The sequence below is a fragment of the Perca fluviatilis genome, chromosome 9 (assembly GCF_010015445.1).
Source record: "Perca fluviatilis chromosome 9, GENO_Pfluv_1.0, whole genome shotgun sequence".
Taxonomy (NCBI): Eukaryota; Metazoa; Chordata; class Actinopteri; order Perciformes; family Percidae; genus Perca; species Perca fluviatilis.
In genome coordinates this window covers 18,782,371-18,847,732 of record NC_053120.1, presented here as the reverse complement: position 1 = coordinate 18,847,732, position 65,362 = coordinate 18,782,371, and the positions used below count along the sequence as shown (strand labels likewise).

Here is a 65,362-nt window from a genome sequence, read left to right as displayed (position 1 = left end):
GATTGTTCAGCAGTCATTTGGGTCACTCATTATGCACTGAAAGAGAGAGAAAACACCATTGAAAGGTCGCTAGGTCATCATAGGGTAAAACATTGAGGAGCAAGCAATCACACATTCTCATTATGCTAATGAGCATTTTTTGATCTCCAACAAACGTGGCTGAATATTTCTGGATGATGAGAAATGTCTTGCTGTAACTGAGGTTACATTTTGGGCAGGAAAAAAACTAAACCAGTATGTTGTATTCCTAATAGCAGTGTTTCTCAACCTGGGGGTCGGGATCCCCAAGGGGGTTGCAAGATCATTTCTGGGGGTCGCCAGATGGTTGGGGAGAAAAACATGAAATACCATTCTAGACTGGGGAATTACATTACTGTGTGAGTTTGGTACATTTCATGTGTTATATTCAGAGCTTAATTTGTAAATCAGGAGGTCCTGGAACACAGAAAGGGGTCTGAAGGCGGGTCAGGGGGAGAGAAAAAGTCACAAATGCATCACAAGTCCACAGAGCCTGATACACATTGGACAAGGCTAGGTGCGAGCTGATAAAACTAAACTGTCATTAAAGCAAAGCATTATTTGTTTACATGTATTTATCAGAACATTCACAAAAATCACTGAAAATCAGCAGGGGGAGGCGTGTAGAAATAGCTGTTTACACCAGTTTGCAGCTCTTGAGGGGGACGGGGGTCACAAACACCAACCTCATTATTATTGGGGGTCACGACTCAAAAAAGGTTGAGAACCACTGCCTTAAAGGACAGTCCTAATGTGTGAGGCTCTCTGAGGCTGCCATCCTTAGTGCTGTGTTGGAGAGACAAGCTGTATTACCATATATGTGTGTGTCGTTTACATTTTAAGCATAGTTTACACTCTGTCTTCCAGGGATTAAGCAGCAGGGATGTCGTGTGGTTTAAACACAGTTATTTTCCAGAGTTTTCCACCATTTTAGTCTAGGATGCATCTCTTTATAATTTAAAGTCCTTGTGTGTACTGCACCAAGTGTCACTAAATTGGTAAATAATTGGGAGATAGGGCCTTTAGATAGGGAAAATTGTTTTTCTGAAATATATTTGGTTAGTTGTTAACAGCAAAATTCAAATCTTTATTGCCATTTTAAAGTAGTTAATATACATTTGCTTTGGTGAGCTCACAGAAAAAGAACACAACAGAAACCAGGAAATTGCATATACATTAACTACACTGAGACATGAAACAAGTGGTAAAAACACAAAACAATAAACCTTCATGCATTAAATAATAATACAAATAAATAAATTAACAAAACAAGTGTTCCCATGAGGACTCTATCAGCATCACAAACAACTTTTGACTGTATGGTCTGGAGTTAATGGTGGAAACAGCTTCAAGTGCAGTAGCAAAACCTGGCAGTCCTAGTTCTAATACATGATCATCACAACCATCAGTGGTGCAAGTGTGGTGGAAGTAATGGAAAGTAAGTAATCACATTTACTCAAGTACTGTACTTAACTACAAATTTGAGGTACTTTACTTGAGTATTTCTATTTTCTGCTACGTTATACTCCACTACATCTCAGAGGCAAATATTGTAATTTGTACTCCACTACATTTATATGACAGCTTTAGTTACTATTCTTACTTTGCATATTCAGATTAACAATGCAAATATAATCAATAAATAAATAATGATAGTATTATATCAATAAGGCTTTGTTGGTCCCCAGTGGAAAATTGTCAAGCAGTACCCAGCAGTGATTAATTAAATTAATTCAAATAGGCTACACCTTTACCATGTGCAACATTAAAGTGATTCATTTATGAATGCATCAATAATTATAATCCAATAATATAGATTTTGTCTGTTGTGGGATAAAACCTGTGACTTCTCTTTTACAGGACATCACGAACATACCGGGCTACCATGTACTGTATGTTTGTTTTTGCTCCATGGAAACCATTAATAAGGTAACCACATGACTTATTATGATCTTTCTATCCTTTCTCCTCTCATCAGTGCGCACTAGCTGTCAAATTAACAGAACACAAAGATAGAATGTAAACTGCATTTTTCGACTGAAAAGAAAAATTGAAATGTTTAATAGTTTATAACATATATCTGAAATGCTGCATTACTTCTCTTATATTGGGAATTTATGTCCGTGAGGATCATCCAAGGAAGTTCACTATGTTTCATGTTTATATAGTAGCACAAGTTCACACCTTGGAGCTACTTCTATTGAGCAGGTGTACAATAGCATATAGACACCTATGCATTTAAGACACACAGTTAAGGAGTGAATGGAGAGCATTTATCAGTGACTTTTCCCGCTCAAATAAACCTGACTCTCAATGGAATGACTCAAATGAATTAATCAAATCAATCATTTACATTCAGGCTAGTGTAAAAATAAACGTTAGTGAGAAACTAGACAGCTATGCAAGTGAGATGGCTAAACGTCACTAAGCTCAGTTCATATTGCACAGATACTGCAAGTGTTATGTGACCGCTTTATCTAGAAAGTTCTACTTCTCTCCCTCCTTGAGAATAATGAGTGGAGAAAAAGTTATTAATTGACCAGGCAGAAGGAAGTGAGCAGGACGTCAATCAGCCAGCCACACCCATATCCTATTCTCCCATTGGATGCCGCCAGTTTCCATGGCCACCTCTGTTTTGCACTTCTGCTCTGTCAAAATAGTCCCACTCACAGCCAAACCACTCAGGCTGTGTATGAGTCATGAAGATACAGAAAGGAGCTGTGTGTCTGCTTTAGAAAAGACTTAGTTTTCACAAGGCCATTAGCAACGTGTGTTGTCATTATAACAGCTGGATAACACAGAGATCAACACAGCAAGTATAGCAAGTTTTCCTGCAGGCTAGCTCATATTTTTTCTTTATTTTTTTACAGATACATGGTATCCATATGTTTTCCATGCATGGTATGAGTTTGGGAATATGATTTCTATGTACCTTGAAGTGATAAAACAAACCCCATAGTTTTCAGTGTTAAAAGAATAGGTCAGTAGTGCACTGCACACTCGGACTCTGACACCAGTCCTGGCACTGTGGTGGCAGCAGGCAGATGCATTTCCCATGTGTCGGCAACTGATTTACAACTGAAACATTGTTATTTTTTTCTGTGTTCCTTGCCTCTACATACATATATTTCTAATGAAGTAGAAAACATTAAGACTGCATGGAAGTAAAAGTAGAGTAAAGGCTTTTGAAAGACACCAATGCTTTTGCACTGAAGCTGCTGACAGCCAGCATTGTGTGCCTTTATGGCCTGCGACCACATAAAACAAGGCAATGCATACTTCCAAGTCCCCAGTCACTAGCTGCATATACAGACTGGTAAACAGTTCAACAAGCAAATAGTTTCCCCTTATTTCTGCATGTTTAAAATCATTAAGCTAAATTGTAAAAATCATAATTTACATATTTGAAGCATTTTATTTTATTACAGATATCTGTATTATTGTTAACAGATCCCATGAAAAGACCAATGCGTTATTCCATCTCTCAACACTCTCTGACTTCTCTACCCTGTTAGTTTCTCTCAGCCTAAAGCACATTTGCTCCTACTGAAGACATGCATTTTTAAAAGCAGATCACAAATATATACTTTCACTTAAAAAAAAAAAAAAAAAGTAAAATGATTTCCTAAAACAGTGGGACAATGTAATTTGTAGCAAATGTTACTCAAACAGGCGGGAATAGTGCATTTGTTGGGGACTATTTTCAGTTAGCGGATTAATACACATTTGTTGCTCTATTTAAAGTGGCTGCGAGGAACTTTCAGTTTGTTTTGATTCTAGTGGCCCCTTTAGACAAAAGCAGTAGTGTTTTTACCAGCCTGCCATCATAAAGATCTTTTAGTTAGCGTTACTGGGTGATCCCGTCCTTCAATAGCATTCACACACTACTATTGGCCAGGCGTCCATGCTTACATGTACAGGTCCTATCCCCTGACCAATCCCCTAACCTTAACAGGGCTCCAGTGGCCCCCAACTGAAAATTTTAGGGGCACAACCAGACAATTTAGGGCCACACACCGTAAATCAACATGCTAACCAAATATTCACATTTCTACTAATTTCAACTGTATTACTAATAAATATTTGATAATAGATGTAGAAATTAGAATGTGCTGTTTCAAATTCACTGTCACTTTTGAAGATGCAACATATAAGGTAAACTGACAGCCGCATCGCTGTCATGACGGTAACAAAAAAAAAAAATATATATATATATATATATATATATATATATATATATATATATATATATATATATATATATATATATTCTGTTTATTATTGTATTTGTATGTTATTTTTTAGCCTGTTTTATTTTCATCATGACCGTTTTTAATTGCTCTTTAATGTTTCATGTAAAGCAATTTGAATTGCCTTGTTGCTGAAAGGTGCTGTAGAAATAAAGTTGCCTTGCCTTAGAACCTCAGCCTGTCAGTCAGTCACCAGGGCACAGAAACCACTGTTGTGCCTGGCTGCTCGTCTCCGAGGAAGTGTAACGTCAACAGCACCGCGACCGCTTTCGGCTCGCCATTAATATCATATCGTAGCAAACGCTGTCTGCGTGAAGTTATGAAAAACTGTACCCCACTTGAAACCACTTTATCGGCATTTCCATGACTCACTGTGACTTCAACAAAACTGCAGAGCCGACGTAGTTTGCGTCGTCTGCAGCTCTGCTTGTGTGCGAGTGTGTGTGTTTGTGTCGGAGCACCGCTCTCTGTCAATTTTCAGAGAGGACAGATAAGCTTGCGCTTACGCGCTCTCAGGTACCGAAATTTCAACGTTTAACGTGTAAAAAAAGGGGGCAAATTTATTGGTCGCACATGTGCGACTGAATGTAGGCTAAAATTCAGTCTCACACTCTCAAATTTTGGTCGCAAAATGCAAACATTTGGTCGCAGTCTGGAGCCCTGCTTAACCTTAACCATTCAAGGTCAAATTCATAACCCCAACCAATCGAGCTGCTTCTTAGGGCGGGTCTTGGCGTGGCCATAGTGGAATTCGTAATTTTGCTACCGGGAGGTCATAGTTGTGATGAATGTTTTGCTCAGACAGAAAATCATTCATTTATAATAAGAAAATACCTAAGTGTTGCATACGGTAACTTAGCCTGCTTTGGATGTAATGTGTCACTGTCACTAGCCAAAGCATTAGCATGAGTTTGTTGTAGCAACGTAGTAATAATAATAATAACTTAGATTTATATAACGCCTTTTTGATGAAACCCAAGGACATTTTACATAAGTATAGGGGGACAAAAAGAAAATAGTAGGCTAACACAAACACGGACTGAAAAGAAATAGAAACCGGGCGCTAAATGGAAGGGGTACGTAATTTCATGTAGACTACTGACGTACAACCACATCTTGCATTATAAAGTTATTTTATGAATGAAATAGACATATTACATAGGACTACCTGAGGGCCAATTCAGGGTTGTGTTTGAATTATTTACAATCATGTAATTGTCTCCATCTGCTGAAAGCAGACTGAGGTTGACTCGGGTTTTCGCCCGTCATCTCTAACTCTCCCTTTTAGCTTTTAGTTGTTCTTTGTTTAATTTCCTTTTTTTTCTTTGATGGCCCTGCCCCAGTATCAGCCATAACTACAGCAGATAACTTCTAAAATAAAATTAAAATACAATAACGCCTATGTAATGAAATCTGCTACCTTTTACCTGGCTGGATACTCAAACACTGGCTTTTCCGGTGTTACACCGAAATCTGTGACCCATCATAATATGTGCTCTGTAGAGCTGGTCTACCTGCTGTGAACAACCTGAAAACTATCAGAAAAATATCAGGTATATCAGGGTTTGGCTACACTATAATACTTCTCTATAGGGATGAATAAACGTGACTAAGCGTGACTAAACGTGACTGAACGTGACTAAACGTAATGTGAATAAAACTTTACATGAACTCATCCGTGAACATTATTCACGTCAGATAGTTTTTCATCGGGAGTGGTGGTTGTTTAACAATGAAGACAACAACTCTCATGATCCCACGCTTCTTCAAGACATCAACAGAAACTAATTTCGTGCCCTATTCTTACGTAAGATTAAAATGACTTAAAATGCCCGTCCCTACTTCTCAGTAGGATCTTAGATCAGTTCATCTGGGGTTTTGGTCTTTGTTTGAGATTTTATGACACTGAAAAATCACTAGATTTATCCTCTAAAATCTTTTTAAATGTTCTACTTTTAGTTAAAAAAAAAAAAAAGATATCTGTAGTATCCCATGATTTCTCACCAACAATGTTAGTTTAAGAGAGAATGTGATGATGTACCTGAAATGAGTACTAGAGTAGAATAATTTTTTTTTTTTTAGTTGATCAATATCACAAGCAACTAACAGGAAAGAGGTCTAAGGTCAGAGCCACAGCTGGCTGACAGGGTTTGAAGTAGTCCGCTTGCAGTCCTTAATTTAACTACGACCCTGCAGGAGGCTCTGCTTTTTCTAGTATCGTCTGAACACAATTCAGGACGTTTTTTCACCTCAATTGGACAAAATTATTTATTCATGACCCAAGATCAATCTTTGTCTTGTGTAGCAGAAGAAGAAGTAGACCTATTTTTAACTCACACAGATTAACACTCTCAAAGGTCAATACGCTTTGGTGTATTTTTAATAAGACGCATCGCTAAATAAATAATTGTTCGCTCCATGACACATGATTGCTGGATCTTGGGATTCAAGCTCAAATCTCACCATTATGACATATATTTTTAATTTTCATAAATCTTTAACTCATTTGAGAACTCACTTTAACTAAACAATGTGATAGATGCTGCGGTAAATTGGTGTTAAAGGTAATATAAAGGAATTCCACATATTTTTCTTCATAGGTTTGGCAGAGCATCATCCGTGTGAGTGTGTTTTTTCTAAAATAAATCTCAACACAACTACTTTAAACTTGAAAGCTTGATTACTTTTAGTACTTGTACTAAAAGTAATCAAGCTTTCCATTGTCATTCCCTCCTGGAGCAGCTCAGCAGTGCTGGGCATTAAATATTGAACAGCAGCAGCAGGTATTGAAGATGGAGCGCTGGCGCTGCTCTGTTCCTAGAAAATGTCTCCTCTCTGCTCACCAGGTCCCAGGTCTGTCACACACAAAGGAAATCAATCAAAGGATGCACACGTCCTCTACCTTTGAGAGATACAGTGGAAAGCATAAGCTTTTGTACAGATGAGTTGTCAGATTCATTTTCATATGATGAGTGACCCTTCAAGAATGTGTATGGAGGACATTTACGCAACAAGGTGAGGGCAAAGCTGGACAAATACCATTATGATTTGATAACATATCTCTTGTTCATAGCAACTTGGGATAAACCACGTGACGATCAGCTTGCCTTGCTTCAGTAACCTTTGCCCCCGGTGATCCATCTGCACCGCCAGCAGAGTCAGTCTGCATGTGTTACACACAGCGGGACATACAATGAGGCAGTCTTTATTAAAGGCCTGCATCCCCCATCTATGGAATGGCTCATTGATTACGACTGGAACGTCTCTCTCTCTCTCTCTCTCTCTCTCTCTCTCTCTCTCTCTCTCTCCTCTCTCTCTCACACACACACACACACGTAAATTAACTCTGAAAAGCACACACACACATTTTCTCATATGAATAGACACCTAAAATGTGGGTATGCAAATGCACACAACACTTCCACCATACACACAAAAGGTGAGCCTGCATAAACCATGTGGAATGCGAGGGCAGGGTATTAGTATGGATTTTAATAGCGATGATGCGGTTAAGGCCTCACCCACAAACTGGAAACTAAAAATAAAAAAGACTTAAGAAATAGAGACCAATTATCTTCTCCTTTGTCTTATTTATTTAGGTATCACAATGAATTTGTCATATACTGCTATTTAAAAATGTTGACCTGCACCTTTAATAAATTCAGGCAAATCTATCAAGTGACGTGCCAAGAAATGTGCAGTACTGTAAAAGCACCTCCAGCTGCCCTTGTAAGAAACTCTGCCTGCCTTGTTGTTTCCTGTTCCTCCTTTTGGTCTGTAAACCTCCTTTTTCGTTTGCTCTTTCCATAAAAGGCTTGAGGAATGTGGATCATCCAACACCCACATTTTGTTTTTCTCAAAGAAGGTCAGTTACAATAAAAACAAAAACAAAGTAGCTCCTCTGGTTTTATCTGTATGCCCTTTAATTCTCAAAAGCATGTAAAGAAGACCTACCATTAAGCAATTCTATTAACTATAACAGGAATTACCCTTTTTAGCCTGTCAGGAAGGACAAAGTAGTTGTTCTGCAGGACAAGCTACTGTACATCCAGTCCTCTAGTAGCCTGGTATGATAATGTACAGACTGGACATAAAGCCCCACTGTTCTGCACAGATGAATAGTCATGATTCATAGTGGTGGATGAAGTGATTCTTACTTTGGATGGACATTTTCATGGTCTGATCAGTTTCACTGCTTCACTGAAAGTCTCTCTTAACTTTTTGTATGTTTTGTGTATCACAAACTTAACTTTTTTCATTTTAGTAATTTCTGAATGGGATTGAAACATGGTGTGTTTCCTACTGAGACACATTATGACATTTCCAAGCCAGTCTAAGTCTAAGCCACAGAGAATTGTATTTAACTAACGAGGGATGGTGTGTTTTACGTAAAAAGGCCGGCCTGAAGGGTGTGAAATGAGGTCCCCTTTAAAGCCTACTAATGACAATAAATAGAGGGTTTTCAACGTCTATGAACCAAAGCATGGCTAAAGTAACATTATCCTTTAATTTAGTAGGCTATAGTTCTCCCTGAGATGTATAGACACATGCAAGCAGTATTACTGTAACTCGTAATGCAAACATACTGTATAACCTTGGAATGTACAGTGGCCCTCGTCTTCCAGGTCCAAATTCTTCTGGTTTTGTGTCCAACATTTGTGTTAAAGTGACTCACCGCTTTTCATGTTTCTGCACTGCAGAAGGAATCAGTCAAACAGTTTCCCTTGAATTTTCTGTTCTGATGAATACTGAATTTTCTGTGGGGTGGTGCTGTTCTCTATGACTTTTATGCTAACCAGCTGCCTCCTCTGACATTTCATCAAAACTTCTGTGGACCATAAAAGTGTTTTCAGGAACGATTCACTATACCTGATGCTCAACAGAAGCAAAAGTCAAAGGCTTCATGCACCAACAGCAGATGGAATCACTGTTAATAATAATAATAATAATAATACATTTTATTTATGGCTGCCTTTCTTGATACTCAAGGACACCTTACAATAACAAATAGTAAAAGATAAAAACAAATGCTGAGACTGTAAAAGAACACAGCTAACTCCCTGTTAGAAGCATCCACTGTGGGACATAGTGTCAAACTCAGTACAATGAAAAAGTAAACTCTCATTTTAGTCAGTGAACTTAAGTGGGTTCTCTGGAAAATGAAGAAAAAAAACAAACCCTGTTCATTTATGGGGAATAAAACATGGGAACCAAAACTGAGAGGCGCCACTGAATTGCATTTGTTTTGTTTATTTTACTGCTCATTTGATTAAGCCAGCAGTAAACCTATGGCCATATGTCCAAATGCCTCAAGTCAGGTGTGCAGGACTCTGAAGGCGACCAGTTGTTTTTTTCCACACGTCAATGATGAACTCCCCTCAAAAGGTGTGAGTCAACAGTTCCACACCTGGTTTGTCCTTTGACCACCACACCCACTGATATGGACACGTGTTTACAGGTCATATATGAAACACCCACAGTTTAACATGTACACACACCCACACACATGCCTCAAAGCCAGTCTTCCTAAAAGAGTGGCTGTTATTTGCAAGTCAAATTAATAATAAATGGGAAGTGCCTCTGTGACATTGGCATCTCTTTTCCATCTCTTTGGTTCTGACCACCATTATATTGGTAACAGCTAAACTACATCTCATCTTGTCAATATACACAGTACTCCTTTTTTTAATTATATATTTTTAAATTATTTGACTAAATAGATAGCTAGATAGCTAGATAGATAGATAGATAGATGGATAGATAGATAGATAGATAGATAGATAGATAGATAGATAGATAGATAGATAGATAGATAGATAGATAGATAGATAGATAGATAGATAGACAGTCAGTACGATTAAGTACAACATAGTACATCTGCAGTACTGTTTCACTGCTCAGTGACGACACCTTGTGGCCTCAACTGTTTACTACAGCCTTGATTTGTGTGCTGGAGATGAACTGAGTGGAGTAATGAGCACAGTGTGTCACAGATGGTGCACTAGAGCCACTGGTTAGGAAACACTTGGCAGGTCAAAACAAAAAAATCATCCTCAGGCAAGAAAATGCTCAGAGGCAGATAATATCAAAGGATTATTCAGGGGATAATAATATAGGAAGTATATTTGTTCCAAGTAACTGTTGAGTATTTTACATCAAGAGCAATTAACAAATGACACACAGGCTGCCAATCCTCTCTCACTGGCCTCAAAAGCTACCTGTGCATCTAAAAAAACATGAATTGACCAGAACTGTTAACTCCGTAAAGGAATTTTTACTTTACAACCAAATAACCTCTGACATTACAAGTTTTCTCCTGTAGTTTTTAGGCTAAATTAGTACATGCCTTCTGCTTTTATAGACAGTATCACACCACATTCAGTTGAATTATTCTGTACAAATTCCTATAAACAACTCAATAGTAGAATAAGACTAGCAGCAGTCTCAACACAATATTTTATGCAAGATCACTGCTTGGCTTTCATTACTGGCATCCAAAGTCTATTAAAGGGGATTAAACAATTGTATTCTTTATAAACTGACAACATTCTAAACTTTCACCATGCTACCCAAATAAGTAGAGTTGTTTCTTTCTCAGGAGCATGTATTCCTGCATGAACAGAAATATTTCTAAAATATGTGATACAATAAAAAAAATTTTTATTTAAAGGTGTATTTATTTGCTTGCTTCTTATCAGCAAACAGTACGCTCGCCGTCTCTGCAAGATTGGGAATGATTGAGATTTCTCTTGGCACAGCTACCAGAAGACTTACAACTTTCAGACAGGTTGCTCACGTCACATCTACGTCTTCAAGCTCAGTTTGAGGCTGCGCAGTAACACTCATCCCTCACCGGAAAAATATACTTCACTGGTCTCCGTCCAGAGCAACGGGATCTGTTGGTCCATTTATTTTACTGTCTATGTTTTTATCAGAGCCTTCTTGCCTCTTTAATGCCCACTTCTCTCAAACTCCATATCTCCAGTTTGCACTGGAGCATTTCTGTTACAGTAACCCAGTCAGTCTCCGTCTGCACATATGGACCTACAGTACTTGTCTCATTTGTGCATGTCCATTGTTGGTTGGACACTTTGACACTCACATCTCACCCCACACTAAGCCTCCTAATGACCCCACTTGCCTCTGAGATGCCAAAAGACACTGTAATCCCCTTCAAGCCTGCCAATTAAGAACATAAATTACTCAGGATTTGGAATAATAAGATTAAAAGATGGAAGCACACCAGCTATTATAAACAGTAAGGGATATTATGGCCTGTCAGGTCAAAGGTCAAAAGAAGGATTTAAACTTATAACACTGGGAGGAGGTGGAGCAGGAAAGGAGAGCTAGATAACAATGTGAAGATGTGAGGATGTATTTCTGACATTGATTTCATTGTGGTTTAAGGTCTGTGTGTCATTATAAACCTGTCTCAGCTCTAACGGTCATATATGCCTGAGTTAAGTTATCACTAGGGTATACTACATTATAGTAAATTGTCATATACAGCCATTCAAATTCCACAACTATACTTGTTTTACAATACACTTTTTTGTCACATGTAATGTACTTTATGTACAGTACATTTTACTAAGTTATTGATAAGGTCAAGCTTTTGCTCTCAGCTTATACTACTCTTTCCTATAGCTTATAAAGAAAGCATGCATATTTTGCTCCAAGGCAAACCTCTGAGTCACTGTGTGTGGTGGTAACCCACATATCTGTAACTAACTTTTTTATAAGCAGTTGATCAAGGTGGAATGACTTGAGCTTGAATGTATACTTTGCTTTCCCTCCTATTTTCACAAACTCTGTTATAATGGCTGCTGGCCAAATCAGCCAGGAAAAATTAATCTAATTAAAATAATTAAATTCTAAAATAAATGAAACAATTGTTTGTTGCTGCACAAATGAGGATGAATGGTGGCAGCCTGTGTGTGTGTGTGTGTGTGTGTGTGTGTGTGTGTGTGTGTGTGTGTGTGTGTGTGTGTGTGTGTGTGTGTGTGTGTGTGTGTGTGTGTGTGCATTTGTTTTAGGACGATTATGAAACCACATTACTTTCAATTACTTTTCAATAAAGAACCAAAGTCAATGGACCAGAAATTAAATTTGACAATTTTTCAATTCAAATTTTAATTGATATACTGAATCATCTGTTGAAACAACATTATGTCTGTAGTCTCACTCATCAAAATCCACGAATTCAAATTCAATTCTGAGAAATACAGCAGGCCTTTTCATTGAATTCTCCACTTTAAACTTTTTATCGGTCTTGGTAGGTTTAGCCCTTTTTCCAAATATATGAGTTGTATTCATTGTTTTATTTTTTTCAAAGCTTTGATGATGAGTTTTTTTAAATTTGTGCCTCGGGGACAAGATAAGATAAGATAAAATAGGGTAGACGTTATTAATCCCACACTGGGGAAATTCCTGTGCTACAGCAGCTCAAAAGAAAAAAATGTGCACACATCACAATGACACAAATACACATTAAATAGGCATACGAGAAAAAAATAATATACAGAAAGTATTATAAGAAATAGAAAAAAAATGTATTCTTATATATTCTTATTATAATACAAAGATATTTCCACAATATACACCCTTATATAAACAGACAGTATATGTACACAGATATAGATGAGTAAGGTGTGGATGAATAGAAATGACATGAGAAATAAGAGACAATTAGTTATGGTTTCAACTGTCACTATAGTTATTGAGTTTCACTTTTTGACCTTTGGCAGTGAGTGGACTTGAGCCACTTAAACCTGCCTGTTTACTGGAGACAAAAAAGTAAGAAAACATGAAAAACAAGTATTAGGTGCAAACTGGCGGTGACAAGTGATTACAAACACACATACACACACCAGCACAAATATATGTATAGTGTGTCTTATTTTGTTTGTTTAGGATTTAAAGTGTCCATATTATGAAAAAATCACTTTTTCTGGGATTTATTTTGTGTCTCTGGTGCTTACACACGCATACAAACTTTGAAAAAAAAACATCCATGCTGTTTTGAGTGAGATACAGGTTTCTGAAGGTGTCCTGCCTTCAGTCTCCGGGTGAGCTGTTCAAAATCTGCACGGCTTTCTATGTAAACGCCGAAACGAGGGGGCTAACCGTTAGCATGCTAGCGCTAGCATGCTAGCTCATTCTCAATGGCAAAACACTGCTACAACACACACAAATTCACCCTAATCTACAAAATAAATTGTATAGAACTTTTTACATGTCCCTGTTCTGCAAGTATTCCACGCAAAGTTGGAAGTGCGCCCTCGTTTAGAAGAAGTCTCCCGGCTAATCGTGCCTTGTACAGGCCGAAGTTGGAGAAACATCTAGCTAGCTCATGTGATCCTTACCTAGCTACTGCGCATGTGCGACTGCCATAGACAGTATATAAGAATGGACCAACAGATCCCGTTGCTCTGACCAATGAAGGCTATTAGAAGCACTTTTCCGGTGAGCGCTAGCGTTACTGCGCAGCCTCCAACCGAGAGAGACAACGTAAATCGGACGTGAGCAACCTGTCTGAAAGTTGGAAGTTTTCTAGTAGCTGTGCCAAGAGAAATCTCAATCATTCCCAATATTGCAGAGACGGAGAGCGTAGGTATATGTAAGGAGATAACATGGGCACAGGCTAATTATTGCTAACTAAAATGCTAGTTAAAATTAGTAATTAAACCTAAACAGCTCATGTAAGTCAAAACTGCCTGCGAGCTTTTCCAGTACTATACGGAAATTCCTCTACTGTGTGACACAATCGTAGAAGGTAATGGAGCCTTTTATACATTGTTGTGTTTCTTTAGAACTAAACAATGGACAAAAAGAGTCTTTAAATGCTTCAGATGTGAAGTTATTCGCTGTCAAGTGACGTCAAAATGAATGGAGGTCAGTGGAATGCTAACGGGAGGTGATCGCTTTGTAGCATCAAAATGGCGCCATAGGAGGTTCGAGTTCTGAAGCGAAGCTTACCCCCTTGGCGACTGCCAACAAATATGTTACAGAAGTTGAAATGTCTCGCTCTTTAGCTAAAACAGAGACCTGACACAGGGTGAAAATAGGAGCTGCAGCAATGTGCAGTACAACAACAATATGGTGTTTTGGGAACAAGATTGAGCAAAATGATTCTGCTAATTGATCGAGAAAAACATCTGACCATGAGCATGAAGGAAGAGTAGGTAGTTAATCACTGCATATTTTCCACTGAAAACATTTTGCCTGTTCCTCACAAATGCCTCTTTATACCCATTCCCTGTTCAGGCACCTGCATCACATCATGTATTGACTTGAATAAAAAATGGCAGAAATTCAAAGAGGAAACAGTTCAAGTGGATTTTAGATTTCCTTTGTTATTGTTTCGCTTTGGCTCACATTCCTGTAAAAATATACATTTTTAGTTATATGTGGGCGTGTAAGCATACATTACTGCTTCCGTGCTTGTTAACACGTAGCCAGATTCATGAGTCATTGCCTCTCTTTCTTACACAAACACTCACCTGATGTGACTCAAACTGTCTGAGGAGAGATAATCCTAAATTGTGGAGATTTTTTTTTTTTTTATTGTTTTCGTCTGTTGATGCTGCAGTTTTAAACAATGAATAAGAACTATGTCTCATTCAGGATTACAGCTTATAAATCTGTCCTCACAGGGAATGTTGGTTCACTATCTCTGTGCTTATTTTCCGAAGTATTCAGGATAATTGGCATTTTTTCTTGTGTTGTAAGAGTTTTAAGACACAAAGGCCTGAACTTTGTACTCTTTGGTAGCTTGTTATTATTGGTGATTAGGGAATTAAAACCTATTCTAATGGGCGACTGGGTAGCTCACCTCATAGAGCGTGTGCCCATATACAGAGGCTCAGTCCTTGACGCAGCAGTTAGGTTCCTTTGCTGCATGTCATTCACCCTCTGTCTCCCCTTTCAAGCCTAAGCTGTCCTGTAAAAAGTAAAGGCCTAAAATGGCAAAAAGTAAATTATTTGTAATTAATAAATGTTATGAACCAATCTTTAAGAAAACGTAAGCCAAAGGAAATAAGGTGCACATGGTTATAACTTTTTTAAAGTGCTGTGTGGCCACACAAACATAACTTCTATTTTACTTGCTGGTTGAAGTAGGATTAGTCTCTGTTAGTTGCAACTCCGGTGGCATATGGATCAAAGGGAATTAAGATTTCTTTGGTGGTCTTACGTTCCTCTGTGAGTTTCTGTCAGTTAATATACACACATGTTGCAATATCATATGAACTAAGATTGTAAAAAAAAAAGTTGCTAAGCATCATAATATTTGGGTACCTGTGTTGCAACAGTCTTTGTCAGCTCTTTCCTCCCTGTTCTACCATACAATAAATACAGTATTATGTAAGCTCAGGATTTTGTGTAAAAACTGAACTCTGAATCCCTCAATAGGCTAACTCTGAAGGAATTCATGACGTAGTAAAAAATATCAGGATGAGCATGCATAGTTCAACAGAAAAAATACACCCAATGATCCCCAAAAATACACCAGACTTTAACTCAGAGCTTGTTCTCTGAATCATGTATATTTGGAGCTAAAAGGAGGCTTATGTGGACTAAAAAGGGACAGAGCACCTAGAAACACACACACACACACACACACACACACAATGGTAATTTAACTTTATTTAACACTTACTTTTATTAGCCGTCAGACACAAGGAAATAAATGGTCCAGGTCAAAACTAACAAGCCAATGTGTGTTTCCCTGGAAAATGAGCTCAATAAATCTGAAACCAAACACAAGGTTCACGTGCATATTTCATTATTTCAGTTTCCGGCTGGTCAAGTTGCCCTGAACCAACCCCTTGTACCCTTTTCTCTGGGAACCCTTTTTTTTTTAGCAAGTGCTGAGTGATGTTTGGTCAGCCTGTTTGTTGATTGTGCACTCTGAGACCCCAAAGTGCTTTGCTACAAGCTAGAGGTCTCCCAGGTTGGGCTGCTGAGAGTGACCGCTGGCTAGGACCCTGGGCCCCAAAATACAGCGGTACAAGGCCTGTCTTGTTACTGCGGTGGTACACTGAAAGTGGACCCAGCATGCTGGCCTGTGACGCGCCGCAGCACAGCCTGGTAGTCTTCGCCCTCAGACCAGAGCAAATAAACACGACCAGCTACACAAACACTTTGGCTGGGGCTGCCCACGCACAGCCCGCTACTAAAGGAGAGTGTCTAAGTATAGAGGGCTTGTTGGAGCTGATGTTGCAACATTGTTTTCAGAAGTTGTATTCAGGTCCATTTAGAGAGAAATAAGAAGTAATGTGTGGCTAATAAAAACAGATAATCTGGAAACTGATAAATACAATTTTCAATCATAAAGCCACAACCTTCAAAGGAGGCACTTTAAAGTAGTTTTCCACACAAGTAATCTCACTTATATGTTTTCGCAAATTAAAGTGCTCATATTATGCTCATTTTCAGGTTCATAATTGTATTTAGAGGTTATATCAGAAAAGGTTTACATGGTTTAATTTTTAAAAAACACCATATTTTTGTTCTACTGCACATTGCTGCAGCTCCTCTTTTCACCCTGTGCATTGAGCTCTCTGTTTTAGCTACAGAGTGAGGCATCTCACTTCTATTCCATCTTTGTTGGGAGTCGCACATGCGCAGTACTGCGCAGTGCCACTATAGCAGCTAGCTGAGAATTATAACGTGTTAGAAAGTGACGCATGTTCGTCACGGAAGTAAAGGCTGGACTACTATAGAGCTGTTTGGAGCAGTTTGTGAACAGTGTTTTCGGTTGGAGATGGTAAGTGCCTTTGGGGTGGACTTTGGGCTTTTTCACTTTGTAAATGTGTAACGTGCCAAAAAAGGAAAGGGAAAAAGCCAAAAAGCATAATTAGCACTTTAAGTCATAATGTTTTGACATTTCAATTGTTTTTTCATCCCTTACGAAATGCAGCAGTAAAAACAAATCTAATTGTGTATTTTATTACTGTGTGCCAACCCACATCTACATTGAGTTGTTTTCCATCTCCTCTGTCTTATCTGAGGACTGCATTAAATTGTTTTCCTCAGACAGACCTTGTGAGTCGGCAACCGGACATTGTGTAACTGTGTAATTCAATGATTAGTCAGTCATGTCGGGGGAATAATACGACAAAGCTTTTTTCAGCCTCCTTGTTCATCACCTGTGTAATACACTTTACAAAAATTCTACGGTTAGTTGTATTGCCTTTTCTCACACAGTTACGTGGTGATTGGTAGTGTTGTTGTTTTTAATGAGCAATAGAACTGCAATAAATAAAAGACAGACATAATGGGAAGGTGACCTGTTGGTTTAAGAGATGAGGTAGAGAGGTCACAGGTTTGATCCCTGGAGTCTGTCCAATTGAGCAATACACTAAACCTAAAATTACCACTTTCTCCTTTGTATTCTTACTGCCGTTTTCCACAACTGCAGTTCTGCATTGTGCCACGGAGGGTCTAAGGATGGAGGATGTTGCATGTTTACTTAATCTGCATGAATGTGCATATAATAATAGGGGTTAAAGTACAGAGAGTAGCAGTTCATGAGAAAGTAGTGAAAATGTGAAACATTTTGGATGGATGGATGGGCGAGAGCTGACAGGAAATTGGGGGAGAGAGATGCAACAAAGTACCCCAGCTGAACTTTAACCAAGGACTTTGAGATTACATGGAATCAACCCCCAAGGCCACCAGGATGTCCCACAGTGAATCTTCGTGATCCATGGTTGAATCCAGATCTGCACCAAAAATGTATTTTGTTTTGTGGCTCAGGGTCTAACTTTCCACTGTATATTTCAGTGGAAAACAGGTCAACAAAATATTCCTCCGTCAACACTTTTTGGCGAGAACAGCTTCTTGATCAGAACTGACATCACTCAAACATAGGCCAACATCATGAGCCATTTTCTTTTTCTTTGTGTCATGTGTTTATCTTGTGACAAACTACCCTGCAGTCGAGCACAAGCCTCTTTGATAGCCTTTATTGAAGCAATAACCTCTAGTCATCAGTTCATTGCTAATGAGTCATTATCAGGGAATAAAGTCATCAATACAGTGTGGGTGAAATCAGGTAAACAACTTACTTACAGTAAGTGTCTAAAAGTGCAGAGGTAAATGGAGTTTATTTTTTACTAAATGTCCTTTTATCCAAAAAGGTTTCCTCAGTTTTACTGATGGAGGGGAGTCCAAATCATTTGAACCCACCTTACATGTTACAATACAGCTGCTGAAGTCATATATGAGTGATCATGGTCACACAGTATGAATTTAGATTTTGAAATTTCGAAATCACCCGGGCAATGTGTTAAGGGGGCATTACATCTCACATATCTCCTGATAAGAGGTGTGGCCTCAACCTCCTTAACTTCTATTTCAACCATTTTACAATTGTGAATGTTTCTGTCCTGCTTTAGTGTGTGTTAGTGTGTGTGCTGCAGTTACAACAGGACCTTGGTATTACTAAGTGATAACCACTCCTTAAGAATCAGGTGGAACAACACAATTATAGTGCAATGGTAAATCTTAAAGGTCCCATGGCATGAAAATTTCACTTTATGAGTTTTTTTAACATTAATATGAGTTCCCCCAGCCTGCCTATGGTCCCCCAGTGGCTAGAAATGGTGATAGGTGTAAACCGAGCCCTGGGTATCCTGCTCTGCCTTTGAGAAAATGAAAGCTCAGATGGACCGAGCTGGAATCTTCTCTTTATGAGGTCATAAGGGGAAAGGTTACCTCCCCTTTCTCTGCTTTGCCCGCCCAGAGAATTTGGTCTGCCCATGAGAAAGAGAGAGACATCCAAAAGGATAAGCCTCTCTCCGCAACACGTAGCTCCTAAGGCGCCATTTTGATGCTACCTAGCTCTCACCCGCCATTAGCATCCCATTGACTGCCATTCATTTTGACGTCACTTTGACAGCAAATAACTTTACAGCTGAAGCGTTTAAAGACTTTATTTGTCCATTGTTTATTTCTAAAGAAACACGACAATGTATAAAAGGCTCCAATACCTTGTACCTCACGTTATGGCTCCGTAGCAGACGTTTTTGTAAAAATAGGCTAACGATTGTGTCATAACCAGGCGACTTACTGTTGCATAGTAGAGGAATTACCGTATAGTACAGGAGAAGCTTGCAGGCAGTTTCGACTTACATTAGCTGTTTAAGTTTAATTACTAATGTTAACTAGCATGTTAGTTAGCAATAATTAGCCTGTGCTTATGTTATCTCCTTACATATACCTACGCTCTCCGTCTCTGCAAGATTGGGAATGATTGAGATTTCTCTTGGCACAGCTACCAGAAGACTTACAACTTTCAGACAGGTTGCTCACGTCACATCTACGTCATCAAGCTCAGTTGGAGGCTGCGCAGTAACGATCTGTTAGCGGTTATTTTACTGTCTATGGAGACATCATGGCTTGCAAACGTGAAGCATGGCAGTTGGTCAAGGCCACACCCCCACCCTGCCCCACCTCTCTCCTCCTCAGTAGCATTTAAAGCTACAGACACAGAAATGGCACGTCCAAAGTAAAGCTCATTGTGGGACTGGCTCTAGTGGCTGTAATTCTGCACCAAGGCTGACTTTCGGGAAAGAGACTTCAGATACAGTATTAGGGGACCACTAAGGTCTATATAAAAGAGACTTCAGATACAGTATTAGGGGACCACTAAGGCCTATATAAAAGCATCCAAAAAGTCATGTCATCGGACCTTTTAAAGGTCAAATGTCAAATAAAAAAATTCAGTTGAAGGAAGGTGCAGTGATCATACAGCTTTAGTCTTTGAAGCAAGTCAAATAAGATATATGGGTGAGTAGAAAGAAACTGGAGATCCTACCTGCTTCTCAAAACAATTGTGTACGTTGGCCTTTAATGACAAAACACATGCAAGAATGAAGGTTAGAATGGGAGGAAAATGCAGTCCAAATTATGAAATGCTAGATACTAGACAGGAGTGTATTTTTCTTAATAATTGAATGTGTTTTGTTTTGTGCTTTACCCTTAGGGTTCACCATAGTCATGGGCCATGTGTATGAGGCATTTCCTGCTTCCTGGACAAGACTGGATATGAATACTGGCCACCAGAAAAATACTTGTATGTTGTACTGGAAATTCTGTCTACATTAGCACTAGTTGGTCTGAGAGATGTCAAGCCTGTGCTGAAGCAGTTTTCTGTGATGATGCTACTGGTTGGCGATTACTTTGGAAAGTTTACTTGTACTTAAAAGTTTGTGTGTCAATGTATTTCAGCTCTTTCAGACCCATCTTTACGGTCAAGGGTGTCAACCCAGAGCCTATTCTGTTTGAGTTTTCTGGGAGTTTTTCCTTGCCACTGTCGCTCATGGGGGAATGTTGGGTCTCTCTAAATTATAGAGTGTGATCTATAAAAGTTAAATAGGGCCCTGAGATAACTTGTGTTATGATTGGACACTAAATAAAATTGATTTGAATTTACACTAAATGGGCGAGGTGTGCTTTGACTAAGAACTTGAAAGTTGACTTCCACATAGGACAAGTGAGTTAAGCCTGATTGGATGTGACAAATATTTAATTGTTATGCATTACATGGTTATACATCAGATTTTCTTCCAGCAACAGCATTGTGAGATGATTTCCTCTATTTTACATATGATTTAGCTCATGATTTTAGTTTCAGTTTAATTCAGTTTGTAGTTAAAGATTTGAGGTTATCATAACTTAGGAACCGTTCGGTATTTATGGAATGGACCACCGGAGGAAAATAGGTGAGGGTCATGTCTTTTTATTCTTTGTTGAGGGGAGGGTCATCCAACATTTTTTAGTCCAGTGGGGGGGGGTCACCCAACTTTTGTATTCATAGAAACAGCTAAATTTCAAAGTGGCATGTTTGGTGCATATTTTTCCATGTAGCCCTCAGTCTCAGCCCTCTTTCGCTACCAGATGGGTCTGACCCATGAGTTTGCTGTGGGGCACGGGGAGCTGCCCCCCTGGTGGCTGAAACGGGTAATTGCATTGTTTAAAAAATGATTGGAATAATTACATCTGGCATGACCAGATATTTTATAAATATCTTAAATAACACAAGACAACTAAATGGTGGTAGGTAATACATCTGATTTCATATACTGCTTTAGTAAAAAAAATATTTAATGTCAACATACTAATTGATTGCGGGTTTTGTGTAGATTTTGACTTTTATACGTTTATTCCACTTTGTTTAAACGGCGAAGTGGAGGAAGCCTAGTGACGAGTCCATTGCAACCAGTTTGTGTGTTGAATGTTACCCAGTGTCCTTTGCTGGATGGTCTCAATGTTTTATTGTTTTATTTCATGTGAATACTAGTTTACTAGAGGAGTAACTTAGTATTTGAAGTAATGCAGTAATGCAGGAAGTGTGCATTTAGTTTCCATGCTTATTGTGTTTCCACAACAACGTTTGTGAATAAATACTGAAATGTCCACCACCACACCATAACAGAGGAGTGTGATGCGTCAGATGAGAAAGCAGAGGTTTAGTCAATTATGTGATTTCTGTAAAAAAACAACAGCAATCTGTATATATTTGCTAAGTGCAAACCAGTATAGAAGGTATCAATAAATTGTTGGGGGAGGGTCATGCATTTTTTTCCAAATCGTTTTGGAGGGTCATAGATAAATTATTATTGGTGAGGGGAGGATCATGTCAATTTTGACTAAAGGTCCCAAAACTCCTCCGGTGGCTCCTTAAATAAATAACAAACAGTCCCTTATATAATAATATGTTTTAATTCTATACTGTCTTGAGTGTCCTGATGTTTGTTTTGTGTGATGATGCAATTACTTATTGAGATTAATAGAGTAGCTAGACTAACTTATTTATCTTGATGACCTCAACATGTGCACACTCAGTGACCAAACTGTCACACACAAACCTGCAGGCTACATTTCTAAAGACTGCATTCATGAGTTGTTTGTCATCTTCGTTAAGCAACAGTATGCCAAGTAGCCTAAACAGTGTATAAAAAGGACAGGCTCTAAAAAAAATCCCTGAGATAAGTGATTCAATCAAAAACAAAACTCCTGTCATGTCAATGTTTGGCGGTATCCTTTTATAGAATGAATGTTTCAGACTTTAATACCAAATAGAAACTGAATTTTTCAACAGAGATCAGTTAAAAAGATGCTAGATGCTAGACAGTTTCTTCTGTCAGGCGAGTTTGTTGTTTCATATGATGGCTGTAGGTCTAAATGCAACGGTAAATACAAATGTTTACTTGTAAACTGTATGTAATTCGTGAGGATATCCGAATGTATACTCACCTAATTATAAACGCTACATCACCCAAAACTAACATCTGTTGACAGCTGGCGAACTCATTTCTTCCTCTACCTTTTTTTCACAGGATGGCGAAGGCATGTCCCGCCCTACTTTGCCTTACTCTGCCTCTGATTGGCTTACCTTGACCTAACCCTAGCCAATCCCACTCCTTTTGCCTAAACCTGACCAGCCCAACCAACGAAGACAACGAGTACTAGCCAATCAGAGGGAACGTAGGCGGGTCATTTAATTTATATGGGTGGGCCAACGTTGCCATGCCGTTCTCTTACATCCGTGGGCTATGCCTTTGCCATCCTAGGTAAAACAAAAAAATTGGCCTACAGGGGGTGGGACGTTAACCGGAAGCTATGACGGCGTCGGCGACAGAAATTGTTTTTTTAGCCAAGTAAAACTAATGTATCTATTTTATAATTGTAGACAGCCTCACCAACTTGCTAGGCAGTACATTAGATTAGATAGGAGTTTGTGGCGTCGTTGAATTGAAAATATAATTTTTTGAGATAACAGAAAACTAGTTCCCCTTAATACCCAGGATGCATTTCGCTTTTGCCATCTTGTCGAGTGGTTGGGTTGGAAGAGCGGCAGGCAGGAGTTAGCCACCCGTTAGCTTACTGCAGCTGTGGTAAAGTGGTTATCTGTCAGCTAGCTGCTAGTAGCAGCTGCCAAAAGTGAGCTGTACACACGGCAAGAGGCAAAACTTTACCGACTTTGAGACGTTTTGTCTGTCTACCGGTGGATTATATGTTCTTTTTGGAAAGCCAGTGGATTTGTTTACATCATGATGTCGCACATGCTGGTACCGAGGTAGGGAAAACTAGCTAACATCAGCTAACTTAGCTAGTCAGCGAGAAATACATCTACAGCTGAGAGGGAAGAGTGGGCTGCGAGACCGGGCCCGCCTCAGACTAAAGTACCGGTGGCAGCTGCTGAACAAGAACTTTGAGAAGGGCCTCTTTGAAACTCCGCTGCCGGGACACAAGGAAGGCCAACCGGGTGTCAGAGAGGCCGGAGGAGGTGAACGGCAGTCGCCCGTGTGCTGTGACTGGACACCGCGGAGCGTTTCGGGAGTTTCGCAGGATCTGGCCCCGGTTGAGAAACTTTTCTCAGACAAGAGAGAGGAAGAGGAACGGTATGGAAACGTCCTGTGACGGTACGTGTCTGTGTCATATCCCTCAGCTGTGAATTACTTCGCAAGGCATTAGTCCAGCACTTTGTTTCATCTGGGAGCAGACGGACTTGACGCATATAGTCAACATGTCGAAAATGCCGGCGAAGAAGAAAAGTTGTTTCCAGATCACGAGTGTAACGCAGGCTCAGGTGGCGGCCAGCAGCGTCACCGACGACACCGAGAGCCTGGACGATCCGGACGAGTCCCGGACAGAGGACGTGTCGTCGGAAATATTTGACGTTTCTCGGGCCGACCTCGGGGTGTGTGAGATGAGTTCATCCGAGGAAACCTTAAACAACGTAGGAGAGCCTCACGAGGGCCAGCCGCCCACTACAGGTCCTGTCAACGGGGGACTCTGTTATAAAAGTATGGTCACTGGTCGTGTCACCCCACATAATTTAGGAGGAAGTGCACCTGTGCCAGCTGCAACTCAACCCTTTGTTCCGAGCTCAGCCACCCATCCGTCAGTCAGTAATACAGTCAGTAATTCTACCACTGTCTCTACCAATGTGGCTCACACAACTCCTGTTAACACCAGCTGTAGTTCCCGTTTCAGGGTCATTAAACTTGACCATGGTACTGGAGAGCCCTTCAGACGGGGCAGGTGGACTTGCACTGAGTTTTACGAGAGAGACTCAGATTCAAATGTTAATCGAACTGTGGATAGCATAAGGCCAACTGTCACCCTTGATCACAGTATAGACCGGGACAGTGGGCTAGGGGCCACAAGTAACTCAGTGGTCACTAGCAGTGCTTTTTCCACACAGGCGTTGGAGAACACCGTGGACAGTGGCTACTCCCACCCTTCAGAGCCTCTGCAGCAAGGCTACAGCTTGGCTCCTCAGATAGGGAGCGGAGCAAGTGCCTTCCAGCCCACAGGGTATACAACTACAGCATCACAGCAACCTCAGGCTCAGGTCAACATGCAGCCTGTTGCTCCCCCGACCTTCCTCTCTAACAGCATCAATGGTGTGCACCATGGTGCCATGCATCAGATGTCTCCCATTATGCCTCCCGCCACGCAGGCCCAGCAGTTTGCCTATTCTACTCATCCTACTGGCCTCTCAGCAGGCCAGCCAGACTTTCGTCAGCAGCACTTTGTTTCAAGCACTCAGAACCTTCCCATGTCTACCCTCCTTGTGGGGCCTCCTATCAGCCAGGTACCATCACCTCTAATCACCCCTGCTGGTCCAGGAGCCCAAGGGCTGGGCGGAGAGGGAGCCTCCGCCCAGGGCCTCCTGCTGCAAGTGGGCAATACGTCAACCATGGCACCCATCCTTCAAGGCATTGCCCCAGCATCTTCCACCACCACCACCTCCCACAGCGGTGTCCAGAATGCACCTGCCACAGTGCTCAGTACCACCAACACCGCTCCAGGAGTGCCAAGTCAGGCACCGGGCACAGGAGGACTTGTCAAGCAGCCCCAAGGAGCCCACGGAGGAGCAACAACGTGCCTTCCCTCCGTCTTCAGTAACCAGGCAGAAGACAGCAGGCAGAAGTCTGATGCCCTACCTGAGTCCAGTGCTGTTGTGGTGCCAGGGAAAGATGCTGTAAAGCCTTTCTTGGGGGATGGCCTCAACCTGCCCACTCCTGCTGTCAACAGCCTGTTTGGCATCCATATTTCCATGGATGTGGATGAGGACAGGTAAGAGGGTATAATATAAAAAGGCCTATGTGAAATGAGTCCACTGCCATAAATGTTGTTTGCTGCTTTTTTTTGTTCAGCTGTGGGCATCAGTAATGCAATATTATGGCATTGATATCGGTTTGCTAGAGTGTATGAGCAAAAGAGGCTACAGTCTTTAACTGTAGCAGCATTGACAAATTGTTGGAGATAGTAAGTGTGTATCTGGAAGTTTGCCCTCATTTTAAACATTCTTGTTGCATTTTACTGCAGTGTGATCATACTCCGCTCTGTGGAGAACGCCTCTCCCTTCACCAGTGCCAAAATTAAGCACACAAAGTGTTTGGTTGTACTTTTTGTAAATTCTGTTTCTCTGTGTAAAGTAAATGTAAATTGAGAGGAAGGAGTAGTAGTGAGCCAATGAAAAGTGGAGACAGGAGGAATATTCTGTCTTTGTCATTAATAGGTGACCGACAAAACATTGTTTAGTTACTTGCCTCTTTACACACCCTCAGCCCCCTCCCTCAAGCTTCCATCCCTCAAGCTGTATTCACTGTACTAGGTGTTTAGGTTAGGGGGCATTAACAAGACATTTTTTTTTTTAGAGGTTACAAAAATTTATGTAATGGGAGGAGAGTTTTTTTTGGGGGGGGAGATTGTTGTGTGCAGAGGGGAGAAACGTGTGTTGTCATATATTTCATGAAAGGAACAGCCATTTTTTTTTTTTTTTTTTTTTTTTTTTTTTTTTTTTTTTTTTTGTTTTTTTTTTTTTTTTTTTTTTTTTTTTTTTTTTTTTTTTTGTGTGTTTTTTTTTTTTTTTTTTTTTTTTTTTTTTTTTTTTTTTTTTTTTTTTTTTTTTTTTTTTTTTTTTTTTTTTTTTTTTTTTTTTTTTTTTTTTGTGTGTGTGTGTGTGTGTGTGTGTGTGTGTGTGTGTGTGTGTGTGTGTGTGTGTGTGTGTGTGTGTGTGTGTGTGTGTGTGTGTGTGTGTGTGTGTGTGTGTGTGTGTGTGTGTGTGTGTGTGTATGGTGATGCTGATGCTGGCAGCAGGACAGGATGTGTCAGGGAGGTGGAGAAGACAGACAGACGTGCGCACAGACTCACACACTTGTTGCAGTGACAGCAGGCCGAGCACGTAAGCCTGCTGTAGCAGCGATGACATGGCCAGACTGAATCAGCAGGATGATGTGTTGACATGTGCTGACCTGTTAGGTAGATCAGGGCAATATATTGACAACATGATATGAGACTAGATTAGGGCTGCAGCTATCAATTATTTTATTAATCAAGTATTCTACCAATTATTTCATCGATTTAAGAAATACTTTTGTTTTATTGAAGAGCAATAATATACAATAATTTGGTTTAATTTTCGGATAAAAGCAAAATTTTTATTGCCTACACTGCTTACAGTATCATCTCTCAAAAAACTAAACAACAAGGAAAAAAAGCCTAGTGAAATAGTGTCCCATATAGGGCTGCTGAAATTAAAGTGTAAAATGTTATGTCTTTTAAATCAGATTTAATTCACACATCCTTAGTCCAGTCGGTTAGTCTGCAAAAATGTTTAGAAGATCATTTCCGTCATTTAAACCCCCCCTATTTTTCAACTAAATAAGATCAACAGTTTGGGTGCTAGTTGAGTCAACACCAAACTGAACATTGCTAAAAAAGTTCCTGTTGATCACTTCTGCACCAAACGTTTTTACAAGGCATCAGCGTGCTTGGTAACTATAAAATAAGAATGTTGGACAATAACATTGTGGACAGTGAACCACAGAAATCACTGCATGCACAAAAGCTTATATCTAGTTTTAACAAAACTTTGAAAAGTAATTTATTCTATAATGAAAAGTACACAATGGCAACTTTTATATTAAGACTGGATACGCCCCTATATCACCTATGGACTTTGCCTAAATAATAAGAACAGTGGAACTGTTTTTGTCGCTTCTCTATATGGATTCTGCCCCCTGCATACTTACACACTATGTCAAATTTTGGTTAACCACAAAACTTGTGCAGTTTTGGGTGAGGTTGTGGGGCCCAAAGGCAAGATGGCAGTCATAGGCATACTTAAACTGTCATCAGTTGTAATTAAAATGCCTTGATAACTTCCATGTAACAAAATAAAGATTTCAAAGAACACACCCCAATATAACCGGATGGATTTTCAAACTCTTTTCAGAGGTGCATTGTTCTGTGCACGAGCGCAGCCTCGTTGGGGAATCTGTTCCAAGTTTCATTGTTTGGTTCTGTTTTGAGTTAGTCCATCACAAAAGTGGAACAAAGCATTGTGGGTGTGGAGTTGTGAGATTAGAATGATTTCCCCTCAGCTTGGAATGGTTAGCATATCTGCTCAGCACGCTGTATCTCTGCCAAATAAAGTGGTGAAGTTGCCCCTGGGACAAATTGGTTTCCTTCGATGGGAGCAGTTTGGCCTTTTAACTGAATTACTCCTCCCAGGACCGACCACCCTGCCCTCCCCTGGTACGGTCTCAATTAGAATATGAATTATTAATCCATCATAGATTGTATTTCTCAAACTGAGGAACAGTGGTATCTTTATTGCGCAGTGGAGAGAAATGCAGCCTGGAGTTTATTGTGGTATACAATTTACTGTATAACATTACATTTTATCCAGAGGAGGAGCACAATAACTGAGCGAGAACCTCATTGATTAATCTGATTGATGATGTGAATGAATAATATATAATTGATGAATTGTGTACATCCCAATTATTAATTTTTTCCTGAATGACCTCCACATTTTACTACTCTGCATTGCTTTAATTTGACTCTTCCTCTGCTATCTGAAGTATTTGCTCGAGGCCTGCACTCACTTCACTCGACCCCTCATTCTTCCTCTCCCTCACAACAGCCTGACACTGTTGGTTGCTGTTTTTCATGAGGCATTTCCAGTGTCCCAGTTTTACTTGAACACTGTTTGACTTGTTTGACAGGGCTTAGAAGGTAGGAAGGTGGTAAGGTCTGCACCTGCCTGCTTTTTCAACATTACCCTGCCTCACCTTTGTGAATATACACATTCACATTTGAGAGTGGCCCATTTCAGCCACAGTCTGCTGTTGGCTACTGAAGAGTATGTAATACAAGAGCCTTTGTGAAGGTTACGGTCCCTAGTCAGAATGGGGATTCAAACCTACCACCATCTAGTCACAAACACAGTTTTATAAACTTAAGTTTGTTTCGGTCAGATTAAAAGACTGCCGCTTGTATCAGCAAGCAAACCGATAAACTTGGGCCAACAAAAGAAAAGTAAACCATCTTCCAAATGTACAAACCACCTCAACATATCGGATAGCCAACATATGATGTCACCATGTAATTGTGGAAACTCAAATACCCACAAGATGAATTTCTCCTCACACACATTGAATGTCACATAAAGTTGTAATCTGATTGGAAGCTTTCTGAAAGTTCAGCTGCAAAGTGTGCGTGTGAGTTCAACTTGGTGGAAATTGTGAGTCGTCCACCTCCAACTGGGGTGCAGTGGCTCCTGCAGTTCGGAAAACAATGGTTGAACTGGTGGAGAGTCATTTCTTGAAGAGACACTTGCGGTGAACAGCCTTTTTCAGTTGGACAAATTTGACTTTAAACAACTTTTTGCATGCCTAGAGTGATAACAAATTGTCAAAAGTGTTATTGACTGATTATTTTACACCACACATATGCCATTTTAATTTAACTTTATTCTAGAAGAGCCTACCTCCATTGATCGTTAGTCTGAATATGCACATGTTCAGTACTTGTACTGTAGCGCCTCTGTCGGTTTTACCTCTTGGCAGTTTGACAGTTTAACACAAAGGGGGAGGGTTTAGGGTCAGGTTTGGGATTGTGTGTGTGTGTGTGTGTGTGTGTGTGTGTGTGTGTGTGTGTGTGTGTGTGTGTGTGTGTGTGTGTGTGTGTGTGTGTGTGTGTGTGTGTGTGTGTGTGTGTGTGTGTGTGTGTGTGTGTGTGTGTGTGTGTGTGTGTGTGTGTGTGTGTGTGTGTGTGTGTGTGTGTGTGTGTGTGTGTGTGTGTGTGGTTGCAGCAGTGCCTGGAAACAAGGGAGCAGCTTATTTTCCACAGATAGCTGACCTGCCTGAACTTCCAGGGGACACATTCCAGGAGCCCTGAATGGCTGTGATTGTGGGACGCCCCGGGCTGAGCAGACGGGTCTGCACCAGCTCTGTTTTTGGGCCGGACCATTGGCCCTGCCTCCTCTCAGTCTCCCTCTAATGTGTCTGTTCTGGCTCTTTTCGTTTTTGTCAGTCCCTAACTGAGCTTTTAACACTCTCCCACTCTGCTGCTAAACTGCTGAGGCATTTTTTTCCCTTCCCATTCACATTGCCTTTTCTAGTTTAATTAATCAAGCGAGACGCCTCAGTTCATAGACAAAACTCTCTTCTCTTTGCTTTTAAATTGGGGTGAAAGTTGGTGCTGAGCAATCCCCAGCATTTTTGTAAAAGCATAGTAACTGACCGGAGTTTGCTTTTAATGATGTCTCCTCGAACTACCCTCATATTGCTCATTAACAGTTTTCAGCTAATTCGGCCCTCTTCCCAAAGACAATCCTCCTCTCCTGCACACAGGCAGAGCAAAAATAATGTCTTCATTTTGTGATGGTACAGTACATTTTGTTTGATTTTAAAACATGCCAAACATGTAATATTCTAATACATTTTCAAAGATCTGAAGAGGCCAGCTGTGTTAGGCAAAGTGGTTGACTAAGTTAGCATAGCAGGACCCACCCTGTTATCTCAGCAAGATGTGGTCAAGGGATCACTTCCAATTAGAGTGGACCTGCCAAAGCAAGTAAACAACCATGCTCCTGGCAGCCTACCATAACTAACTCAATTTGTGCTGGAAGCAGGGCCATTGAATCAGCCACAGAGTATGTTGCAGGCTGTTCCAGGAATAAGTACAGTGTTTAAACTGTTGGTGTGTGTTCTCCTTTCCTAAATGGTCTCAGAACAGGTTAGACCCCTTTTTTTTTTTTTTTGCTTGGTTGGTGCATGTTAAGTATGCACTGATACTTTGTACATTGAGAGGGGTGGGCTACGTTGAGCTGATGGATTATGTAATGCTCCAGGGTATGTGTTGTAACTTCAGATGTTAACAATTTGAGAATGTAATGAATCAAGAATATATTAACCAAAAATACATTTGTCTTTAGCGTGTTCTTATTTTACACATCGGTTCCATCTGATGGAAACAGTTTTATTCAGAAGCTGGATGCCAAATTTTCATACAGTAAGGATAACTGACCAGGAGCCAGAGTTTTTAGACTGGTCTGTAGTGTTATGTCAGTTTTTATGTTGCTCTTAGATTAGTCTAATGCAAGTTTCACAAAAATGAAGACTATTTTAAGGCTAGCCCCATGACTAAGGGCGCTGACACATCAGGCCGATTATCGGCCGTGGGACAGTCCGGCGAGGTCAGTGACTCAAATCTGTTCGGTGTGTCCCGTGCCGTCGTCTGTCTGGGGGGCTGTCGGCGTTCATTTTGGCCGACCTGACATGTTCGGTCGGCGGCAGGGCAGTCGGGACTCACCCGGAAATGGGGAGCGGGATGAGGTGACTAGAGTCTCTCAAAATATGACGAAAATCTTTTAAACTGACCTTTGTTGAACTGAAATGAAGACAGATTCAGCAACTGCACGGCCTATTTCTCGCTTAAAATGTTTTCAGAAACACGTTTCAGTGAACTATTTTTGTACAATATGAGATCGTATTCTGAACGGCAGCCAGGACAGTCTGGCTTAGAATTTCCGGAGAAAACAAACCCATGTGACACGTTCGTCCAATCAGCTGCCGGTTTTCATTTCTTGGGCAACATTACAGATTAGCGCCGCCTGCTGTTATAGAGATGTATTACGTCTCGTCTCCTCTCGTCTTTTTGGTCTGTTCTGTGGCAGGTTTTTGGACCTCGGGGACGCGACTGATCATATCGACGGGGTTTTGTGTCAACGGTCGGCTGTCGGCTAAATGTGTCTACACCTTAAGAACCATGTTCCCATGCTAACAATCAGTGAAAAAGAGAAAAGTGTGGCTCATAATTTGTGGTTTACTAACAATGTTGTGAAGTGAGTATTAAGAAGGGAAAAAGCTTTTAGAGACCGCCATTACCTGTTGAAATATTCAGCAGAGATATTGTTAGTTGTTTTGCTTGTCCAAGGAGACTATCCTGTGCCACTGCATCTCAGATCTGCTGCTGCTGGAGTCGGGGCTGTGTGGTTTGAATCAGTTCTTCTGTCGGCCATGTTTTTTATTTAAAAAAAAAAATAAAAAACCCAGACTTGATGGCAAATTAGTTTACCCAGACTTGATGGCAAATTAGTTTTACTTAAAGTGGCTATATGTAACTTTCAGTTTGTGTTGATTCTAGCTGCACTTTGGACAAAAGTGTTAGTGTTTTTACCACACCTGCTGTCGTTAAGGTTTTTAAGGTGCTGTATTGCCCACTATATTACCGAGTTAGCGTTACCGGGAGGTCTTATAGTCACAATGAATGTTTTGCTCAGAACTAATTAAAGCCCTAGTTTGAACTGTTTGGCAATAAGATATTTAAGTGTGTCTAAAACAAAACCCTTCTTGACATCTGTGCTGTTTCCTCAAAGGTCACCCATCGGATATCCGATTTTGTTGTCTCGTACCCTTTTGGTTTACAGTAAAGTCAGATATTCTGACACAAAATTGAGGAAGTGAAAGAGAGAAAACAAGCACTGGGCAGAATTGGCCTCATCTCAGAGTTTGTCTTATGCTAATGATGAGAAATAATAAATCTCAAAGTGCAGTGGTGAAAAATATATTTCAGAGCAAGAAAAACCATTATAGGGAAGGGGTAAATGAAGTGGTTTGGTGATTCAGCAGTTCTAGGACAATGCCTTTTTTGTAGAGGCTTTTAAAGCGGACTGCGGGTCAGAGCTTAGTCTTCAGGCATGGAGGAAAATATTTGACTAGAGGTCTGTGGGATATTAATGTCTTTAGCTCTAAATAAGTTGCTGGAGAAAATGTTGAGCTGTGTCTCAGCCATTCGGTCTCCCAGAGTGTGAAGCAAGGGCTGAACAACAGGGTTTCAGTGCCGGGGCCCCCCCTGGAGACCGAGTTGACTGAATAGTGAGTAATGAGGATGTGTTGAAAGCATGGCGGGCAGATGCATTTGAGTCATCCATCCTCTTCTGTGCTCTTGCTTGCTTTCAATGGGTGTCGTGTGTGTGTGTGTGTGTGTGTGTGTGTGTGTGTGTGTGTGTGTGTGTGTGTGTGTGTGTGTGTGTGTGTGTGTGTGTGTGTGTGTGTGTGTGTGTGTGTGTGTGTGTGTGTGTGTGTGTGTGTGTGTGTGTGTGTGTGTGTGTGTGTGTGTGTGTGTGTGTGTTTGGCTAAGCGAGTTGAAGAGAGGCTCCAAGTTTGAAGAAAGAGAGTGAATAAGAGATTATAGGGGTGCTCATGTTTGGCTTATTCTCGGCGTCTCCAGGGTCTTGGAGTTTTTTGTTTTCTTCAGTTTCTTTTTCATTTACCAATCACTGCCTGCCTTGTTTTTTTCCAGTCTGTCCCAAACTTCTTTCTCATGGCTTATCTGTGGGTACTTAAGTCCACACACAGTGAGACAAATCACTTCTAGGATATAAATTATAAGATAATCCTTGAATTCAGTTTTACTGTTTTAAATGTATGGATGCCACATTTCTCCAATGAACGTGTGTGTATATGTGTGATGTGTGTGTATGTATGTATATATGTATGTATGTATGTATTGTGTGTATGTGTATATATGTATGTGTGTGTGTGTGTGTATATATGTGTATGTGTGTAAATTTTTTTTTTAGTATATAAAAAAAAAAAAAAAAAAAAAAAAAAAAAAAAAAAAAAAAAAAAAAAAAATTTTTTTTTTTAACTATTATGTGAGTGTTCAGTTAACCAGTCAAAAATGGACAAATCTTAATTATCACAAAGAAATGCAGAAAATCCTCACGATTGAGAAGCTCGAACTAGGGATCGTTTGGCATTTTTGCTTGAAAAATGACTTAAGCAATGAATTGATAGCACATCAATATCTATATTTTTTATAGAAAATCTATCTTGTCAGGTTGTGAATGTTTAGCACAGCAGTGGATTCACTCTCAAGTGTTTTTGTTTTGTTTTCTTCCACAAGTTCTCATCAAGTGAGTAAACGTGAGCACAACCTGCTCTGAAGGCCAACTAAGGTTATGGATCTAACATCGAGGCAGGCAATGCAAGTTCTTCAGGGTGCTTTTTTTTTCCTCCTGTCTTCAGCTGAGAAAGGCGCAGGTTTTGCTAGAACCTACGTTTCCTGCTTTGCTTTGATGTCCGCTTTCATATTCTGTCAAACACTTCCTCTTTTGTCTTCTTCCTCTTCTTTTTCTCGAAACAACTTCGCCTCGAGTGTCTACTCTCGCCAGCGGAGAACCACTGTCTGCCCCCCCCACACACCTCCTCCAGTGTCTTACAATGAGCAGGTCTTTGCAAGGAAACGGACGTGAGTCATTGTGGCTGGGTAGACTGATAACGGTTTATTCGCTCATTGGAAACGGCTGTGCCAAACCGATGGTACCTCAGCTTATCACTCAATCAGGTTTGATTTGTCATAAGTGCCTAAACTCGTCATCACGATGGAGAGCAACCATCGTGATGTCCCCCCCCCCCTGTCCAACACACTAATCCTAGTTGCGGGCGCTGGACGGGAAATTGACAAGTGCGTCGGTCTTAAACTAGCAAAGACAGGACATAGGGCTCCTTAAGTGGAAGCTATTTTTTCCCCCTTTACGTGCAATGGTATATTAGGTTATTACTGTCGCTCTGTTGAAGGCAAACGTCCCACTGTACTGTCTTTACGCAGATCACGGACATCTGATTGACTTTACTGCACCGTACTTAAGTGAAAGTAGGTCAAGTTGTAAAACCTACCAGCAGGGCACCATTCACCATTTATGTAAAGCTACCAGCTACCACCACCCCAACACCCCCCTCCCGGGCCCGACGACGATATCATCGTCCATCACGATGTTTTACTGTAAACATCGCGTAAACTGTCAATTTAGGGGACATCGCCCAACCCTACTTCATACTGTTGTGAATCAGACTCTGCTTACTTGATTTCTTTAGAAGAAATGCTGAAATCTATAAAAACTCAAGTTGTCATTGTGATGATCAGAGGCCTTTCACCCGTTTTGAATCTTGGCTATTTTAACACTGTCAGTCCTTTTTTATCTTATATGAACCATCATCAGGCATGCTGACCTCTTGGTTAACACTATGGTGAGGTGTGATGACTTGTTCATTTTGAACTTTCACACTATCATGCCTCTGTCTCATCTGAGTCAGCGTCTAAGTTTAACATGTTAGAACATTTCCCCCATATTCGTATCTATCTTACAACAGTGAAACAAAGGTGAAAAAGTGTGCAAAGTAACATCTCATGTTAACTGAAGAGGGTCACTTAAAACCCTGTGGAGTTATCTTTTGTAAAAAACAAATGCTTTTTTAGTTGATATTTATTTTTTTTAATCTATCAATCAATCATAATTTAGATTTCTACATTTGGCGCCCCTGTGTGCTGCTCTGTCACTTTGCTACTTTGCTACCATCATATTTTAAGAAACACTTTAAATAAGTGTAAGGGTTAACATGGCATTACCAATTTTTGTATTTGTACAACATTGAATTTTATATGGTTCAGTACGTCGGTTATACAATTTTTATACTGAGAAATTAAATGTGTAATGTTTTTTTTTTTATTAAACTAAAGAGACAAGAGAAAAACGGAAGTAACACAGTAGAGATGAAGTGTGATAAACAAATTAGAGGATTTGTTTGGATCAAAGAATGCCCAACAAAGCTAGGCAAAACTGCTTTCTGTCCAATCTGTCCAAGATGTTTGGTGCTCTGCGCCATGGATGTATTCAGAGAACTGCGCCCCTCTCTCTGTCAAAACGTGCAGGGGCGAGGACAGAGAAGCTCGCGCTTAGCACTCTCAGGTACCAAAATTTGGCTCTGATTGATTTAACGTGAATCGGTACTTGGTAATCGGACGTAATTCGGTCGGTACCCTAAAAAGTAGAGTTGGGTACCCAACCCTAATCGTTACCATAAGCATAATGTGCACAGTAAAATAATACGTTTTCAGACATTAAGGATTCAATCTAAAAAGGCAGACTGATCTCATAAAGTGCCGTATGTACGACACGCCAATTCGTATGCCATTTTGGCGTGTTATCAAGACGCATAATTGCTTTATAGCGTGTTTATCAACGCAATTCGCCCACCATTGACCTACATTACGAGTGAATTTTCGCCGTAGCAGGTTGGTTGGGGTGGTGGATGGGTAAAACACAGGACTTTCACCCAGGATAGCCGGGATCGCGTCCCTCGTGTGGCGATTTTCAACCATTTAAAAAATAAATAATTTTAAGCCTTCCCCAATGTTTCTTTCCTAAACCCAACCTATTTTTTATTTTTTTACACACGTGTGACGTTGCTCTCGCGATAGTACGTCACATTCTCGCGATAACGCGCAACATGGCAACGCCACGTGGTGTGTATGATTACATCTGCTGTATACAGCGTAGACATACACGTGGATAGCTCAAAATGCGTACAGACAACACGCCATTTGGCTTTAGGAAAGTGGCGTGTATGTTTACGCAAAGTCATGATGCCATGTTGAAAAAGGAGTATCAACTTAACAGTGATACACATGATAATGTTGTACTACATTCAGCATCTAGGCCCTCGCTCTGCATTATCCTTTTCTCACGTACAAAGACCTGTAAAGGGAACCATGGCACTGTATGCTTCCTGTACTAGAACAAGCTTTAAAGTTTTACATAAGGGCAGTCAATGTAAAGCTTACAAGACACACCCATTGTACTGTATGTAAAAGGAGTTGCATGTCATTTGTCACAGGAATCTGTTGTGCTTTATCTGCACAGAGATAAATGCAAAAAACCAACAATACAAAACGGCTTGGCTTGGATCAAAGCCAGAGTATGGTATAACAGTTGCACTAACACTTCCATGGTTAGAAGTATGGCTCCTTCTGATACCAAAGTGAAGGAGTGTATGGTAATGTTGTAATGTTTTTTGGATAGAAAATGATTTAAGGAGACAAACTGCCCTGCCAAAAGCTGTTAAGAAACCGGTTCATTCTACCACTTGGGCCAGAGTGAGAGTTTTTACTAAATGGCACACTAATTCTTGTATGTGCAAGCTTTGCCGTTTATAGTCTAGTCATTATAGTGGAAACGGGTAATGTATCTTCCAACTTGAATAAATACAATAAACATTTCATTGGATGCCTTGTTTTAAAATGGTAAAAAATTAAACCTAATCTTCCTATTTAGACTGAAACATTATTGTTCATAGGCAAAACTGTAAATTAGAGTGATAAATCAATCGGCAGGCTTATTGCTCAGCGCCAGGAAAAAGTCACCGGAGAGTGACCGGCCAGTGTTATTACACAGCAGCTGAGAAGCCGAGACAGAAACCGACCTGAGGGCCAGTATGGCAAAGTTCACTTGGCCAGCGTCACGCTCCAGGAACCAATTCTACACTTTATTTAACTGGCAGAGTCAACGAACTTGAGCCCTGCTGGGTGAAATTGAGCAGTTAGGCTGGCTTTGAAGCTCCAGGGTGATGCGATCAGCTGCCACCCAGCTGAATGAGCCACCCCCAGATCCTGAATTATACTGACTCATCGGTACTCATGGTAACAATTATGTGTAACCCGAGCAGAAATTAACACCCTCTGCTTACAAGAATGCTCATATCAGTGTGACATATTTTACTCATCTTTCACTGCCTTTACCTATTTGCTGGTCTTTGCTGATGTGTTCGAGCCTGCCTTTAACATTGCTAAAGCTTGAGCTGTGATCTTATTTACTGAGGTTTTTTTAAGTTGAGTGAGTCATAAATACCCCAGAACAGTTTTTCACACACACAGACTAATATGTGGTGGTGCGCCACACTATCAACACCGGCCGCCGCACATTGCGTTATAATTATTTTTTTTTAATGCTATTTTAAACACGTTCTTCTGCATTTACTTTCCCTGCTCTTCTCAGTCTCTCTGTCACTTGTCTTGCTCACATACACACACACACACACACACACACAGCTCCTCCCACCGTGTGGGGTTTGGTGTTTTTAGCCCCCAACGTCGCCTTCCAGGCAGCGCGGTTATGGTTAGGATTAAGGTGAGGGTTAGCTGCCTGGAAGGCGACATTGGATGGCTTAAAAGACCATCAAGCCCACTGTGCATTCAGTGTCTGTCTCCATAAAGGAGAGAAGACGGCTGGCGAAATTCACAAGTTCATGAAAGGTTGTTATCTATCTCGTGAACACCTTTACACAATCACACGTTCACAATCACCGACCCGACTCTTAGCAAACAAGCCAGTGTGCCTGCTTTAGAAAGTTAACTAGTCGCAAGTTTGCAGTAAAATGCATTTGGGTTGTCGAGGTCAAAACACTATATGTAGCAGCTGTGAATCAAATAAACGTATTATAAATAATTAGAGCTGGGCGATATGGAGAAAATCAAATATCCCGATATATCGATATTGTGGCAATATTGTAGTGTTGACTATTGGTGCTTTCACAAAATATGCACACAATGAGATTTTTGATAATCATCAGTTATGTTGATATAATAACTATGTGGGTAAAGGAAAATAAAGTAACAGCTAGAAGAGTCTGGTAAGTTAAGAAAATTACATCACTCTACTGTAATGCAGCCTTTAAAACCAGGAAAAGACAACACTGTCATATCAGGATATTACGATATCCAAATCCAGAATATCTAGCCTCATATATCGATATTGATATAATATCGATATATAATGCCCAGCCCTATAAATAATGTTATGTCATGTTTTACTCTTGCACTGAATGTTTGCTGCTTCAATCCAGATGAGTATTGAAAAGTATTTTCCGCGACTGAAAAAGGCACGTGTTGAGGATGAGGACCAGTCTGAACCGGAGGTATCAGTCTGAAACAGAGCTCAACAGTCCGACCAGTGTAATTAGTTATGTTATTAATTTGTTTACAATATTTTCAGGCTTTAACCAGTGAAAGACAGGGTCAGGGAGAGATAGAGATAGATTTGTTAGGCATTAAAGTAGCAGAGGACAGCATTTAACAGCGTGTCCTCCTCAGTTATACTTAATGTTACGACAACACCGAACATGAACAAGGAGAGATATTTGTATGCATGTCATGAAGATAAAGATATATTTTCACATGTGCATTCAGCAACATCAAAAAGTCAGCTGCATGAAAAAAAAAACTTCAGGAAAACAACCCGCAGTTCACAACCCAGTGTTTGAAACGTGTTTAGTCTTTTGTGTCGTGTCGCCTGTCCTTATGTTGTTTTTTTTGTTTTGTTTTTTAACTCTTTGGACTTGTTTTTAAGTTATTTTAAAGGGAGAAAATGTAATTTTTTTGCATTCCTTTGAAAGCAGAAGCTTTCCTCAAGTGACCCGAGGGAGCGTGTGTTCATTCAAGCCCATTTAGCAGCTTAAGGATTGAATGGGGTTTACAGGCAAAATTCTTCTTGCGATTCTATTCTTCATTTTGTGCGTGTTGTGCCATGATTGTTAATCTGTCAGAGCCCAGGGATTTGTATTGACATACTTGTTTTCATAAGTTCCTGTTCCACAGCAGGGAGTTGGAACATCATCAAACCATTATGTCATTGTTGTCATATTACGTGTAACAGAGGAGTTTTTGAATGATCACTTTCTGTTCTGAAAACCTTTTGTCATCGCCAATCAAATTATGTAATATCCTGAACCTTTGGTACTGCAGCAAATAGCTCTGCATGTTTGACGTGACAGGGTCTTTATGTGTGATAGAGTTATGACACAAACAAAGCTTATCTATTGACAGAAGTTCTAGCTGCTAAATCCCTTCACGTCAAGCACACATCATGAGACCAGGGAACGGCGTCTCAGATCTGACAGTATAGTGTGACTTCACTCAACCCACCCAATGTGAGACCTAATTTTTGGCACCTATTTGCAGGGTGGTTGCTTAATGTGTAAAGTACTCTAGCCCATTGGTTGATGGCGCTTTTATCTAAATTATCTCACTTGACAATGACTGCATTTATGATCTGAACACCTTTGCCAAACATTGTTTTTGTTAGGAGCACAAAATGTGTTTTAATTGCAAAGACATCGGTCCAGAAGGTATTTTAAATAAAAACTGCACTCCATAAAAGTGCACAGAACTAAGTAAATACTTGATTATGTTTTAACAGATTCTCAGTCATTGTATGATAAAGTTAGTTGCATCTTTTTAATAAGTAATGTAATACTATTCGTTTCATAAGAAGGTATTTTTTCCATTTAAATGGAACTTAAATGTTCCAGTCAAATATGCCAATTAATAATATACACATTTTACAGTTGCCACATAAAATAATGACATCAAAAACAAAATGTTTACATTGTTATTTCAAATGTTGGCTTTGGTCGCATGTCCCTGCTTAATTATGACCTACATTTTACTGGCCTTTTATTTGTTCAAAATGATTAATAGGCAGGCAGAGAGAAGTATCATAATGTTTATTACCCAACTGTTTATTGTCCTGCATTGTTAGTGATACCTGTACAAACTTGCTCTAAAGCGATTTTTTTTAAAGTGAACATTTTTCACCATATCTAGTCAGGTAAATAGACACAGGCAACCTGTTTTACTTTGATGGGTGGGATCAGAAATTACCTCACACTCCCCTAACATCTTGTGGGTTTGGAATTTGATGCAGTCATTCAAATAGTGGACAAGCCTGAGCTGGAGGCACTGCAGGGCTTCTCTCAACAGCAGGGACAACAACAATACATTCTGATGCACTGAAAATGCCTGAGGGGTGCACATACATTCCCAATATGTTTTCTGGCAAATCTTACTATAGGTCAACAAGAATGTTTATGATTTTGCATTACCTACCAAAAAACATTCTGCCTTTTTATTTTGAACACACTAAGCAGCTTATTTGACTGTAGTCCCTTATTTGCTAATATTGCTTATATTTGATTCCATCAACAATGGAATTTCCGACAGCTCAATTAGGCCAAATAAGTTAAGGTCGCAGTGTGACAGAAGGTGAGCTGTGCTGTGTAAAGATGACTTAAATATGATCATAATAAAGGATCTGATTATGTATGATAAGGGCTGCCAGATTATTTAATCTATTTATATACAAATATCTTGTTTTGTCCAACGAAATATGTTCAGTTTACTCTCATATACGACTAAGAAAAGCACCAAATCCTCACATTTGAAAAGCTGAAACAGTTTGGCATATTTGCTTGGGAAAAAAACCCCTAGTCAATAATCAAAATAGTTGCAGATACATTTTCTGTCAATTGACTAATTCATTAATTGTTTCAGCTCCATATCTGATTAGACCTAATGACTGCATTGGTCACAAGCTGTATGAAATATGACAAGTCCATGTTCATTAATGTATAGATTTATTGGGTCGGATTTGTATTTGTGTTGTCAAACTCAAACCTTTCTATATATATATTTATTTATTTATTATATATATATATATATATATATATATATATATATATATATATATATATATATATATATTTATATTTATATTTATTTATTTATTTATTTATTTATTTTTTCACTCCGTCTACCCCAGGCATATTTAAGTTGCTTTTTTCAGTTGTTCATCTGACAGAACTGATGTTCTTCAATTTTAGCCAGTGCCGGTACAGTTGCATTTCTCCTCTTTACTCATACTTTACCTGCATGACCCAAAGCATCTTTTATCACTTTTTTTTTATTTAATGTAGGCATTTTAAGGACATGATTGTGTGTTGAGGTGTAGGCTCTGTCAAATGATTCTTAATGTACAGTGGTACTGTGACTGAATGAAGGACTGCAGCTGCTTTTAACTGCGTTGCTGGTGTAGACATTTTGTTTGTCTTATCTCTTTTAAAAAAAAAAAGTAATGCCTACTCATGAGATGGTTTACCTGGTCTAAAACATAAATTATACCTAGTTCTATACTGGTCTGTGCACAGTACACATAATAAAGAGACAAACGTGTTTGGCGGGCCTTTTAAAGTGGCCGTTACAGTGCTGTGCACAGCATACTACTGCACGCTACATAAAGCACTGAAAAACCCACATCCTTCACGCACACCTCCTACAATTCTGGCTGCAGAGGGTGAAGAAGGTTACTGAAGGGCGTTCAGGTGAGGTGACACGCCTAACTTTTCCCTGTCTCCACTTTCATGAATTTTGAATTGCTGCTTTTCTCTCAGCTTCTTTTAAGATATCTCTGCTTGGCTCCTCTCTGCCTGATGAACTGATCATGCATTCAAAATACTCCCCCTGTCCCAATAAAACCAGGTATTTTGGCTCACCCAGATAGCTGAGCTCACAGCTGCTGTGTTGATGTACTGTATGTTGTTTGTTAGCTCTTTAATCTGCAGCAGTGTCTAAATACCTCACCAGTTCATGAGGAAACTCAAAGGTCCTGAGCTGCTGTTTGTGGGGTGTGGCGCAGATAAATCTGTCATGGGCTCAGCTATAAAAACTCGGCTGCAAATCATAGTTGACAATCGCCAATACAGTAGTGGATGGTTAACCATGCTTTCCTCGTTTTGTAAAATTCTTTTATGCTGCCTGCTTTTGTTTTTCAGTCCTTAAGGGTCTCCTATATAGTGAAACTGTCCACTTTACGGTTTTGTAGACCACCCCTGCTTTTATTGTATGACAAGCCTTTCCTACAAAGTTTTACATTTAGGGTGGAGATGGAAGGGTAACCCAGCTTCAGCACGGCTTGTCCGATTTTTAGAGCTGTTACGTGATACCTCACCTTGTTTCCATTTTTGTTTGTAGCCAGTGGTGTTACCGGAAAGTTGTTTTGGTTTGAAATGCATGCTCTCCTTCTCAGTTTAATGAAAAGCTTTGAATTGAATTGGCCCATCAAAGCATTAAATGCAGATTGGTGTAGAGCAAATGTCACAAGTGAAAACAATTTTTTGGACATGCTGAAAATGTATGCAGTAATGGTACTTGAAGGCACTTTGACCAATAGTTCACCAAATTCAAGTAACAAAAGTTTATTTACAGACAAAGACACAAGACCAAGGCTTAAACCACAGACAGTATATGACTAATAAATAAAACGGAGAGCAAAACAATAGAATCAAACTACACAAGGCTACATTTTCTGAAGAATACTTCCGTGTCCTCTGAGTGAAGTTGAAATATTTTGCATCTTAAAATAAATCTGTCTGTGTTTTTGTAGTTTAAGCTTTTTAAGCTTTTAAGTTTTTAAACTCGGACATCCAGGACTGAGATTTGTTACCAGGTTATATCATTAACAACCTCTGCAAGCAATTACCTCAATGCTGATATTTTAATGTGGTTTTCACCCCTCAGGAAAACCGCCCCTGTTTGGAGTTCACTTTCTCTTCTACAAATCCGTCTGGCCAAGTAGTTGTGGAGTAGTAGTTCATTCATCAACGTTAATAGCTGGCGGGAAAAGTTAACTTCCTGTCCAGATCATCCCCGATCGGTGGTGACCTTTGACATTGTTTACTGCAGATGAACGACCGTTACACACAATATCCCATGATTTAAAAGTGTGTTAGTTAGGGCTGCATGATATGAGGAAAAAAATTACTTGTGTGACGGCTCCTTGGCCTTAAGTCCCTCTGGTTGCTCGGACCTGGGGATTGGCTAATACGGACTGATGATTGACACCCGGAGGAACTGATTGCTCACATGTCCATAAATCGGAGTGCCTGGGCAGTCCCTCTTCCTCTCTCCCTCCTCCAAGGTTGCTTGGTTTGTTTGCAATTTTGGTTGAGTACTTTTGCGTTCTAACATTGCTACACCTTCACACATCCATACACTACACACATTACTGATAAACTGATGGCACGTTTACCTTTTGTTGATTTAATTAAGCAAACGTGTGTTCTCCACATTTTGTCATTCCTTTTGAGCCAGGTCATGACACTTGCGATAAACGCATATTAAAGTGTACTCAGTTCCGCTGCTTTCAGTATTTTGCTAAAATACAACAAATTGTTAAATTTATAAAAAATGAAGTGTGTGTGTGGCCCTAGTGTTAGTATGTGTTGTAGAGTGAAAACGTATTAGTTTAACATCTATCTAAAACAAACAAGTTTAGACTACGTGGGGGTTACTAGGACTGCAGCTACCGATTATTTTAGTAATGGAGTATTCTACCAATTATTCCATTGATTAATCAAGTAATCAGATAACATACTTTTGCTTTATAGTAAATATACAAAAGAGGATTGCTTTTTAGAAAAAGCAACATTTTGTAGATGAGTACATGAGTAGACTGGATGTTTTCTACTGAGATGATGTAGCATTGACGCCCTGTGGAACACCACTTTTTACACTAAATACACTACGGAGTTGTAGTTTTTTTGCAGCTTAAAATGATCCCAAACTTTGTTTTCTCTTGCCTGTCTCTTCCCTTAGCCCCTCACTATTTTCGCTCTCTTCCTTTGTTTGTAATCTGCGCCGTCAGTCTTGTGACAGATGCACCCAGATTTTTATAGTAGTAAACATTTTGCATTATTTCAACAATAATACATTTTTATTTTAATATACTTGAGTCTATACTAGAGTCTGCTAGAAATGAAAGTGATTGGCTGTAATGCAGGTAGTCAGAGACGCAATGGTTATCGACGATAAGGTTTTAGGACTTGAAAAGTAAATATGGCCATAATGCGCTTGGTCTTCGTGGTGATCGTGTCATTCCTGCAAAGAGCTGGGCAATCTGGATCGTATCATCATTTCCTCTGACCTCTCAGTGTGGTCCAGGATCTTCCTCTACGCTCATTCACAATCTCTTTCCCTCTCAAAGCACAGTCTCTTTCCCTCATGTCTCTCTCTCCCGGCATACATGTTTCCTTTCCTTTACTCATGTTTCTCTTGTCTCTGTTTCCTCCCCCATTTAAACGCAGGAACCCGTCCACTGCTTTCTACCAGGCTTTCCGGCCTAGCAGGTTACGAGGGTCAAAGCCTGTCAACGATAGGTATGAGCTCGGGTGTGTTTACGTGTGTGTGTGTGTGTGTGTGTGTGGCCTGTGGCCTGGACTGGCTGACTAAACCAGACCCTGCAACCCTGCGCACCTTGCAAGAAAATGTCCATTTTGACTCATTGTTTAGCTTTTTGAGTCTTGAAGCGTAATTTTTTTTTTTTTTTTTTTTGTCAAAGTGAGACTGTCATCAATTTCCACAGGAGTCCTAATTTGTTTTTAATTGACATTCTCAGTTCGACTTACACTGTTTGCAAGTTAAAGTCAGATGTCATTGTAGTTCCCACCTGATTGCAGTTGCATGAAGTCTTTAGACCCACAATACACATTTTTTACACTCGTAGATTTTATTTGATGAAAAACAATTAAAAAAGTAAAATTATAGTTTCTTTAGATGATGAGTTCCCCTTGTGTTGGATAGGCCTTGGTTAAAAAAAAAACACTAAGTTGAAATAATTTCTTTGGACTTGATTTAAGTGGAGAGATTTAGTAAGTAAGACTAATTTAAATAGCAAGCAAGTAAACACCAAACAGAGACAAAACAAAGAATAAGTGTCTCATTATATTTTAAATCCTGTGTCGTACACATTTCTGCGGTAACAACTACATAACAAGCATAAAGTGCTTGAGGAAAAAACTAAATGTACTGAAGAATCATCACATGAAGATTGTAGGTAGTTGCAAAAACATTCTGCTCTCAGCAGATCAGCAGCAGCTTCATTGTTGCATTCAAAGACAAATGCATCGTTATCTCTACTGTTGAGACCAACTACTGAATTAAATGACATGTCAAGCTGGACATTTCTGCAGCTGCGAGTGTGTAATGCATGGTGAAAGCATGGCACTGTAGGAAGCGCCTGGGCTTTGTGACACTTTTTGCATCTACATTCTGCCAGTTAGAGGATCGGTGCTCGGGTTTCTCTTGCCCCTACTACGTGTTCAGCACAGTGACAGGGGGTTTCAGCACTACAAATAGCTAGGGATGTAATGGTGCATAGTGAATCGGTTATATATCGATTTAAATTTGTAAAGATTGCAACCGGTTGAGAAAAAAAAGAATCGCGATGCAGTTTTTAAACATCCTAGGGCGTGTCACTTGTTAACATACAGCAGGCAACGTTAGCCTACCGTAGGTGGCTTCAAGCCGTTTCACAGTAGCCGCAGCCAAGCTGGCGCGCGCCATCGAATGACAAAGTGGAAACAGGAAGCATGAACGAGCTCGAGGGCAACTGGATGCCAGGACTCTCAGAGTGACTGCAAGTCTCTCTTGTAAACTTACTGGGTTAAGAGGAGTTATTTTATGGTGAATGAAAGGATTGATCCGACGAAGTAGGTCATCCAATCAAATCGAAGCATTGACGTCAATGCTGCTGCCAGTAGAGAGCCGAAGTCACGCCCTTCTATTTCCGGTCCATGGGACCTATCTTTCGAAAAAAATATGAACGAGGGTCAATGGAGAGATAATAATTATTTTTTGGTCCCGTTTGAATTGACGAACATCATATTTGTAATCCATGGCTCAATTCAAACGGGATCAAAAAATTATTTGCTTCTCGCCGTTCACTACCGTTCATATTTTTTCCGAGTTTAGAGTTTAGGTCCCATGAGGTCCACCGGAAGCGGCGGGACTTCGGCTCTCTGTTCTGCCGTTGTTTACCTTTCTGTAGAAAGAGCAAAGTCGGTAGCCTTTCCTCATTAGTGCCACCGCTGTTCAGGAGAAGACTGCAACTAGTGTCGCAACCAACAGCGCGGGTATGACGGGACTTGTGTTGTGTTTAGGTCTGGCTCTGTAAGCTTGTGTTGCATTCAATGTTTTTGTAAAATACCCTTTCAGCCATCTAGTGGTTCTTCTTTTTGTTGTTTTAACAGCAAAGAACTGGTGAAAAAAGTTCTTGTTATTGTTACTACAGTTTAAATAAAGAAGCCTTTCTTTTAATCTTTAATTTTTTCTTTATTTTTTCTTATTTAAGATAAAATACTATTTCAGTTGTACTTTTGATTAGAGGACACATCTGCTGTTTTGCACAGTTTATATAAATAAAGGAATATTTTTCAGTCATTTCATTCTGTTGAAAGAAATCGTAAGAAAATTGTATCGTGAATTTAAAATCGTATCGAATTGTATCGTTACATCCCTACAAATAGCATATCACAGTGAGATAACATGACAGAGGTTGTGTTGTATAACGTCATATTATCTGAAGTCTGTTTTGTATTCTCGGCTGAGAAGCTGGTGACTGACTTGGATCCATTGACACAGGGAAGTGGAGAAACGATTAGTAAATTTAAAGATAACCAGCAACAATTGTAGTCATTTTTCAAGCTTATATGCAAAAGGTTTCAGTCCCTCCAGAAAAACGTGATTATGCGATCGCATAATTCAATGCATAATCAGCCAAAGTCCGCATATTTATACGGGGGCCGCATTTATTTCAAATGCGCCGCACTTTCACCGCATAAATTGCTGATTTCCACGCAAAATATGCGGGGCTTACATGATTTCATAATCCCCGCATTTTCGTTGCAAAAAACTCACATATATCTTAGCAGAAATTTGAAAAATGTTGCGTTTACTTCACACAAGAGCAGCCATTTTCCCCTGTTGCCATGGGAACGTTATGAAGTGACGTAATTACATGACGTAATTACATGACGTGAACATCATCGAAAAGCAGGGTGTTGGGGGAATCACTTTTTTTTCTCTTTTTCATCAAACCGCAGTTTTTGCAAGTTCCCGCATATTCCATTGCATTTTTTAAGAAAACGTGCCGCATAATGAAGGATTTTTGCCCGCAACAATCACAAAAAATTCTGCATTTTTCTGGAAGGACTGAGGTTTGCTGCTTTGAGGTTCTCCGATGTTAGAATTTGCTGCTTTTCTTTGTTTTATACCACTGTAAATTGAATTAAATTGATTTTTGGACTGGTTCGACAAACATGCCATTTAAAGATAGCTTTAGGAAATTATGGTGGGCATTTTCACAGTTTTTACAGACTTAACAAATAACTGAGAAATGCATTGTCTGTGTTGCTGCACGGATTTCAGAGATCATGGGCAGATCTGCCAACTATGAAAAAGCAATCACTTTACTACTTGTTGGTCGTAAAAAGTTTGAATTGGACAAAAAATGGGGGGGAAAAAGATTAATTTGCATAACTGACGTGAAAGAGGAGAGAGGGGGGGAATGACATGCAGCAAAGGGCCGAAGGTCGGAATCGAACCCAGGTCCGCTTCATCGAGGAGTAAACCTCTATACATGGGCGCCCGCTCCACCAACTGAGCTATCTGGGCGCCCTCACATAGAAATATGTTTTATGCAGTTATACTACCTCCATACAGAAGCAAACGCTATTGCTCCACAAAAAGCCATCTTAAAAATGTGGCTCCCTTTCTCCTCATCCTAGTCCTCGTTTTCATCTGCTCACAAATTTGCAGGCTTCCACTGCACATCAACTTATAAATGAAACCATAAACGCTGACTTCATTGGCCTCCATGTATACTTCTGTACGACAGCGCGCTGCATGTGACATCCTTGTTATTGTCCTTTTGAGCATGCAGGTCAGTTCAGTACCCTGAACTGTTCACACTGGCATCTGAAATGGGCCACATTTAATAAATACTGTGAACAGCCAAACAAAAAAATTTGATCTGAGCAATAAATCAGAATTGAGCACTTAGGCTAACTAAGGTTCTCAATGGATTGTTAATTATTCTAAAACATGCAAGTACCTGTCGACCCGTCAGTACTATAGGAATGAATACCAGTTGGTTTTGAGTTGGGAATAAATAAGTTTGTGGTTTGCATTAGTCACAACAGCTTTTTGTTCCCATGTGCTGTCTCATCGAGGCTGTTTGAGGTTCTGACTCCCTGCCATGGATAGTTAAATTGCTACCAACAAACAGCAGCAAACAAACTTTGAAGTTAAGGTGGCAGCATTTCTATGTCTAACAACATGTGGTTGGCTTGTCAAGTCATATAATTATATGATAATTATCAAAGAACGCCAAGGCAACAGTTCCCAGTTTGGATTCCAGGACGCTGGAATTCCGTTGAGCATTGGCAAGAAAATTAGTCATTTTCATTTTGGAATTTTACTTAATAAGCCAGTGGGATGTAGGATTCACTCAGCTAGATTTTTGCAAGTGTAATAACAGGGCTCTAGAGTGCGACCAAAATTTGTAAGGGTGCGACTAAGATTTTCCTAGGTCGCACCGGTGCACCTAATGTCCTCGCATCCGCTGGCTCTCCACGAACGAAGCAATGTCGTTTATATAGATATGTTTAATGTTGCGTATATGACCCATTTCTTCTGTAAAGCCGTGCCTGTGTTTGGATCTCTCCTCCGCGCAGCCCCCCCTCCCCATTCACTCACACACGGCTCCCCTGCAACATGGAGAGACACAGCGCCGCCGGTCCACATTCTGACGTTTGTCTACAGTTTTAATTGTTATTAACACAGCTGTATATTGTGAAGTATGAGAGGGAAACCTGTATTGGTACAAGTGTTTCCGCTGGTAACTCTCGGTTATTGTGGCCGCCACGGCGAAAAACACATTAGAAGTTATTAAATGCAACTAACTTCAGTTCGTTAAGTAATAGCGTGTGAGACGGAGTCTGCTGGACCTGGGCGAGAGATGTGACCCATGGCCACATTATCATAGTTCATAAAAATGCAGCGCAGTGACGATAAAGACATTTCATAGCCTACACAACACATGTGTGACGCCGCTGACCCGCCAAAGCGCATTCGACCCTTGCTGGACCCATTCATAATGAGTCAGCCGTCACTCTGAGTAGCATAAGCTTCAGTCCATCGCACTCCCCCTCTCTCCCTCTGTCTCCCTATGTCTTTCGGTCTGTTTATTTATTTTTTTTTAGATTTTGGCATTTATTTTGATAGAGCTAGAAGACCAGAAAGAGGAGAGAAGGAGGGGGGGGGGGGGGGGGGGGGGGGGGGGGGGGGGGGGGGGGGGGGGGGGGGGGGGGGGGGGGGGGGGGGCTGGGGGGGGGGGGGGGGGGGGGGGGGGGGGGGGGGGGGGGGCCCGGGGGCCTTTTTCCCCCCCTTTCCGCCTTTTTTTACCACGGGAAAAAAAAAAAGAAAAAAAAAAAAAAAAAAAAAAAAAAGTAATAACAACATGTAAAGGCTAAAGGATAAAATTATTTGTTACAGCTGTTGGCAACTAAACGAAAACGATAAGAGGAAAAGAAGAGACCTTATTGTCATGAGTTCAGAGCCGTGTTTGTAATGCACTGCAGTGAGCATGTGATGTACCAACGTCCATATGACTACGTTCTTCTTCAAAGTGAGCCGGTCCAGATGAGATGTGGATGTTGACGTAAATCAACAGTAGCAGTTAAGCAAGTGTGAGGCGTTGCGGCTGCATAAACAATCCTGTGTATGCCCCATCCAGCTCATGTTTGCCTATGGGCTCTGTGACTAAGAGTGCAGCTTTATTCAAAACTGTTAAACTAACTGCAGGAATACCTGACAAAGTTGTCTCATTCCACCTCCCTTTGTCCTTCCTGCAAGGCTGGACTTGTTAGAAGTTAATTGCACATAAACAGTTTAAGGGCATTAAGGAGGATTCCTGGAAATGATTGCTTTGTGAAAAAGGTAAAACCTCAGCTGGGCAGCGTGCTCTCACATCACTTGTAGTTTTTGCACAACAAGCCGTGTTGTTTGGTGCAAGTTTCTTCTATTTTGTTGTCATCGAACCCTGCTTACCTGTTTATCTATCTATAAATCGGGATATCTCTGTGCGTGTGTCCCCACACATGCGCAGTAAAGCAGCGGTGGTGGCAAGTTGCTGCATTCCTAGATCCAGAATGCTCATTGATTTCGATTGACCGGCTAACTGTGTCCTATGCCAAAAAGGTGGTCATCTGCCAAAAACTGATTGCTGTCTACCCTACATGCAAATACAATCGTACACAGACACATGTTAGATGAACGCCAGGGCTCTTGGGCTCTCCAACTCGTTTTGTTGCCGGCGGTTGCGTACATTTCTCCGCACGTGCCGTACGCCGTTTAAGGCTGAGCCCGGCTCCCTCCTTCTCTCGGCCTGGCTTCTCTAGCAGGCTAAACCGGGCTCTATCCTTTCCCTTCCCGGGCCACATAGCTACCTAGACCAATAAAAGGGGGCACGCCGGATCTCTTGATGAGCCCCAGCCGAGCCGGGGTTAGCAGAGTCTACTATCTTAACGTGACTTTCTCATAACATGACCAAAGGTCACTACCGCTGCCACCATGTTATATTCTGGACACTCGCGAAGAATCCGGAATATCAGTTTAGTCACCCAACGGGCGATAGTTTATTTACCATTCTTCTGGCATACAAGTGGGCTCACACACACGGCTACTCTGATACCTCTAGGTGTAACTTCTAAAACGGTCCATGCTGCAACATGTATACCACAAACAATTCCTATTTTTACACTGATTGAACCGCTCTTATAGTTAGATAAAGCTGTGGGGAAAAAATACTGGGAACCAAGCAATCGGCCCTTTCTGAACAGGCACGCACTCCAAACGGGCACTGCACTAGTCTTTACAATGCCACATCTGCTGCAGCACTATGGGCTCAAATACGGGTCAAAGAGATTTAGAGCTTGTTAATAATGTTCAGAATTTCAATCACCCTTTGTAAACCTGTGACAAGACTGCATGACAAATTCAAGTTTGTGAATATGTAGAAAAGATTTGCAGAGAAAAAAAATCTGAATGTTTAAATTTTGTGAAAAAAAAAAAGTATATATCAGCAGGGAGATTACATCAATACTGAGGGGAAACATGCTTTTGTGAACAGCTGGGTACAGATTCAAAGCAGAAACTACAAGTACATTTGAGAAAAAAAAAAAAAAAAGTATATTTAGTGTGATTGATTTTGGCTGTAAAGACAGGTCCTAAAGTCTTTTATGATGGTAAACTGGATATCATTTAGGTTTTGGACTGTTGGTCGGACGTCACTTTGAGCTTTGAGAAACTGTGATTGCACAAATTGTATTTTAACATTCTTAAATATTTCTACAACTACAAATTTATTCTACCCATTCTCAGTCTTAAATTTCCAATGCAGTTTTTTTTACAGGTTTAAAGGCTGATGATTTCTGATTGTCATTTCAATTCTTTTTATTGACCTTTTATTTGATCCCAAACAGCTCTGCTCAAATCTCCTCTTGTTAATAACAGGACAAACAAGATATTCATTTATTTTAGCCAAACTTAATTATAAGTTACACTCTGCATTTGTAAACATTCCAGGAAAGCAATTTGTTGCTCTGCTGAATGGAATCATTGTGAGGCTGTGATTGGTCCCAACTGAAGCAGCAGCAGCTCTTTTACTGCCCTCAGTCCACAATGATCAACTTTATGATTAAGGACAAAAAAGAAACGAGATTTATATTCCGACTGAGCAAACTTGATTAGTGGCCCCACGCTCAGCCACGGAGAGTTATTTGATCCAGACCAGGTATGCGGCCACTGTTTATGACACAGAAACAAACATTGCATTATTGAAACAAGGCGGAGGAAAGTTGAATGTGGGAAAGCTGCACTCATGATGTGCTGATAGGAAAAAAACCGCAGCAGTGAAATTCTTTAATAAAATGATGCTGCTTTTAGAAAATATCATGGGTTCATTCAACATCTGTTAATAAAATAAATAGGCCTTTTTTTTCTTCGCATAGATTCAATTAGAATCAACTAAAAACACACACAGAAACGCACTGTAATTACTAACAGGCTGTGAAACATATCCTCCGAGAACCTAGCCCAATTCACTTTCAGTGTCTTTCGTAACCCTTGTGTTGTCAAGGGTTATGTACTTCCGTTTACTTTGTTGAGAATTCCTCTCTAAACCCTGTCTCTTGTAAAGTAAGTAAAGTTTATTTCTAGAGCACATTTAAACACAGTTTAAGCTGATCAAAATGCTGTACAAACAAGCACTAAGGTGCTGTATTAACCCTTGTTGTGTCCTTCAGGTCCCGGTGACCAAAGGACACAATGCAATGGTTAAAAGCACACAATCGTAAGTACATCATTTTGAACGGATTACTCAGTGGGTGTACAGAAGGTCCCCCCCGCCCCAGCGAAATCACAAAACTGCAGAACCTTGATGGACATGACATTGTGCAGAGCTCTCATCTCAAACTTAAAGCTTCTGAACACCCATACAGGTGATTTTAGTTATTCTGGCTGATTAGACCTCTGCTCAGGTTGAAGTGGGCCGGAGCTTAGATGGGAATTTATCAGGTCACAAATCTTTTCTACCAATTGCAATGATGAGGCAACATTGATGAGTCATTTGTCCTGCCCTAACAGGTGCAACCCTCAGGAAGATGTCAGTCAATCAGTCTGCACACATCCACAGTCCTGGGAAGTGGCCTCATCTGCCAGGTTAACTGGAAACACCTGTGTGGGTGTCCAGGGCCTTTCAGGGAACTTCTTTAGATGCAGGGAGGAATTGATGGATGGCAAAGATTTTTACAGCTTATGCAAAAGACCTCCCGTCTCAAAGACGGCACTGTATGAATGCAACATTTTCATCGTGTCAACTTTATCTTTGGAAACTTTGCTAGCGTTTGACCTTTTATTTACTGAACACACATGCCCCTTTTTTCAGCATCGTCTGACTTGACACTCAGTCAGTTAGTCATTCACACCTGGGAGATACCTAATATAACCATAGGCGTCTACTGTTCGCCATTAAACATCCCTTCTGGACTAGCACGTGGTCTATCGCTGCACGAATAGGCACCTGAATCGTTGATGAAGGGGAGCAAGTTTTGCATTTCACCTCCTCCTCAATTTCAAACAGTTGACCCTCCAAATCCCATTTCTAATCTTTAAGATCTAAGAACCTTTAAGCTGTATCTCTGCTGTGTAATTTAAAGTTATGATTGCTCAAGCTTTGCGAAGGCCAGGCAGAAGCCCAAGTGAAAGACAACAACTGAGACATGCATCAGGCCCAGTGTTTTTGCAGCATAGAGCCTAATGACATTAGTCCGACCCAAACACTGCACTTCAGAGAAGCCCAAATGAGGCCAAGTCCTTGATCCCGTGATAAATACTCTGCTGAATACAGAGGCTCATTAACGGTGAGGTGCCAGGATTTTCTCATTAAAGCCTCAGAAGTAACGGTTTTACTTTTAACACATTTCAGTGGGTCTTAATCCACTCTGAGCCAAACGAGTGGCACAGGCCTAAATCACTCAGGCAGGCAAAGGAAAAAGTAGTGAAATGTGATATGGAGGCACATGGTGAAGATCTGGTTTTAGGTACTGATTATTTAAGGCTTGGGGGACCCCTGCCCTGGATCCCCCACTGTGTTTGCACATGTAGTTTGATGGCCACATTAAACTGTGTCTCTTTGTCATTTATTCAGGAGCTGTAAGGGAAGCTCGGCAACCATTAACAAACATCCGTGCTGGCAGTTGTTTTAGCCTCTAGAAAGGCTAAAATAACAATGTCTTCCATAAGCCATTTAAATGAACAATAATGATGTCCCATGAATTCAGATCTTTTTTTATAATTAAGCCCCTGAGGGCCTTGTTTCCTTCTCATGCTCCCTAACGTCCGGTTCATCCACTAAGTGGTCTGCTAGAGGTGTCCATGTCTTAAGGGAAGACAGGAAGGTGGTCTTTAAGTATGTCATGTAGGGATGCAGAACGAGATATTTGTACACAAGTCTGGGGGTTATGTAACAGGCAAGGGTCAGCATGGGACAGATCCTTCGGTCTATTTCCAAGGAAGCTTGGTGGCAGCAGACGCACCTTCTCATGACTCTGAGTTAGTGCTGTAAAAATAAAACCTCCATCTCCAGACAAGGGGTATTTGAGGTCTGTCTTATTTAGTTTAGTTTCCATTGTGTCAGTCTGGACCACCCTTTATGTAGACAGCAGGTCCCAACAATACAGCATCTGAAAAATGTTCAGAGGCACATATTAACATACTTCCAGCATCCTGCAATTGTCACCATTGTTTAAAGCTTTCCAGTGCAATAGGGACATAACTGGTTAGTCAAGATTCTTTGTTTTGTGACTTTTTCATTGCAATATGCAAATTTAAGAATGCATGGGGAATTGTATTTAAAGTATCCCTTATGTATTGTTTACCTTGTCAGGTCATTTGTTAGCATGATGACGAGCATGTTGATGGCATTCAGGTTCCTAGTTTCACACATCTAGCAATGCAAATTACAATTTTACTTAGCACTGGTTGTCACAAATGTGGTTTAATACTACACATCTGAAAATACTGGGGGCAGCAAAACAAACATTTGTTGTTTTAATAAAGAAGTCGGGCAGTATGTGACCTTTTTCCATTTTCATCATTCTGTGAGCAACCATGATCTGATTTTATGCTGCACACGGCATGAATCTGCGAAAGTGAAAGTAGTTGGTTTCCTCACTGAGAAGTTGGAGGTGCGCAGCCTGTTGCCTGTAGCTCTTCATATAACAACTCACGGTGGCTGCCCAGTAATATTTCAAACTGATCCACTGTCAAGAAATGCCAGAAAATGATTGTTGTCTTGTTTTATAAACACATTTTTTATGAATGATAGCGGTCAGGGTCAAGCTCACTGACGTACACAATGCATTTTCTTTGACTACTTTAAAATAAAAGTGAGAAAGTTTGTGACCCCGCCGTCATGTTTAAAACAATCAAGCTAACTGGCTGGAGCTCACTTTCTCATTTTACAGTTAAACGGTATACTAAAATGTGTTTCTACAAACATTTGAGGTGAGAAATAGGCAATGCAGCAACAGAATCTGGATTCATATTTGATCAGCGCTGCCTAGTTTGACAGTTTGATCAGAGTTCACAAGTATTTATTGACACTGTTTCACTGTGATTTTGTCACTGATTATCTGTCTCATATACTACTGTCAGGATATAGTGACTGTTTCAGCAAATGACAAAAACTTATTTTTATTAAAGTTACCACCTGAACTTTTAATAGGGGTCCGCCCCCAAATACATTTCACAGCGTGTACATAACACACTATCGATAAATATGTCACGTAGATTTCAAGGGCTCCACAGCTAACATTAGCATTGATGTAAAAATGCAAATATGTCAGTGAATGCACAGGCAATTAAGTGATATCCCCACAGTTGTGATGTTGAAAAATAAAAAAAAGTCCTTTTTGTCTGAGACCGAGAAAACACAATTATAAATGGCTTATGGACTACAACATCATGTTTTTCACGGAAACATGGTAACGACAGCACCGTGCAACAGCATGTGCATGTTTCGCCATGGTTGACTTTTACGGACGATGAGCGTGACGCCACGAAAGCAGGACACGCAAGTGTAGATGAAGTTACCCACGCAGTTGACTAATCACTCGCGGACCCTCCCCCTCACACACATTGGCCGACTGTGGCAGACTCGCTTCCTCCTCGTCTTTCAACATGAAATTTAAAAAACAATGTTGTCAAATTTGCAGGTCGCACATGTGCAAGTGATAAAAAAAAAAAATACTGTCACAAAAAATGTTGGTCGCAGTTGGAGCCCTGCTCTCAAGAGATTGCACTCAACCCTGTACTTCCTTAGGTCTCACCCTTAGACTTCATGGGCAATTTAAGAGTGTGTCACCAAATACCAAGTATTTCTTATGTATTGTGTAACTGCTCTCTTGTAATACCTAAGGTTTAGGTCATTTATTTGGAACATGACCGACATGTTAATGGTATTTAGGTTACTGGTTTCACACATCACCTCTTGGAACTTAACAAGGAAAGATGTCATTGTAAAACCTGAATCTTGTGTCCCGTTAAAAAAAAAAAGAGAGAGAAAAAAAAAAGTTCGTGGTAAGAAATTAGACTTTTGTGTGTGTGTCAGTGTGAAAATTGTACTAAACAGTCTCACCACAAGGTCAATTTAAGAGCAGCCTGGGGCTTTTGATCTTCTTCACACAATCTTCCTCAGATTGCCCAATTGTCATCAACGTTATGTATTTGTTCAAGTTTCCTTTGTTTCCCTGAGCACTTGAAGGACCCGTTTGCTTAAAAATTTAAAAGATTTTTAGTCGCAAGTTGAAATGTAGAAGAAGAGGTGATATCTTTGAAATAAACCATACACACTACTACTAACTAAATAGGGGTACTTGACAGAGACATTTCTAAAATAAGTTGAAATCCACTACAAACCTTTTAATAACGCCTCAAACTGACATTCCATCAAGTTTTGTGTTCTTTTGTTTTTTTACCGTGGCGGAAAACTGATTGTCAGTGCAGCCATGATGTAATTTATCTAAGGCTACAGCCACACTAATACAATTTAGTTTTAAAAAGTATGTCTTTTGCTGTTTACACGTTGTTTCCACACTACTGTGGCGTTTCAGAGCCCCTTAAACGGAGACATTTGGAAACAGTGCTGATCCTATTTAAGTTTGAAAACTCTGGTGTTACATTGTAGTCTGGACGGGCAGAAACGGAGAACTTTGAAAAAGACGACGCATGTCAGTCAGTCTTATCGGTTAGGTAGGCTTACATACCTTTTGAGTAACAGTTAGCACTTTGAGATTTGCGTAAATATAAAATGCATTACAAATTAAATTTATTATTATTAACAGTTCCACCTCGTCGTCGGTCAAAGCAAATAAATCCCTGGTCCTACCTTTCATTAGAAGTATTTTCTGTTTTGTTACTAATACATTGACGATTTTCAACCTGAAGAGTAACGATAGACAAACTCCTTCCTGTTAACACCGGCACGTGCTTGCCTAGTGCAGTGATTTTCAACCACTATGCCGCGGCACACTAGTGTGCCGTGAGAGATCGTCCTGTGAGCCGTGGGAAATTATACGATTTTTTTTTATTGAGTTACTGCAAATAATTTGCCATTGTTGCGCATCTGTGCCTGCAATATGATGACTGGCAGAGAAATTAAATACTATTGTGTCAGTAGGTGGCAGTATAGCGCAATAATGACCTTGTTGATTTAAGACAATAGAATCACTGCCACCTGGTGGCAGTGACAGGATGTAAGCAGTAGGGCCGAGATCATCGATGTAAGCCTGCAACATCGATGGATACATTTTTAAAAAGGAAAAATGCAGATTCTGATCTTATTAGGCCACAATGTGTCATTTTGTAAAAGTTTTGGTTGGTGGTGTGCTGCGGGATTTTATTTTTTTTTTATGTAAAAAAATGTGCCGTGGCTCAACAAAGGTTGAAAAACACTGGCCAAGTGTATGCGAATGGTCATTTGATATGCGTTGTCAGATGTGTTGAAATGGACAGAGATCATTTCTGATAAGAAGCCTAAATGCTGATAAAAAGAAGCCTTAAAGCCTCTGTTGTTACAGCCCCCACCCTCCTGCTATTGTTTTGAAATACACTTACCAAGAAGGGGGGGGGTTATGACTGAAAGGCTGAGGTCTAATTTATTCAGCTGCCTCCCCCTATGGTGAGTGTTGGTATGCTTTGCAACTGGGACGTGTGCCGGTGCATCTGTGACCTGATGAAGAACACATTAGATTTCTGATGCCATAAGACATCATGTGATACACCTAAAGGGATGGAGGAGACCACACTTTGCTCCTGCACATGATCCTGTGATATAGAGCCACATAAAGTCAAATTCAGTAATATTTACATTTAAGGCATTCAGATTACACCTCTCTCCAGACTAGCTTGCAGTGTGTGAGCAGGTATAGGAGCTTGGTGTTAAACAGGAGACATGCTGATGATGGAAGAGATCACTTTATTCTGTATCAAACCAAAAGGTGGACTGTTTTGATAACTAGTTCTCAGTAAAGAACTTGACTGTGTCACAGCGTGATGGTGGCTCTGACACAGATGTCTCAGTTTAGAGGCGCTGGCCCCGGGGCAGGAGGCGTCCAGAGTTGGAATGTACTGCCTTGTGGTCCTGGACAATTTGTTAGAGGGGGGACGAGTGCATGTGTGCGCTGCTGAAGTCTGCAGGGAAGGCCCATGTTGAGGTTAACACAGCAAGCGGTCCTTGTATAAACCGCCACATGTCTTCCTCCTTGAATAAAATGTACAGTTTGCTTTGTTTTCCTTGGACACCAAATGGCAACAAATTATTTTTTTGTCTCCCTAACATTTCTTGTAACTCCTTCAGGCTAGGGCTGTGACTGTATGGATTTGTATTCTTACTGTGGTGAAGAAACAGTGTGACAAAGGACGACCTCCTCCGGCAGGTAAAACTGGCTGCTTGAGAATCAGCCAATCAGGAGTGGCACTGCACTTCACTGCTCGTTGAAGAAGACTGCTGTATCAATCCAGTATGATATATACACTCCTGTACCTTTTCAACAGCAAAAAATTAAATCCCCCTCAAAAAAAGAAATGAAAAAAATGTGGTGAGGATGTCATCACCGTGGGAGTGTCACGTCACCTCTGTGATGCGGTTATTAAAGCCCTACTTCAAACCAGATCTTCTAGTCACTTGACAAGCCAATTTGATCCAACCCATATGCCCATTTTTCTGTGATTGATAGAAAAAAATTTAAAAAACATCCAGCCGAAGCTTGTAGACATTTTTCTCACTCGTCCCAGATGTGCAAATGGAGGGTTGTCTTCTTGCCTTGTTTATAGACCACGCAACCGAGCGAGTCGTTCATTGTGGAATGCAGCTCATTTACCTTGCTATCATCACATCAGTGTGGATCTGTCATGCTATATACATCACCTCCAAACCAGTTTAGATGCTAGATTCAACAAGAATTCCACTGACCTGACATGTTTGTCTGAAGTCTTATCTGCCTTATGCGTTTCATTCTTCAAGCTTTCCATGCTTCATTTAGATGTCTTGTGCACATATTTGACAATTTATCTTTTCCTAACCACTCTTGATATAGAATAAATTACATTGAAAGGGCACTGCACAGTCAACACATGGAGAAACAGGACTAAAAAACTCCTCTGGTGGATGAAAACGGTTGCAGAGATACATTTTGAAACAACTAAATGTGGTTGCAAAAAAATGCTGCCAACTCAAGAGTTCCCACTATATTGACACTTTACATTTGATATACTTTTACGTACCGTTTTAACAACTGTTTACACCTCTGTATATATTTATACTTATAATTATGCATACATTAACTACACTCCTGTTTACATTCAGTTTATTAATTTGTAATTACAGTTTTTTTTTATATTATAGTAATTGATATGACTGTTATATTTTTTATTTTAACTTGCACTATTTCATGTTTTTTGTTTTATATTTGATTAGCATTGTTGGAGGGAGCATGAGATTTAAGATTTCCATTGCCAACGACTGCTTCTATGTAATTGTTGTGCATTAACTTAAACTTGATTTGTTTCCTGTAACATAAAGAAACAGGGACAGACAGTCTTCTTTGCCAGTACACGCAAAACACTCTGTCCTTTTTTAATTAACGTTTAGCTCGTCCTGTGCCTCTGGGGTTGCTGTGTCTACTTTTTGGCAGACAGTAGCAGTGAATAATGTCATTTGTACGAGTCTTGCGCCAAGTAAATTAGTGGAGGGAGGAGAGAGGAGAGAGGAGCGGCTGAACCCCGCCCCCTTGTTTGTCCGCCATGTGACCGAGCGTGTTTTAAAACACGCTCTACGCCATGCAGACAGCAGACGGACACTCGTATGTTAACACTCAGCGGAGTTGTACTGCCGAAACACTTTGGAGAAACGGAAAACATGCGGTGCAAAAGGGTCTACAGTCTGCCCTGCTCGCCGGGAACTTCACCGACATATTCATGTCGTTTGATGTCATACAGGGCAAGATGCGTCAGGTAATGGACTTTTACACAGCTTACGGTCTCTGCCGTGTGTTTGGCTTTCGGATGAGTTAACTTCCATATGTCCTGTGTGTGGTTGTCACAATATTTGGGTGTAATGTCCTTATGGTCTGCACATTTGGTGTGTCATTTAGGATCCACATTGTTTAAGTTTCTGTGCGTTATTATACTTGCAGTTCAATCTAAAAACACTTTATGGCAGATATTTAACTTTCATTCGCTGTTTGGTATGCAGACCACTCGGGTTGTGGCACAGCCAACATATTTCCCTCTAGTGTGGCATCTGTTTGTTGTATCACCGGGCTGCCCCCAACGCTATGAACTGCTACGTGCGCTCCGTCACGCAGTACGATCATACTGGAGACTCCACTGAAGCTCTGTGGGTTGTTGTTGGTCACTGCGTGGTCATGTTGTGCATGACCACACAGTGACCAACAACAACCATTTTTTATTTTATATTTAAAATTAATGTGATTACCGAAGTTGGCACCCCCCCCCCCCCTCCTGGATTTTTCCATGTTCAAGCTCCATCAAATTTATTATATATATATTTTTTATATTTCAAAAGACTCAAACGTGAATATATATTTTAATATAAACATTTGTGGATTTAAGATGTTTCCTCCATATTTGACTATTTTAACTAGTTTCTTTATTTTTTTTTACGTGTTTCTCGCTAAACTTATCACAAATGAGTTCCAACCACACGATGCTGTGGGCACATGATGTTCCCTCTCAGGTCCCTCTCTGGTCCCAGCTTCATGGCCAGAGCACCGTCTAGCGGCATGTTGGGTTTTGCATCCACATCCGAGCAGGGCGGTGATTGTGCGAGGGAGAGAGAGAGCGTTATCTGTTGAGAAGGAACATTTTCTTTCCGTGAGGTAAACAATGAAACTTGGCCTCGTTTTTGTTTAAGGATTTTTGGCTTGGCTTAGTAAGTTGATCGTCTTTTTATGTGTAGCACGATTTTTTCTTTTTTTTTCTTTGCTTTGTTTCTTTCCTTAAGAGGGGGGAGGGGAACACAATGTTGGGCTGCTAAGAAGTGATTTGGAAACGTTTTAACAAAGTGGGATGTGGTGTGGTCGCTTCACATTTCGCCAAAACACGATAAACGGCGTGTTTTTACGGAGAATGGAGAACAATGAGATTTGACTGACATTTCTAGGGGATCGCTGACGGTGACATTAGCCACACCCGGAATACAAGTCCTGCAGGAGAGGAGACCCACTGCTGTCTGTAATCTGTTTCACTGCTGGCATGCATAGTTAAAACACCACCGTGTCTCGGTAAAAATGTCGGTATTTAAACAATATCCGTGGGCATTGTTGTCGGGGCTCCAGCTGCTGTTTCTGCACGGAAGGAATTGTAATCAATTGTGTTGATGAACAGCGGTTCTTTGTGCATTTTACTTAGTTTAAATGTTTAAAAATCACCTTTTGACAAGTGGTCTTATTGTTTATTTCTGTGTCCATATGCGATCAGACTATGATTCATACATGGCAGTCTACACTGTATTTTATCCAGAGTTGAACTTGGTCAAGTTTATTTGTGTAGTCACATAGTACCTCTCTAAAGTTATAAAATAGTGGCTCTTTGTAGGTGTTCATCTGTGACAGTTTCTATCAGTTACACTGAAAATAGTATAGTAATATAATAGTTTTTTTTCTTCCATTTATGGTCTCAGTTTTGGTTAAATCTCAATCAGTTCATCTTGTTCTCTGGAAACAGAGTTGACTGTTAATCTACACATCAGAGAATGTTTTGTTTACTTCTGAAGTACCAGTGAAGTTCTCTTGGGGTCAACTTTCATCAGTTGTGCTGTAGGTGAATGTGAAATGAGCTGATCTCATCTAAAACACGTGGTAGACATGAGATGGATATCTCATGCTAACTCTCTCTCTCTCTTTGTCTCCACAGTGCATCCGGCGCCAGTGTTGTCGCCATCGATAACAAGATTGAGCAAGCAATGGTGAGTTTTCCACGGATGTAGAAGTTACAACAAATGTGGTCTGGTTACCCATTGTCTCTGCTGAGACGATTAACATAAAACTCATTTTTAATAGGGGACATTTAATGTAATAACCTGTAGAGCTGAGCAATATATCGATATATCTATTGTGACATGAGACTAGATATCGTCTTAGATTTGGGATATCGTAATATGACACACTTTTCCTGGTTTTAAAGGCTGCATTACAGTAAAGTGATGTCATTTTCTGAACTTACCAGACTGTTGGAACTGTTCTATTACTATCCACTTAGTCATTATATCCACAATACTGATGATGATTTATCAAAAATATCAGTGTATTTTGTGAAAGCGCCAATAGTCAACACTACAATATCGTTGATGTATCGATATCAAGGTATTTGGTCAAAAATATCGTGATATTTGATTTTCTCCATATCGCCCAGCCCTAATAACCTGTTATTGTACTTGCAGTTAAATATAAAAACACTTTATGGCAGATATTTAACTTTCAGTCACGTGCGGTTGAGTGTTTAATGCCACATTGTATTCAGTAGGGATGGGGATAATTTATGTGCTAATTTTAGTTTCCGTTTTCTCTGTCTTTCCCTCAGGACTTGGTGAAGAGCCACCTGATGTATGCTGTCCGTGAGGAGGTGGAGGTGTTGAAGGAGCAGATCAAGGAGCTGTACGAGAGGAACTCGGTGTTGGAGCGCGAGAATGCCGTGCTGAAGTCCCTGGCCAACACGGATCAGCTCGGCCAGCTGTCCAGTCAGCTCAACCAGGGCAGCAGCACATCGCCGACGCTGCAACAGCAATACCCGCTCGTCACAAACAACAACAACAACAACAACACCACCACCACCAACACCCCCGCCTTGGCTCACCACGAGGGGGGTCAGAGCGTCCCTCAACAGCCTAACATCACCTCTGCGTGATCCCCGTTCCCTCAGTACACATGCTCAAACACAAACCTCCCACGGGCAGGAACAACTGCTACTGTCCCCCTCATAAAGCAAAAGGCCCTGCTCTGCGTTCAATATGCTCCATTTGAGGAAACCTCAACAACAGCGACATCTGCGTTTGCCACCAAGAGCCATGCTTCGATGTGTGCACGTTACCGCCACCAGGCTTTACATTATTAAGACATTTACCACCCCTCAAAAAGTCTTATTCTGTCCCGTGGCTGCAAGAAAGCTGAAAAAGGAGGGGCAGGGGGGAGCCGGTGCACACCATAAAACCGCATGCTGTTCTTGTGCAGGAGGACGGGGGTCAAAGGGCACAGCGAGATTGATTTGTTGGGGCAACGAGTGGTGGAAGAGGGCGGTGCAACCCTGTGAGGGGCCTGTGACGTGATGAGGGTCCTGTGATATCCAGCAGGGACTGTCCTCCCAGTATCCCCCAACCCAACATCACTCCAGGGCTGGAAGAGGCCAGAGAGCCGAGGGAGGGGGGGAAAGGATTGGTCGTCCCTGAGTGGAGGAGGAAGCCGGCGGGCGTCTCGGCTTGAGTGGAGCGAGTCGAGAGCCTCGGGTTGTTATATGCTGCAACAAAAGCTTGTGTTGTTTTCTCAGAGCCACCGTACTTTGACATGAATCATAATACTTTTTTTCATTAGTTCAGTTTTAGTATTTTCATTTATTTATTTCAGGGCTGCTATTTTCATAATGTAAATGAACAATGTCATGGAGAAACTTAAAACAAACAAAAAAAAAGAAAACCTTTTCTCTTTGGTCTTTTGGTATTTTAGAATCTGTCAGGTATTACATTTGGTAGTCTCTCTTGCAACAAGTAGGCAATAAGTTCCATAATAGAAAATGTATTTCATGAAATAGTGCTAACACTAAAGCCGAGCTTACATTAGGTGAAATCCAGGTTGAATGTATATTTTGTAAAGTGTAAAGTATTAAGAGCATGGAGGGTTTGTACAGGGGAACACCTGTTGTTAAGATGGGATGTTTGGATAAGGAAAACTATTAAATTTACTTTCTTTGTCACAACAAAAAAGATGAAATTAATTTGGGGGTTTGGTCAGGGGAATAAAAAGCTGTGAAAATTGTTTGACCTACTTTATAACCAAAGATGCAAAGCTGTGTAAGTCTCTTCCCCCATTTTTAAATGCACACTTATTTTTTTTCCTGCTCTCACTTTCCCTATATTTTTGCGCTGTTTTGCATGTTCTGCATGATCTATAATCAAACCACTTTCTTACCTCATGTTTTTATCCACCATTTACTTTTTGTGAAGTTGTCAGTCTGTGAAAGGATTTATGAACGAGAAAGAGAAGAATGGGCAGAGGGTGGAGTAAGTAGTTGAGGTAAGAATATAAAAGAAAAGAATGACAAGGTGTTTGTGTCAGATGGAGGGAAGGGCCTCAAGCACAAAACAATAGTCAGAAAAGGAGCCCCATGTATTTTTTTTTCCCCATGTAAATGCTGTTGAATTTCATAACGGAGAAAAGATTTTGTTACATTGCAGATTTTAATGTATTTAATGAATGCAGCATTTCGATTTTGATTGTAGTGTACCAACACTTATAAAATAAAATAAATATCTGCAAAAAACAATGGAAACTATAAAACCTTTCACACTTTAAAGCTGGATCCCAGTCGGTTGTGTGTGAGCATATTATGGGATGTCCTGTACTGTCACGTCTTTTGTGCCTCCTGTGCCATCGTCTGCGGTTGTTGGGCGATTTGGTTTCTTTCTCTGTGGCTTAGACCCAAACCAAAATGCTTGGTAATTGTACAATCAGTCATCTGTCTACAGGATGGTCTCTTTGATTTCCTTTTTTCTTTTTTCTTTGCAAACAGGCTTATTTCTTTTCTCATTTCTTTCTGTTCTTTCATTTGAAGGAGATGTGTACATGCCAAGTGTACAGTATGAAAGTAATCACTGAGCCTGGGAGAAAATATCTTAACAATGCCCTTGTAATGTGCTGTTCAGACAATTTTAGTTTTCAGTCAAAAATAAATTACTGTTTTATTAAGAGAATGTCTTCATGCTTTTGTTTTATTCCCCCACCAGGAAACCAACTCTTAAAACTTGTTTTATTAGGTTTTGTAAAAAGAATAAGTCTACATCAGGCTACAAAATACTGAACATTTTCCTTTTAATCGGATAATTTCTCTAATCACATGAAGAAAAAAAAAAAAAAAAAAGTTTAAACCATAAAAGGTTGTGATCATGCAAACATGTCAATAGTATGTTTTGCATGAGGGCG

At 40.4% G+C, this 65,362-nt stretch overlaps 1 protein-coding gene across 2 annotated transcripts; it reads left to right on the top strand.

The window, feature by feature from the left end:
* Positions 1-22,958: 22,958 nt before the first annotated feature.
* tsc22d2 (TSC22 domain family 2) lies at positions 22,959-65,133 on the top strand. 2 transcript variants are annotated; one of them, XM_039811091.1, is made up of 4 exons: positions 22,959-25,364; positions 44,339-44,410; positions 62,088-62,139; positions 62,754-65,133. In XM_039811091.1, the coding sequence occupies exons 1-4, from the start codon at positions 23,806-23,808 to the stop codon at positions 63,075-63,077; spliced, it is 2,007 nt and encodes a 668-aa protein (XP_039667025.1). In that variant the 5' UTR covers positions 22,959-23,805; the 3' UTR covers positions 63,078-65,133. The 2 variants fall into 2 exon arrangements, with proteins under 2 accessions (XP_039667025.1, XP_039667026.1); XM_039811092.1 differs by lacking the exon at positions 44,339-44,410 and having other exon boundaries at positions 22,961-25,364.
* Positions 65,134-65,362: the final 229 nt, after the last annotated feature.

What these genes read in the sequence shown, in the direction of transcription:
- tsc22d2 (XM_039811091.1), top strand. Translation starts at nt 23,806, where the DNA reads ATGTCGAAAATGCCGGCGAAGAAGAAAAGTTGTTTCCAGATCACGAGT. An exon ending in ATGGATGTGGATGAGGACAG is followed by an intron (nt 25,365 to 44,338) that starts GTAAGAGGGTAT and finishes ATTTAAACGCAG; the next exon opens with GAACCCGTCCACTGCTTTCT. An exon ending in TCAAAGCCTGTCAACGATAG is followed by an intron (nt 44,411 to 62,087) that starts GTATGAGCTCGG and finishes TTGTCTCCACAG; the next exon opens with TGCATCCGGCGCCAGTGTTG.